The sequence below is a fragment of the Melanaphis sacchari genome, unplaced genomic scaffold, assembly GCF_002803265.2.
Source record: "Melanaphis sacchari strain LSU unplaced genomic scaffold, SCAv2.0 Contig48_pilon_pilon, whole genome shotgun sequence".
NCBI classification, from domain to species: Eukaryota; Metazoa; Arthropoda; class Insecta; order Hemiptera; family Aphididae; genus Melanaphis; species Melanaphis sacchari.
This window is the reverse complement of record NW_020271327.1, coordinates 2,337,764-2,409,852: the sequence shown is the minus strand read 5'-3', so window position 1 is coordinate 2,409,852 and position 72,089 is coordinate 2,337,764. Positions and strand designations below refer to the sequence as shown.

The following is a 72,089-nucleotide window of genomic DNA, read 5'->3' as shown; positions in this document are numbered from 1 at the left end:
AAAATATAATTGATTAAAAATAACATTTTTTAACTGAAGTTATGTACTAAAGTATTATACTGAATATTATGTATGCATCTAATAATTAACGTTATATTATATACAATATCACAGGATTCAATTTTTCAGATATGAATAATTTATTCTTAATCTTGTTTTAATTTATACTTTTGGATATTACAATTTACAAGATTACCAGTATTATTGTTTAATTTTGACGTATTAAATCAGTTGTAGTAAATTAAACTTGGTTTTTAGTTATTATTCTACTGTGAATAATTTGAATAAGAAATATATACTGATTTTTAAATTTTAAGACGTCCCATCAAATTTCATGTCTAAATGTTATTCTACAAACATTACTTATACCATCTATTCATTTTTTAAATTTACAAAATTTTAAAATCATTTAGTAATTTTTGATAAAATTCTAGATTTTTAATAAATTATTTTTTATTAAATTATAATAACAAGCTTTTTTTTTATTTTTACTAAGATAATGTATAATACTGTATTCCATTAATCACCTTGTAATTGCATTGGTATTAATCATAACATTAAATGTGCATTACACATGTCCACGCACTCGGTAAATTAGTATACACAACTTGTGGCTTGGATTTTTAGTGACCATTTACTTAAAATATCTTATTTTTTTTTATACATTAGTAGAAATATTTCCACTATCATAATATTCATAAAAACATTTAGGTATATATATTATTATTTGCTCTCTAAAGTAAAAATTATTTTGGCTCAATTAAAAAATAAATTTCCATCAGAAGTTAATTCCTCAGTTAAATTATTTTATGACGTGCCTAATTAATTTTATAATATAATATTATAGTATACTATTATAACTTAAAACTTAGAATCAAGATAATTTCTTTTTGTTTTATTTTTTTATAGTATTATTTAACATAATTTTAATTTTAATGCACAGACATAGATTATTAAACTAATACATTTTTCTATTATACGCGAGTTAAAATGGAGAACTCTCGTTATCGGAAATAATAAGCTTTTGATTCAATAATGTTCAATGCTTATTACACGTCAAAATATTTAAAAATAATTTAAATAAATGATGAAAAAATATTGATAATTAAATACAAATAATTATAGAGTATTAATTATTTTACTTTGATTAAAAATTTTAAACAAGAAAGCAACAAATTTGGCTGTCGGATATAATCAAATAATACTTACTATTATTTTATCGTACTATATCATTCAATTATATAATAATTTTTAAATTTTTATATTTCAATAATTAATCTATAAAAATACAATATATGTCAATATAATATGGTCAAGCACATTTTTTTTCGATGATATTAAGTATAACAGAAGAAAAAAAGCTAGATTTACCATTTTTCAAGGATGTCAAGATTTATTCTTACCATCAATATTTTTCAGATGCAAAGATTCCACTTCTTTTTCACGTTCTCCGTATGTTGAAGGCAATGTAGATGCTTGCATGAACAAACAACGTTCGTAATATAGATTATTAATAAACAGTCAGTGGCCGATATAAGTTACAAAGCCTAAGAAATTAAGATTACATTTTTTCTTATTAAAAAAACTTCTGTGAATGTATTGATTTACTTTATCTTGCTTATTGTTATAACTTTTATACATTTTAAAACTAAAATATAATTTGAAAAACAACAAAATTAAACATGATAGACGAAGAAATCCAATTAGAAGTAAAAGTAATAGATGCATTTAAGAGTTATGGAGATCATCGTGTATTTAATGGTTTGAATATGAATGTGTCTTCAGGTTCTATGTAAGTTATTATATTTCAGTAATAATTATTGAATTAGTTTTGAATCATTTATTATATGTAAATTATGTCTATTTTTTGGTATTATTAACAAAGCAATGAATGTACTGATTTCACATGGTTTTTTTTCTGTATCTGTAAATATTTTTTGTAGCAGTATAAACACTTTGATTTTCTAAAATGGGAATAGTTTTTGATAGAAAATTTGACCTAATTAATAGTAAGTAATTCAATATTTCTAAACAGTTTTAAAATTTAATAAAACAAAAAAAAAAAAAAACTTAAGGAAAAATGGAGATTTTTATTCAAATTCAACTTTTGACAAGATTTTGATTTTTTTGGTGTAACTCAAAACCGTAGTTACTTGTAATTTCAATTAAATGTTAAAATATTGTTTTTTATAAATAATACAATTTTCAAAATATTCCAACTATTTTTATTTTTTTTTTCTAGAAAAATGTATTAAAAATTTAATTAGGTAAAAATACTTAAAAATGTAATATAAAAATAAAATATTAAAAATTTACAGAAAATTTAGTAATTTATAATTTTTTTATTTTTTAACCTACGCATAAAAAAAAATTCAAAAATATACAGATTGTACCTATTTGTAAAGTAATTATTATTGCTCTTCAAACAGTTTTTGATATTTATACTCTTTTTGAGCTATGTATATAGGTTACGTGAAAAAACTTTAGTTTTTCTTTAATAGTTGATAAAAAAATTATTCACTAGATCGAAATTTTTGAAAATATTACAAAATCTCACATAAATTGTTAAATTGTTCTCATATTATAAAAATATTAATAATATATATCCATAATTTTTATTTAAAATTTTCATCAAAACATTAAACAGTAATTATTAATTGTCAACTATTTTTTACTTAAAAATTCATGAAAAATTTTATTTTTACATCTAAGCATTGAACATTTATTACATTGTTTCTTAATAATAGGTAGTTTATACTAAAATCATAAAATTTAAAAAATATAATATACAAAAATTATTTACTATAGACATTTGAAGTTAAAAGTTGGAGAAAATTACTAAATTAAACGATAAATAATAATTTTAATTAATTTGTTATAATTTCATAATATTATTCGTGGAAACATATTATTATTTTTTTTTTTTTTTTTTTTTTGTATTTTATATTATTATGAATTCTATTTGTACTATTTTACGGTATTTACAAAAATATTTTATTACATTTTGAATTATAATATTTGATATCATATATTATATTATATACGTTATTCTAATAACTAAATACCAAATAATAAATCCAAAATTTAATAAAAAATGTATTTTAGCCTACCGTAATATTAAGAGTGAATTAAATTACTTAAATAGCTATATCTATAAAAAAAAAATACATAATAATGGAATATAGTTTTTGATACACGCTGTTAAATCGTCTACACTCAGAATCATTTCTCGTATACTATGATAAATTAATGTATACTTACAGTTAAAATTATTTTTTTTTGTGAATAAGTTTTAAATTTTCATTCAACTTTTGACTGTGAAAATAACGTTGTACTCTGTTTTCAATCGTAATGAATGAAGTGAAAAGCAATCTTCATATAGAGTTCATTTTCATGTGTTTCCATGTCGATTAAAATCATCTTCATTTTTTTAATACAATAATTACAATTATGATAAATAATCTTAATAGTTTAATAGCACAAAAATAATACCTACATGTTTAAAAACTATGTGAAATATTTTAATGTTTAATACGATAAAGGAATTAATTTAAAGAAAACGTGAAAACACACCCGATTGGTAACAGGAAGCTGTACACGTCACCGCCGTAAGTAGGATCTTATGACGTCACGCATAACTTTATAGCTATAAGAACTTGAAAAGTATTTTAACATAGAAAATTTTTATTACTACAATAATTTTAGTCAGATTTTTTGCGAGTTTTTAAATAAAAATTATTTTGAGTGTTTCATAATTCTTTAAATAATATGTATAATAATAATTAACATTTTAACTTTAATTGCTTTTAAAAAATATTGCACCCATGCATCTTTATTATATTTAAATAGCTGTAATATTCTTGTAATAGATTTTCAAGTATTATAAAGTTTCAAAATATTTTTATCAACAATAATTGAAAAAAAAACAAGATATGACTTTTTGGTAAATTTTTTTTTATTAGTAAAAAAAATTACCAGAAACTTTGTATTCAATTGTCAAATTGTTTTAAAAATTCTCATACAAAAAGCTTATAAAAAATACTATGAGTGTGAAATGTTCATATTTTTTAAAAACCATAATATTACAAATAACTTGTAGGGTCCTAATATTCAATTTTCAAGGTTTTTTACTGAGTAAATAATAGTTAAAAATATTTTTATTTTTTTTAAACTAACAATTTCTTATATCCTTAAATAAATCAAAAAGAAACAAAATGTTTTAAAATGTTTATAATACATATAAAATATCGGTATCAAAATTTAGCAAACATTATAAGTATCTATAGTAATTCGTTATTTAATCATACCAAAAGTAAAAACAAAAAGTTGATCGAAAATTGATTTTGTGTAAAAATACTAGTAGAAAATAAAATACTCAATCGATTTTTATCAGTAAAATCAGAATATTTACCAACTCTCGATAATTAACTTATTTAAAACGTTTTTTAGCTTACTTGGTATACTAGAATGATATCTTAACAAAGCGTAAAGGCAAATAAACAGCTATGATAAATATTTAATTCTAATAAACCCATTATTTAATATAACAAAACAAGTAGGTACCTATAATATTCCGTTCAAACTAAATTAATGTTTTTGTTAGAAGAAGAAATTATTTAAATATTTATCAAATTAATTTAAATTTTGAAATAATAGATTTTGCAACGGTAGAGTTATTACTATAATTATGTCTTTACCATATTAAACGTAAAACTTTGATACAAATATCAATTGCGTGATAGTTACTACGACAAACAAATATTGGCAATAATTTAGTTTAGTAAGTATACTCGAAGGGTAACTTCTTTTTAGTTTTTTTATTAAATGGTATAAGTGAACGTTTACCTTTATTTTACTAAAAATATTGTTAAAAAACAAAATTGTGTATATCTAAAAGAATATTAAAATATGTGTAAACTTTTTGCATGAATATTTATAATATTATTACCACTTATTTATTGTAAATATCTGTAGGTATAAATAATACAAAATATTGCACCTACCAAATAAATTCATCTTGTGATTTCATACTCAAGCGCAAAACTTAGTTAAACTAAGATTAATTAAAAGTATTTGGTATAATACTTGAGGTTACCTTGATATTTTAAATTGTTTACATAAAATGATTTGTAATCTTTTTAGAATAACAGCGGTAATTACGTACTATTCACTACTTTTATGATTAAATATTTATGTTAAATTAAATTCTGAAAAATATTTCAAACACTTTTGTATGTAAACAAAAATAATACTTACTCTATGACGAGGTACTGTATAGCAAAGCGGTTATCTACTTTTACTCTTTTCAGTTTTTAATGAAATAATGATGAAATTATTATTTTTAATATACATATGTATTTATTTTTTTTACAGCTATAGCCTTTTGGGACCAAGTGGTTGTGGTAAATCGACACTTCTCCAATGTTTAATGGGATTAAAAGAATTGAATTCAGGAAGCATTGAGTTAAAGGTTGAAGATTTAAAGTCCGTTGGATATATGCCTCAAGTAAATATAGAATTGATAGAAATAAATCATTGATTTTAACATTTATAATTTTGAAGGATCTATGTTTGGAAAGCACTCTGACAATAAAAGAAACATTTGAATATTATGGAACACTTTATGCCATGAAAAAAAATAAAATTAAGAGAAAAATTGATGAGATTAATGCATTCTTACAGTTACCGAATTTAAATAGTTTAGTTAAAGATATAAGGTAAGGTATACTCCATACCCATTAGTTGCGTTTTTTATATAATGTTGGAGAATTATTTATCATTACATTTTTTAAAATATGTTTATAATATTGAACATGACCATAATATTAGTTTCATTAATGTTAGCAATATTATTTGCAGTATACGATTATGATATTTGTATTTTAGTAGAGATAATGTTTAGAAGATAATACTATTTCATCAAGTACAATCTAAGAATTAACTATTTAAAATTTTGATTAATATTAAATTAGTTTTTATTTTGATTGCAATAAAGTTCTTATAAATAGACGTTTTCAGTATTTTTAATGAAGTGAGATAGAAAAATTGAGTTAACCATAAAGTCATAGTCTCATAAATGGCATAAATCTAGAATAATGATAATATAATACAAAAAAAACATACATTAAATTACTAACACGTATTTAATGTAAATAACTTATTATTTAAAAATTTCTTATTAAACAAACGTATACAATATGTGTGACATTATTTTTGGAAATTTATTATTTTATATTTGTTTCCAGTTTTATCAGCTATGTATATTCTTATTTAAAAAAATAGCAATATGAATAACAAATTCAAAGTAAAATGTAACACGTTCTATATGTCCTATATGTTTATTATTCGATTTTGTTAAAAAGTAATTTAAATACCCGAATTATTAAAAATCTAAATATAAAATAATTTAATATATAATATTTTATAAGTAGTAAGTCGTATCAAATAGTATAAATATCTGAATATGCTATTAATTTTTCAAAAGTATGCAGGTATTAAAAAAGCATCAACAATTTTACAGAAAAATTTAAAAACTGGTAACTTTAAAAATAAAATACATAAAAATATAAAAGTACTGAATAGAAAAACAAACAAACGACAAGATAACAAACCACTAAAGTTGTAGTTACCATATTATATCATACTATAGTAGAAAACCATAATCTGCAAATCGTTACCTATTTTATATAATTTAGTACAACATTTTATAAAATAAATTTAAGCTTTTAAAGACCACGAAGTTCAATCTGTGGAACATCCATATTTATGATTATTATATTATTTTCTTATAACTAGGACATTAAAATTATGGTATTAAAAATTCACTAAATGGATAGTATTTTTTCATTAAAATATATTAAAAATTGTTCTTAAAATTATGAAAATTGAATTAAAAAAAATATATATATTATATAACTATTAATTAATAATAATAATAAAAAAAAAATTAAATACAAATATTGCTTACATCATTGCGTTGTATAACAAATAATTTGTTTAAGTTATCAAAATTAAATGACCGTCTGTTATCGCTTAATAAATTCTTATATCGGGAAAAATTACTTTCTACATCGGTAGTTGTAATTGTAAGTGTGTACTTGAAGTAAGTTAGATTATTGCTGGTTAAGTCTTCTGGGAATTTCTCCATTGATTATTTTTCTCCACTCAAAATTTTGGAAATAAGTACAATTTTTTGAAACCTATCATTTTTTTGTAAAATACTTTTGAATTTCTAGTTTATTAAAATTCTATTTTTTCCTGGATTTTTTATATTTTAGTTTCAATTTTCTCAACTGTAGATAAAGCTTCGATTAATGGAGCATGTATGATTTCAAGCTTAGTAATTTTTGCTGACATGAAACTATAATTGGAATGAATAAATACTAAATTGGTTTTCATTGTATTATCTAAAATGAGATGTTTAGCTTTTTTAATAGAAATAGCATCATTTAAACTTAATAACTATATTAATTTTTTACTTCTTCAAAATGTTCAAAATAGTAAGATGCAGCATTTATTTATGTTCCCCATTGGGTTATTATGGGCTGAGTGGGTAAATTAATACCCAGAGCTTCTTCTTTAAACTGTAAAATACGGAAGGTGTCTTTAAAAATATTTGTTTTACTTTAACGATAAGCTTGTCAATTTTTGGAAAATTACTACTTACGTTTTCTACAATTCTATGAGTACTGTGAGCTAAAAAAGTTATGTGAACCGTTTTTTGAGTACTGTAATTATGGAAGCTACTTTTACCATATAAGGGGCTAAGTTAGATAAAAACGGCAAGACGGCGATATGGTGTATTCTATTCGGCCATAAAATAAACATGGATTTTTGAAGAAGTTTAACTATTGTGATTAGATTTTTTCAAGAATTTTGGTTGTAAGTAAAAATATCTTACCAAGTTGATCAAATTCTAAGATTACAATTACGACGTTAGTTTAAAATATCCATTCGTGCCTGTTGACTTATTAATGAATACTCTTATTTTTACCAATTTCTGATAATTTCAACTACGTTTTCGTAGCAATCATTAACACGTGTTGCATATAATTTAGTGACAGTTGGAATTTATTTACCCGTGCACTTTTCCAAAAATGGCTGGAAATGTATTTTACTAATTTTATGCAACGGAATATTACTTGAAATCGACGTTTTTCATAGATCAATTTTATATAGATTTCATTTTTTTATACTTGAAAAAAAGTTATTGAATTTTTGAATATGTGCTATAAGTTTTCTTATTTACTGAAATAGAATGTTTATCAATTAAGATGTTGCGTCATAATATATCGTATACTAACACATACTTTCACTACATATTATTGAAAGAAAAAAAATAGGATTTCCAAATTCAGACATATAATTTTTCAATAATGCTGATTTACTCTTTAGGTTTAATTTTCGGAGTTTTAATGAACGAATTGACGTGACAAAGACCATAACAAACCATTAAATCGATTAAAATTTATAACGATATCAGTACCTACTTTTAAACATAACTAACTGATGACTGTAGAAATTAATGGTAAATAAATATTTATAAATAGCTTAATAAATACTATAAATTTTTTCACTGCTACGTTGACTTAATTTTCATTTTATATATCAAAATGTTAAATAATCTTAAAATTATACGAAAATAATAAAAAAATAGTTAAAATTTAACTAAAAGAAAAAAAGAAAAAATTTAATTTATTGTGATAAAATTATTTTAGCTTAAATTTACAGTTAAACGAAACATATTTTAACCTTGCTTAGCAATTTCAAAAAACATGCAAATGCAAAAATTTACTTATAACATTGTTTATATTTGTTCATAAAAAACAATTTTTTGTAAATTTTGTTGCGTATAATCTATAGTTACAATAACTAAAATAAAATTAGAACTTATTTTATAGTTTTATTGATTTTATTTAAATGGCATAATATTATAGGCAGTATGTACCTATATTATATTTTCCAGTTATCATTACAATAAATAATATGAAAACTAAATATTTAAGTTCTAATGAATATCTTATTCTCATAAAGCTTCTCAGTTATAAAATCAAGAAGAGTAATTTAAATTTCAAAGCAATTTAATTATACTGTTATATGTGTATGTTAAATCTTGAAAATAATCATGAACTAAAATAAAATGCATATGTGAATCATCCTATAGTGGTTGAAAAACAAATAAAAAAAAAACCCTTTGAATATTAAAGAATGTATTTGTTTAAATTGTATTTAAATCGCTCAAGTAGTTTCTAATATTAGCCGTTAGTAACTAGCGTTCGTTACAGTAACGGGTTTTTATTTATTTGCATGCAATTTATACAGTCATGCATGTTCTGTTTTTAAATGTTTACCCATGAATATATACAATTTATAAGTTTGAATACAAAAACGAATATTTTAATTTTTTTAATTTTTTTTTTTAGTTTATCTAAAATGGTTATGTTTTCTCATATTATCTTATTACTTTAATAATATAGGATATGATTTAGTTATTTTAATTTTTACATATTTTCTAGCGGTGGCCAAAGTAGAAGAGTATCTCTTGGTGTTTGCTTATTCCATAATCCTAAGCTTGTTATACTGGATGAACCTACAGTTGGAATTGATCCTTTAATGAAACAAGAGTAACTCATTTAATGACAAATAAGTTGAATTTAATATTAATAATTTAAAATATATTGTAGAATTTGGAATGAGCTTACAAAAATGGTTGAACAACAACAGAAAACCATCATAATAACTACTCATTATATCGAAGAAGCCAATTCAGCCAATCGTGTAAGTCCTTATTTTTGTTAATTTTTTTATATTTAAATAATTTCGAAGATTCAAATATATCATGTATTATTCACTTAATTTAAATGTTTAAGTGTAGCATATATTATCAAACTTGGTATCGTACACTAATACACGACAATTCAATATCGTTTGTAAACTAACATATCAGAGATATGGGTTTGATTTATGTTGTTATGTTTTCTGTTAACTTGGGTTAATCTAATATAAAAACTCTAGATAGGTTAAATTTAACCGAATCATTTTATATGAAATATTTAATACTCTAACAAATAATTTCATAGTTAAAAAAAAATTACATTCCCTCACACACACACACACACACACACACACAGATATATATAAACCTATTTTATTTGTTAATAATATAATAATTTAATAAAAAGTAGAATACACTAGTACAACTTTGTGATGTATGATCATCTTCTTTGAACAAACTTATGGCATTATAAATTTTTATTTAATATTAAATTAATATAAGTGAGTAAAATTTCATATTATTGATCCAAAAATCAAAAATAATACCTACATGTGTTTGTACCTTAATTTTCACGATATTTTAATTTTTGGGAATGTTAGCATTTTTTTATTGTTATATTTTCAATATTTATAACTTATTAAAAATTAAAATAATCAACTTACAAACGTAGATTTTGCTTAATTCATTAAGTTTGATTACAGGTAAATTCACTCTTAAATTAACGCTAATAACAAAAAATTGGTTATATTATACGAAAAATCACTATGTTGTATGTCTCTGTAAAATGGTGACAATACATATGGTATATTTTTATGATTGTATACAATATGATCTTAAGCCCAGCTATTCAACTTAATAATAAAACAGTGTGGTAGCTTAGAAACAAATCTAATTATGATTGATATGCTATTAGAAAAATTATGATTATGAACTAGATTTGTATGCAATAAAAATTTATAAAATATACAAATTCATATCATAAATATCAATATGCAAAAAATAAAACATATCATATTTATATACCTATAAAACCTATAAAGAAGTTATTAAAAAAAAAAAAAAAAAAAAATGCGAAAACAATAAGTATTTTTTTACGTCATTGTGTTTAAAACAAGTTTATAATATTTTATAAAATTCAAAGTATTATTATTTTTATGAAATACTATTTGTATAAATTATTAATATTTGACGTACCAACATAGATAAGGTAATAAAATGACGTCGTCGACCAATGGGAGAGAGGATTGACGTCACTTATTAGGAGTTGGGGGATTGACGTCATTTATGAAAACGATTAATTCATGCAGACAAATGTTGTAAAAAACACGTTTTAAATTTAAATGTACAGTTTTCACCGACTATTGACGTCATTTACCTACCAAGATAAGTGGTTAAAAACGATAAAATAAAACATTATTTGTTTTATAACATAATTGGTTTTCTTACTTACTACTTTATGTGATGAAAAAAGAGTTAATTTAAACCAATAAAATAGGTTTACAATATACATTATTTATTAGTACAATCAAGACTACTGTGACATTTATAACTGAAAAACATTGCCGCTGTATTGCAAGCACGTTTTTTAGAGCTATAACCAGTTTTATAGTTTCATTATGATTGAAGTCTTGATTCCTTATCCTATAACATCACGAAGAGATTTTCCTATTTTTATTTTTTTTCACGGCTTTATCTAGTTCTATAATTTTTTGTTACATATAGAAATTTGTACTCTTGTATATTTGTATTTCAACACATCATATTCGGAACCGGATTCAGACGTAAGGTTATTTATTATTTAAAATTAAATAAATATCATCAAATTAAAATTGGTTTATATAATTTATACATGTCATTTTCAAACAAAATAATAACTGTGGCAAGATTAATGTGACTTGGAGTAAGTAACAGCCACAGCTACTAGTTCTCGAATGGATGACCACCCGGACTCGTAGTAGTTTAAAACCTTGCCTTACATGCACGTGTTTGCTATCAACTTTGCAACAACCATAAGAATCGTAAAAACAACCTACCTGTACCAACCTTATCTCAACCCACAGTTCATAACCCCTACAACAGCTAATGGTCCTAGTCACCAGGCTTAATTTCAATAAAAAAAAAAAATAAAATAATAATAATAATAATAATAACTGCAAGTAAATTACGTGGAGAACCTGTCAACATCTGTTATTGGACATGAACAGTTTTACTAACTTTAAGCTTTGAGAACTTTTAGTTAGCCAATCTTAAGATTTTTGATGATTTTTCTTTCAAAAAAATAACCTATTTTTGTCGTCAATCTTTGATTTTTTAATTCTTTTACCTTCAAAAAATACAATAACTTTTTTTGTAAATTAAACATACTAATATAATATAATAATAACCTATATGTTTAGGATTTTCATTAATATGTTCCGAATGATTCAAATAATGTTTTAATATTCTCTTTTGACTTATTTTTTATATTTCATCATAAGGGATCCCTGTTGAAGCTAGTCTTATTCTCGCTGTACAATAGAACATTGCCTCATACAGTCATACGGTGATCTTACAATAGGTATCTGTTATAAATAAAATATTCTAAGTTTTATGAAAAAAAATTAAATTTTTATTAGTTAACAAATTGCTCAATCATTTTGAAATTGCTTATATTTTAATGTCATTGACTAGTCTTTTGATGTATTATCAGCCATCTAAGAGGTTAATATTTTTTCAATATCCCTATTCTCCTTCCATGCACAATTTCAATATCACCAACTCCACATTTTATTTAAATTTGTAATTATAAAATTTACAAGCTGATCATTGTCTGAGTGGAATATAGTAGGTGCACCAATTATTATTTAAATATCTATTCAATATAAAGCGATTTTTTTGGTCCTTTTTGTCTTCAGAGATTTTAAAATCACAAATGACAAATAATGACTGAGTTGAACGCTTAACAGTGAATAGTCTATGATGTTATGTACTAATGATTAAAACTCAATAAAATTACACAAAAAAATTTTACAAACAATTTAAAATCTTTTTTTATTTATTTGTTTTAATTACTGTTATAGATTGGTTTGATGAGAAATGGAGTGCTGGTAGATGAAGGTTCACCTCAAGAAATTATGTTTAAATATACAGCTGAATCGTTGGAATCGGCCTTTTTAATATTATGCTCTGATCAAGATTCAAATGAAGTACCAAAAGTATTTGATATAAATATTCATTATATTTTATAGTTTATAATTTAACAATTTAATGTATTTAATAAAAATCTTGTTTGAATAAATAGGCATTGGGAATTGTATACAAATTATCCATTTTTAAGTGTAATATGATGACTTATACAAATTGTATGTACATAAGCTTTTGTGTAATTGTGCATGTTTTTCAGGAACAATTTTTAGAAATAATTTGGATTTAACAATAGTTTTGATTTAAATCATATATTTTTTTTATTTAATAATATTTAAAAATTTGTTGAAATATATTAATTATTTTGTAATATTCAATAAAAAAAAATCAGAAAAAAGTTCGGAAAAATTAAAAATGAATAAATTTGATGTAAAATAAAGTTTTTAACAAATTAAAATATTAAATGTTTAACATTTTTATCGGACTAAGAAATAACTTGCTACGATAAACATAAATTCGTCAGTTCTAATGTAAAATAAATAATCAGATCTAATGATATTAGAGGAAAACAATAGAATATTTACAAAAAAATATGTACTTAAGGTTTCTATACTTTTGGTTTCTACAATCAATATATACAGTTCTATATTTAATAGTATAAACAATATATCATTATATAGTAAAGTGTATTCAATAATTTATGATGTTTAAGCACTATTATATGTGAAGGTTATATTTACCTATTAATTTAACAGTAAACTAATAAAACATATTAAAATTACTATTTTTCAATTTTTATGCAATTTTATCATCTCTTTTTTATTTTTTTTAACATTTAATTCAAATCAAACTATTTAAAAAATTATTCTATTACTTGTATTGTTTAGATTCTTCCAAAAGCTGTTACAAAATTGCATAGCATTCAATCAAAAAATTTAATTAAACATAGTAAAACAATAGATTTCATGAGAATTAAAGCTTTGCTGAAAAAGAATATAAATGTATTATATCGTGATTACTGGTAAACACGATTTAAGTATAATTTTATAATATTTGAATATAAAAACTATAGTGAATTTGTATATTAAATATGTTGTATAGGTTATTGTTCACCTTGATTATTCTTCCCATTTTCCAATCATTCGTTTTTTGTTCGAGCATCGGAGTAAATTTTAAAGGAATGGAAATAGCAATACAAAATGATGAAATTAGCTTAAATGATTGCAAACACATTTCTTATTTCAATGGATGTATTTTTATTAATGATACAACTCAGTTAATGAGTTGTGCTGTTATACAATATCTTACATCACTAGATTATATATTTGTAAGTACAAAACAAAATATTTAAGAGTTAAATACTTTTATAATTTTTATTATAAACCAATGAGGTTTCAGCATTTAAATAAACAGATTATTTTTTAAATGTTTAAGTAATGGTCTTAACTGTATTCTATTAGAAACATATTTAACCTCACTAAGTAGCTAAGTTGGTATTTAAGATGTCAAATATTAATGTTTAGTATATGATTATTTAGGTTGAAATAAAAGATCGTCATGCTGGAGAAATGTATCTGAACAATGAAAATTGTTTTGCATTTATACATTTTCCTGAGAACTTTACACAAGGTTTGATCAGATATTTTGACACTCCTGATGAATATGATATACAATCGATGTCTTCAATGGATTTTGTCAAACATAGTATGTTTATATATATATATATTCAATTTTTATATTTTTATTGTTGGTTGCATACATCATTTTTTAATTTTAGATGTATTGTTTAAAAATCAAATAATTTTGGATGTAAGAAATGCAATAACTTCTCTATTACAGTATATTTTAAAAAGTTGTTCCAATAATCCAAGAATAGCTGGTTTACCTATGGTAAGTCGACCAATAACTTAGAATTTGAAATGCACTTTTACAATTAAACATATTATATGGTGTTTAGTTTATGGCCATAATAGCCACATTGTTTATTGATTAATATTAAAGCACAGTGTATAAAGATAGATAGCCTAATGTCACGTTAATATTAAGTTTTATTTGGTCTTAAAAAAAAAAAAAAAAATGCTGCAGGAAATATAAAAACGTTAAAATATAATAAAAAATGAAAATTTATATTAAATTAAAGAAAAAGTGTGGCGCCTGATGTAGTGTGGTGGTTGGCCTCAGACACTTAATGTGTTCTGAGATCAAGCATAATCCGTCGTTGCTAGCTCTCAAATGGGTGACCACCCGAGTTCTTAGTGACGAATCCATGGCGCACAAACATATATACACGTGTTCTTACCATACTAACCAAACATTACAAACAAACCTTACACAAAAAAAAACCTACTATTTCTATTTATAGCTAATGGCCTTAGTTTCCTTGCTTAAATAAGATAAATTAAAAAGAAAAAGTTATGAAACAGAAACATTTCTAATTTGTAGTTTTCTAATATTTTGTTTTGATACGTTACTAAAATGTTATTTTTTTTTTTTTTTTTAGGAATTCAATTCATTATATGGAAAAGAAGTAAAAGTTCTTAATCACAGTACATCATCAGTTTTTCTAATAATGTGACTATAATTGTTATTATTAATTATTTTTATAATTCTTTTACCAAAAGTCAGTAATATTCAAAGTTGTAAATTTTTATTTTATTTATTGTTAAAATATTTAAAAATATCTTTAATAAACTCTCATTTATAAATGCATATAAAGTATACATTATATGCGTTATATGAGATTTATAATTTATCAATATTTAAATAAATTATGAGTTAGTCAAAAATAATGTGGAAATTGGTTTAATTATAGAGTTTTTCATAATTTTTTTCTTTGATTTTATAAGAAAGAACGGAAAACACATTTTAATTGTACAAAAAAAAAAAAAAATGTTATTTATCACTTTTAAAAGTTATTATTATTATTATTATTATCAAGACATAATAGATTCATGGACATGGTTTTTTTTTTTTTTTTTTTTAGGTGTACATTTTATTTTAGTAGTATTTATTCAGTGAGCATTATGCTTTCAGAAAAAATGGATGGAATCCTTAGTCGATCGATGTTTGCAGGTATTTTAATAATATTATTTTAACATCAGGAATAGTTAAAATTTCAAATGAATTTTATTACAGGAGTTACAGTATTAGAATTGCTCATTTCAATGTTTTGTATTTCCAACCTTTTAATTTTGGGTCATTCGGCTACCATTTTTATTATCACATACGTATTTTATTCGAACCCCATTTACTTATCTAGTGGTTTATTCGTGTATGCCATGTTGATAACAATTATGTCATGGATAGGATTTCTATTTGGTATGTATAAAGTAAAATTATTTATTTATTTATGATATTATGTTTTAAAAACTATTAATTTTTATTCACGTTAATGAGACATATATAATAATTAATATGTCACACGACGATACTGAAATACTGCATTCTAATCACAATATTACTAAAACAAAATATTAGCATTTCACATTTTTCTTTCAAATATTAATTCTATCTATCAAAGTTTAACTATTTACAACTAAATAAAAATTTCAACTAATGACCCTTGTTATTGAAGCTTAAAATTAATTTTGAAAAATGAATAAATAAATAAAAATGTGTTTTAAAATCTATTAGTATTAAATAAAATCAAAATATTTATTCGTAATTAAACTATTTATATACATATATATATATATATAAATAATAAATATATTATATTTACATAGGTATTTACTAAGAATATAAATTATAATGTTAAATCTGTGAAAAAATATTAACAGTAGGTATAATTTGTTACAGTATTCCAAATCAAAAATACGAGTGATTGATAAAATAAATTCACTAGTGACAACAGTTCTTATCTAAAAAAACTTATTAAAACTATTTTGCAAATGTGATAAAAATGCTATTAACGTATGTGTTTTTAGGCCGGATAAAAATATTTTTGGTTCGTAGTCGTGGTTGATTTTTTGTTATAACGACGAAACATTATACTAGTAATTTTGCGTTACAGTATTTGGGATTCCTCTATATCTAGTAACTGTAACATTATACTTGTATAATTACGTTATCATATTAATCACCTTATTTATACTTTTTTTATTTAATCACAATTTTAAAAACATCTATAATTTAATATATTTTCCGTATATTGGAGAAAATATCAAGTACTAAATCATGTTTTTATTTTAGAATACTTTTACTTGATTACTGAATTGAAATAACTAAACAACTAAAACAAACATGCTGTTAATTTTTTTCAAATACAATTTATTTATTAATTTATTAAACACTATACACATTTCATAATGCATACTTAGTTTAAAATTTTACTTTTTTAATAATATTTTAATAATCTCATTATACACAACAAAAAAAAAAGAAAAGAAACTATCAAAAAGTAAATAATTTTTTTTCGTGGTAAAATAGGTTTACTTGCCGCTGGAATAACACCAACTAAAGCTAGTGGTGTTAGCCTAATGAATGGATGTGCTCTATCTCAAATGCTATTATCAGGTAAAGAATCAAATCTTGTTGTCATCATAAAATAATAAAAATGTAAATAGTATTATTTCTATTCTTTATAGGCATATTATGGCCAGTTGAAGGACAATCACACTTCTTAAGACCAGTATCTGAGTTACTGCCTATGCGATTAGCCGGAAATGCAATGAACGACATATCATTGAAAGGTTGGACGTTTGATCATCCATCAATCATAAAGGGCACCTCAGCGACATTTGCACATGTGATATTATTAATATTACTTTTAATTGGTCTAAGTAAAGTTAAAAAAGACATGTGGGTTATACATAAATAAAATCTTTAGACTTCAATAAATATTTTTGTTATATTCATCCTTGAGATATTTATTATTAAATATTAGATAATGATAAGATATTTCAATAATGGACTATTTGATTCGTATTATATTAATTTGTTAAGTTTCCATAAGATACTCGAGAATATTGTGTTGGAAGAAGATAATATTTGGCATGTGTGTGTTTATGATTTAATCAGTTGTTAAGTTATTAAATTAGCATTTAAATGTTGTTATTTTTTTTATTTATATTTGTAATACATGTATAATATACGCCACTAATATGTTTAGTTTTTTCCAATAGTATTTAAATGTGCCGCTACCTTGAAATGTATAGATATCATTGTCTTTAAAAAGTCAAAATGTCACGGTAGTATATCTATACATAAATCATACTTAGCTATACATAAATCATACTTAGCTATTTAATTTTTCTTCTCGTAATAAAATAAAATTAGTTGCATTATTAATTTATTGTAAAATAAATTACTGTAGGTACTCGTAATAGCAATATAAATATATCATACATTATACTTAGTAATAAAGGCTGTCAGACTTTCTTCGCTCAGAATCATTTTTAATGTGCAATGTTTTATCAGTGAATTTAAATTTAACACGCACACATTATGATTTTTTTACTTAATTACAAGGTATAAGTATACCTACTATATAACATTAAAATTATTACGATTAAGCGGCTTTCTGCTTTACTTGTTTTTTTGTTGTTGTTTAATTCAATAAATATAATCAATAATTATTGACTCTTAGCAATCTTGATTTCTTATGACATATTTTGGTATATATAGTTTTTTTTTTTAAACTCACAAAAAAATAATTTGAAAAATGCCATTAAAAAAATATAACGTATATTTATTTCAACTAAAAAAAAAATAAATATCAACAAATTTCAATTAATTTAGAATAGACAATGATGATCTATATTTAACGGTTGACAATGGAAACCCAACACAAAATTATTTGATCTATAATCTATGGATAACGTACGCGTTTTAAAATCGTTTGTATTTTTGAACAAATAATTCTCACTGATAATTTATGTTACCTACTTGTCAACCAGTCATTTACTATTACAAGTATAGTACAGTCCCAAAATTTAAAATATGAATACTCAATTTTCATATTAGTATATAATTCTATTCGTTTATTGAACTGATAATAATTGCAAAACATACAATTTTACACTGTTTGTAAAGATATATACGAATAGTTTTTTTACCTATCTCAGAATTTTGATTAGTGTTACAATCAACTTCTGAAGTATCTTAGTTACACCAAACTGTCTATAAAAACATAATACTGTGAAAAGTGGTTTTTTTTTTTTTTTTTTTTGATAGACTATTATATATTATTTTATTAAAATAGTGGTGGTTATGTGCAGGGGTTATACTAACTAATATATTGAATCAAGTGACCGGTATTTGGTGACTTTTAAATCTGGTTTTTTTATATATTACGTCATCAAATCTATCTAAACAGTCATAATAAAATATTTAACAATGACAATGAATAGTAACTTTAAATGTCTACGTAATATCTTGTGTTCGTTTTACAGATGGTCAAATTTATAAAGTGCCATTACGGATTCTTTTCTATAAGTAAATTTGTATACTAGTAAAATTAATGATCATCTATTTTTAACAATATTATTATCAACAATAATTACAGCCATTGCGCTTGCTCTTCAACTAGATTTACACCCATGATATAAATTTGTAGTATTTTTGTTGTAATCATTTTTATTTTTTCAATAACATTATTATCATTTCTATTATTTTCGTGTTGTGATCGTATATTGTATTTTATTTCACGAATAAAATAAGACTTAACAATCCGATATTATTTTTCAATAAAAATGCCATCGGTTGTATTAGTGGTATTATTCTCTTTGTGTTTTATTTTTTTTTTTTTTTTTTTTTTTGGCTTCTCTTAAGTTCCTGCTAGTATACAATCTCTTAAGAAAAGCAATACGACGAAGAGAGTGTGTGGAAAAAAAAGTTGTAAGAACAACGCTTTTATACGATTTTAAAGCCATAAATGTCGGTTGGGACAGAGAAACAACCGGTGTGCCGTGCCAAGATAGGAGGTCGCGTGTCGTGCTCGGTTTACTGACAACTAAGCGTTTATATAGCTGTCGGATACTTGTTTGCGATACGGCCAGGAGGAAAAAATATAACAAATATCTGGATGGCCTAATGGTTAACTTGGCAATGATATCCATCTTCCGTTGTTTTCAAAAGAGAAAAATATATATTACGAAATGTGTATAAATACACACAGGTATAATATATACACACATATATATTATATACATTATAAATATAAAGGTACATGGCATTTTTTTCTTTTAATTCGCTTTCCGATTGCTCTCAGTCGTAATCGCTTACAAAGGTTTAAACACCACGGTGAGGGATGAAAGACGTTGAAAACATTTAATGCAAGGATCTATAAACGACGAGATAAGTATTACATCTCGATGTATCGAATTGAACGTTTCTTGACAACAAAAAATTCACATATAACCACATGATCCGCGATAAAAGATATAATTTTATATTACAAGTATGCGCATTAGACAATTTCGATGTAAATGTAAAATATTCCTTCGTAAAAATTAATTGTTCGGCTCTGACTTGTTACAGCCATTATTATTATTATAATAAATTATGATACATTGAAACTATAATCGCTTTTACGATATTATACAGTAGCTATAGCCTATAATGTATATTATGAATATGATACATTTATTTAGCTTCAGCTTGCATCATATTTTAAAGAAAAATATTTTTTTTTTTAAAACGTCTTAGGTTTTTATTTTCCTATGAATTACTATGATTACAAGTATAATAATAATTAATAATATTACATTAGTTAAAAAAATCGATTTCATCGTACTGTGTATAGTTTAATGGATACGAAGCTTATAGAAATATTAATCAAAATTAAATGTTAAAAAAAATAATAATATACGAAAATTTAATAATACTCTAAAATCGTTTCACAATTATATTGTAAAAAAAAAATTTTGAAAAAAACGTAATTTAATTCAAACTTAACAATAATAATTCAATTGCTCAAAGAAATATAATGTCAATTATATCAGATGATCGAAACGATGTTAATGGTTAGAGGTTATTATATATAAACCTCTTATTAACTGTAATATACTAATCCAACTCAGTATAAAATATGTCTATAAAATTGGATGATATATCGAAAAGTACAATTTGTATTAATATTACATTAAAACGTTATAAGTAGCCATGGTGAGTATATAATGTAGATAATACAAGTAATTTAATTACATCGCAAATAACATTAGTGCAAATATTTTACTGTATGAAAATTATATAGATCATAGATATTTGTTTGAATATTGTAAGTCGTATACGGTATAAAATACGAATATAACTTTTTTTTCGTCATGTGAGATCAATTTATCTTGGAAATTAAATATAAGATTTAATTTCATTCTTGTTACAGTAGTTAAATTATAAAAAATTCTAAAACACCATTTTTTTTATAAGTATTTAAATTTCAAATTTTGAAGAAATTCGTCAACATGTTCTAATTATTGTGTATGTAAATATTTATAAAATGTAATATAATAGTTTCCACATCGTTTCAGTGAAAATTCATATATAATTGACATATTTTCATTAAAAAATGTTTGATATTTATTTTAGTATTATAGTTACAGATTGATTTAAGATTTTCATACTACGAACCTATTTACGCATTTTATACATATAGTTCAATGGTATGTCGGAATCTATGTTCAAGTTAATAACGACCAGAATACTATGGATAACCGATAGGAAGTAGTTCCATGTAATGTTTGTGATTCATTTTTTGTAGAAATTTATTTTATCTACCATGTTATTAAAATTAAAATAAATTATTAGGCTAACACTGCTAATACTACTTGAAGACGTATAATAGAATATAGTCGTTAAATCCGTCGAAATAAAATCCTAATATATGCAGTGTAGTATGACATGTGTCAATGTTTATCGGCCCCAAACTGCAAGTTCGTGCCAAAAACCGATTAAAATATTCAATACCCGGCGAATTACAGTATTATAACATATATCGACGTATTCATAATCCATAGGTAGAGGTGACTTATAACCATAACGATTTACGATATTTTATGGACTGGACCATATTTCGCGTGTACGATACGGTTTCGTTTCGGGCGCAACGCATCCGGTTTACACGCGCGGTTCGCTAACAACGAACGGCTTATATCCGCTGCAATAGTACCGCGTACATAATAATGATGATAATAATAACAATAATACAAACAACAAAAACACACCACTTTCGCGTAAATAGTATTAGTATACGGTAGGTAAGTACAACGTTTTAAACGCGTAATAACAATATAATGTACCCAAACGACCGGGTGTATTATATACTAAATACCCGACCACAACCGTCTGCTATCCACCGCGCTGGTTTGCCCTCACGTGGTCGTATAATAATAACGATAATAATAGTAATGATAATGATAATAATAATAATATACAATAAAAACGCGGCAGTCATGATGGTCGCGGATTTCATGGATTTTTTACTGTGGAGAACTCGTTGCGCGTATTTTCGTATAATTACACCGCTTCTTTTTATTATAATTAAACTCTCCGCGCACGGACTCGAACAAAATTTTGAATAGCGATTTATATCATTACACTGCACTCGCGGTTTAATTAATCGGGTACGCCGCGAGATGCGTTTAATTTAATATTATACTATGTTGAATTGTATCAATGAAGACGTTGAATCAGAAAAAAAAATTGAATAAAACAAAAACGCCTTTTTCTTCTACGGTGACTAGGTCATTGTTTTGGTCGCTCGGGAATATAATATTATCACTAGACAGTAATTTTTTGGTTTGTAATTCAAACGAATGGTTTAAAACAATTGTTCAGTTTTTTTAAAACATGTATTAATAATTAAAAAAAACGACCTGATTTAGTGATTAAAAAACCACATATTATCATAACGGTATTGTGTGAAACACGCTCTACAATCGTTACATCGTATTAGCATTACATAGTGACACATTAAACGTACTCGAGAGATGATTTTTCTTTTTTTTATAATATTTTATTATGTATTTTTACACGCGCGGTGAAACAACAATAACAATTTCTTCAAACCATCACGACCGCAGAGATAGGAGATACGGTAATAGAACCAAGGCACTATCAATAATACTGATATGAGTAAATAATGGAATAGGTAACACCGACCCCACAGTTGTTTTTAGTTGTGATTGGAAACCTTCGTATCAAACATAACATGCCGCATAGCGTAGTACACGGGTATACAATTGTATAGAACATCAATAAAATCAATAGTTTAAATCAAATAACTAAATATAAGTCTAACTTTGAAGTTAAAGTCTGTATGTATTGTTTATTTTCTACATACTTATATCCTTTGAATAATACTGTATCATACTCGCGCGCGCGTATAGAGAGTTTATCCCTTTGAACTTTACTTGGAAACGAAATAACATAAAAAAAAAAAAAACAAACAAACAAAACTGATTGGTCTATACGATAACGAAATCTGCACCAAACACGTAAAACATTTGTGTTTTCGTAAATATTTCTCATCACATTATTCACATTTGGGCTATCGCTTAGAGCTTTCAGATCATTTAGCGTGGAATCGACTTTTTAACCGTCATTTGTATTGTATTGTACGGTATAATCATTGGTACTCTACAGTCTTAAATAATGTGCTTAATAAAAATATATTAAAATGTCTATACTTATAGGTACACTTCTAAACTATTAATCATTAATTTGTCATAGCTGAGAAACTTGGTAACTATAATTTATGGTAAACTTCAAGCTAGCCATATAATTGTTTTTAGATATGTGGAAGGGAGATAGATTACAACGTTTGCACAGGTAAAACACAAGTTGAATAATTTTTAAGTTTAATATCTACACAGAACTCGCATGTATTACAGTTTTCAACGAACAGCAGAATATAAATGGGTGTTTAAAATAGTACATCGTTCTGTAATTAAAAAAAAAGAAGAAAAATCGTTAATAAAGTAATTTAATTTTTAACGGTTTCCTTCAGACTAAACAAAAGCCATTATAATATATACTGCAAATAATAATAATCGTAAACATGCCGCACCGTCGCGACTCTTGACACAATACAACACCGCCGTAGCCTATGAGTGCTGTTAATGATTTACGACAGATGCTTGCATTGTTCGCGAAACACACCTAACCTGTCTCGACGACTAAAGCGTAAAAACACCAGCCCAGAAACATATATACTTCAGCGACAAAATATAGCCAGATAATCCGCCACTTTCAGAATCGGTGTGGGATGAAACATTTTTTTCGGCCCGGTTGAAAAACTGTTCAAGTCCTTAGACGTTTTCGTAGTTTTATAAAAGCTTTTGATGGTTCCTGTTAAAATTGAGGAAAAATACCATCGAAAATATTGAATACAAAAAAAATATATATATATATTATATATATATATAGTAAATATATAAACGAAAATCACAGTTTATTGACAAATATCCATCGCGTCCTACGATTTCTTTGGACACGACGATTTTTCAACGCGATAGTCACTCACGACCTGTATTGTTATTAAAGTGACGTGACCAACCCATACCACGGTGCCACCGGCCTGTATTTCTTTCCATCAGTTTCAAACATTTCAAATGTATACTGTGCATTATTGTTTTGCCCTAACCGACAGGAAATTTTTTCCAACACTGCCCTGAAACGTTTTGCAAGTGTATTTTTTTCCGTCTGTGGAGTAGACGTCTGTGCAAGTGATTGCGTGATATTCATAAATTTGAGAACTTTTTCCTCCAACTCGATACGATTATGCCAAACATTATAAATGTGTACAAGTTTATTGATTTATTTTCCTCGAAAAATCTTTGTGGCATCTACCGGGACACTTATACGTAATCACTATCCTATTTGGCAATGGTGATTTGATTTTACGCGTTATCAAGTTTAGTGCGATGACCATATTATAACCGTAATAATAAATATTGCTGCAAACAAGAACATTCCACAAGGCGATCTATGCTGACCGTTACTTACGCATAACTGCGTAACACTCTGATATGACATGACGTGTGTGTTTGAGTAAGGGACGGTTTAAAACATTGGTTGTTCCACATACAATTTACATCAAATATATTTAGGTATAAAAACTGAAAAAATACCTCTACTGCATAGTTGAATTTGAATTAGCTTCTAGGTTTCGTTTAATTCGTATGACTAATGAAGATTGATTATTTAAGTCGATTAAACACTTAATAAGCTAATACAATCACTCGTAAGTTTTTTCCGCCTCTGAACTGATCATTCCTACATAATTTTTATATAATTGTAGATTTTAAAATAGTAGTATATTATTTATCTTTTATCTTATTTTACTTTATTGTCTTGTATTAAATAAACATTTATATACTGCGTTCAGTTTGACATTATTAAAGTAATAAATAAATAAATACGTTTATGCACAATTATTAATAAACCTTTATACGTTTGACGACCAGTTTTAAAAGTTTCTTAGTAAAAATAAATTTGCACCAAGTGGCTGTTTAATTTCACCATTGAACAATTTTAAATTAATATTATTAAAATGTATAGTTCTCACTATTTTAATTTTAGAAGTATAACAAGATCTGCAAAATATTGTTTTTACTAATTAAATCCAGGTTTAACATCTTCGCTTACATTTTAAACGTTTCTTCTTATCGAATTAAGAGATGAACCATATTTGTAATAATATTACGAAATATAATTTTAGAATAATAATATTAATTACCTTGTTTCAAACTAAAATCAAACATAACTTTACAATGTGTATTTACAATAATACATTGACGGGTACGTCGTAAACTTTTAGTGGTACGTTTAAACTTTAACGATCTGCAGCTGATGTCTAGCACTCCGATTCAGGTATAATTTCAATTTATATTTGTTAATTCATAATATGATTAAAAACTTGATAATAAATAAAAATATGCTTCAAAACCTTAAAAAAAAAAATTACAATTATATAATTCACATATAATTATATCATTATATTAAAATGTATATACAGTATAATATACACTATATATATATGTTTGTTTAACTTCTTGGTTTATAACTCATTGGGTAAATAACAATAGATAAAATGTACTTTGAAAAACGACTTAACGTTTCGATAATTTATACGATTATGAAACTATACTCAACAATTTAAGCATCTATACACAATTTAATATAATTTGAACAACATTAATTAATTATTCTCGGGTTCATAATGAAAGTTTATAAGTAAAAATAATATTTTATTGAATCATAATTCTTAAACTACAACATGAAAATATGTTACCGATACTAATTTAGATGTTATCATATTACATATTTGATATTTGTAATACATAAAATTCTACATTTAGGTTCTTAGGAGTCTGATGAATAATGATGTATTTTTTTGTCAGTCAACAATTTTTTTAACATTATTTTTTTATACATACAACTTAAACATGTTAAAGGTATAAGATTCCTTATAAGTCTTAATTTCTGAAGTTTAAAAATCACATACCTACCTTTTTTATAAGAGATTGAAATTCATGTTTTGACAACAATTAAAATTAATTAACCAAACATAAATAATACCAATTTCATTTATTTTATTTTAATTAAAAAAATAAAAATATTATTCATAAGAAATATGTTTAATTGATTCATGTTTATAAAATATAATTATTCGAGAAAATATAATTTTAAATTACTTAAAAGTTAAAATAATGTAATTAGATTTTGAAATGATGATTGTTTAACATTAAATAAATCACTCAATTTATTATATAGTATATATTACAATATAATTTATTGACTGACAGATAGAATTCGATTAGAATCGTTTTTCATATATAAATATTTATCAACGATTAATAATTATATTAATCGTTCCTCATAAGTCATAAGCAGTTCACGCGGCAATTAAATCATATTATGACACGTGACTTATCAAGCGAAAATCAAATTTAGTAAATGACTTGCATGTATTATCAGATTTAATATTTAACCTACAATTTAAACCTATTCACATTTTACAGTGACAATAATTATATATAATATATTATGTTCGGACTACGAGTGTTTGTTTATTTTTATAATATAGTTATATAATTACTTATTTTATGTACCAATAACCACCATTTTATTTTATTTTACATTTTTTTTATAGACTATACGAAAATAGTATAATTTAGATTACATCAAAAAAGTGTATCTTTAAAATAAATTATAATATTGTCATGCATACGTATTGGATCACTAATTAATGTAAACTACAATCTCATAATTTAAACAACTATTTCTAATGGTCAATGCTGCCGCGAGTTCTATTTAATAATAATAAAAAAAATGTACTTATATTTAGCCTGTAATAATAATATTAATAATATGATCATTAATAATATTAATTATTACTTATTAGTGAGTTTTTATTTCTTGGTTCTGATTCACACGTACATTACACAATTAACTTAATGATAGTAATAAAACTACGCGAGATTATTCAATCCTTTTAAACTGATAAAATTAATTTTAGAATACTTTAAAAAAACTTTAATTTTAACAACTAAGTAATGAAATTTGTTCATGCTATAAATTTCATAATAATTTTAAGTTAACCTGTAAAATAAAACAATTGTCCGCAAGTAAAAACTTCTTGATACCTAGTAGATCACCATTTCAAATTAAAATAAATCACGTGATTTAGTAGGTCACATATTGAACGAATATCACTTTTTATATCAGTGTTTAAAGTATTAATTTGTATAAAAATATATTTTTAATCATATAGACAAAAATTTATAAAATGTTTAACTTTAAAAGTTAAACCATTTTTTTCTGATCAACCAATAGTACAAGAGGCTCAATAAAAAATACTATTCATCTGTTGCTATCGCTTATTAGTGTATTTAATTGGACAAGCATCAACACCTAAAACTTAAAAATAAATATCAAAATGCTTCATTTCTTTTCTTTTAAAAGCTAAAAAAAAAAAAAAAATTCAGAATGAAACAATATATTTTTTTTCGAATAATTTAATTTCATATTTTAACGATATTGGATAGATTTTTAAACGAGAAATTGTGACTTTTATTATTTATAGAATAATGAATTACTAATTAAAATATAAATAAATTAAAAATAACATTAGAAACTATTCGGACTAATTGGCTACCATTGCTTAGACCAATACTTTGTACACGATGTTGAATCATTGAATACAACATTAAAATTCTCAATAATGAGGTATACTTAACATCTACTACATGCTACTAGACAAAAACAAACAGTGACATATTATTATTGAAAATAGTGTCCGCTGATAATGAAGTTCCATATTAACTAATAAGCTCCAATAGACTTTCTTATGGTTTTAAAACTTCATAATATATTATATAATATATTTCTGTATATATACAAACAAAATATGTAAATATTTTTTACATATAAACTATTTTTTTAAGTTAAAAAATTTCTGAAAAATACGTCATTAGAATATGTTTTATTTTTTTCGTAAGCTAACAATGTTTACAAACGTTGTAACGTTACGATTTACATGACATGTAAACTAAATGTATTTATACCACTTTCAACTCTTCACTTTGGATCTAAATTTATTTTACCTATTTGTATTATATGTTAATTTATACATTAATATAAGATAAATCAAATAGTTGTTACAACAATTATTCATGGCTATGAACATCTATAATAACTATTTATAAGTACATCAAACTTGATTGTTTACCTATTTGCTAGAATGAGATTTCAAATTGATATTCTCCTTTCCTTTAAATTATGTTAAATTATATAATTTGAGATTTAAATTCAATATACATAATATCTTATTAGATTCTAATATAATAACTTAAAATAGATTATTAATACATATATAAAGATTGAAGATTAACATCTATAAGAATAAAAATTATAATAATCCGGACGGTTATAAAAATTAATTATTGATAACAAGCTTCTTTAATTTAAAGCATCTTTAATTATATTATAATATCAAGTTACATGAACAAGAAATAACGTTATTTTTCCAAGCTATTGATTGACGATAATCCAGTTGAATATAATTCATAGGCAAAGTATTTTACATAATCTAAAAGTAAAAATAATATTGTTCACAGACAATGAATTAAAGTTCTAAAAGTGTTTTCAAAAAGTTGATAATTATTAGTTTCATTTATAATAAATATAGAAATATTTTCTATAATCACTTATATTTGATTATCGTCTCCAATAAAATAACTACCCTTATTTTTAATTTCCAGCCAATTGGTAATATATTAATCAGTGTAGTTCATTTTTAGCATTTTAAGTTTTTACCAATACGGTACACACTACACAGACGGAAAAAAAAAAATATCAACTTAGTCTACCATATACATTTTTCCTGATAGCTGACCATGGTAAGTAATAACAAAAATAAAACATTTCAGTTCAAGTCCGACGCGCGTAATAAGGAGCGATTAGTGTACATACATTGTAGCCATGATGAAACTTACATCAATGTTGGTACTCGGTGAAAATATTGGAGTGAAACAGTATTAAGCCTATTAATATTTTTCCACAATTCACTAAAAACATCTAATGAGCAGAAAATGAATGGTAAAAGCATTTTGACATAAAAGAAAAACGTGTCAACGTATAAGGAGATAAAAGGTTAAAAAAACTCTCAACGAAAAAAATCTCGACCGGAAGCTTTAGAAATAAAACTGTCTAATAACATCTACTAAGTAAAGCAGTGGACTTTTTGAATCTAATAAAAAAAAGATTCGTCAAATCTTTTCACTGTAGGTCATGGATTTCAATTGAGTTTAAGGTGGTGAAAAAAATAAAATCCTAAAGCATATTAAACAACATAAATATTGGCTATCTCTAATGATAAAAGAAAAAAAAATAGTTTCAACTATTAGATTTAAAACCTTTTAAATTTTTATTTGTTCTATAGATATTTTTAATTGAATAAAGCATAATTTCATCAGCACGTGAATTTGTAAGCTTAAAAAATTGTATTCCATACACATTTTTTTGAATATTTTTATGATTTTGAGAACTAATTTTAAAATTTGTTGGACAAACTATTTGTATAAATAAACACTTTTTATATCAGTCTATATTTTACTAGCATCTTCACAAATATTTAGTGTTCCGATAAAATAAAACATCATTAATTTATTGCGTTACAATGTACAATTTTTTGTATGGGAAATCAGGGGCGTGCCGAAGAGATGGTTCTGGGGGTTCAAACCACCCCCAAATTGACTGGCTTATTTTTTTCAACTTAATGATATTTAAAAAATAAAAAATATACATTAACATAATATTATGGGAAAATCCGATAATATAATAATTAATAAAAAATAATACAACATTTGACGATCTTTGGGTTTTATTCTCTTTAGTACATTTCTGCGTACTTTATATTCGTAGACTTTATTTTATAGGTAACTAATTTATTAATTTTTATTTTATTTTTGACTAAACAAATTTTAATTAAATTTTTTTTTATTAATACAGTATATACTTACATTTATTTGAATGATATATTGTTCTAAGTATTGAAGTTTAACTTTAAAACTTTTAGGTTAAATTAAACCATCTCCAAAAAGAAATCCTGGGCACGCCCCTGTGGGAAATCATACATATAATTCAAATTGCATTTATATAAAAACAGGTATAGATTAAGATGTTTTAAAATATTTATATAATTTACCTAAACTTCTGTTATTTTTTTATTTTATTACTTAGGTGTGTAAAAATTACAAAATTTGTTCAATTTTCTAACGTATATTCTAATAAAATCATGCTTAGTAGTAATAATAGTAAAATCATAAATAGAAAAATTGTACATTATTATATTAATACTATTTAAATTAAAAATAAATTAAACTAAATTATCAGTATCAAATAATATTATAAACTATTTTTTTTTTGAAACTACATCCAATTGTATATAAATAATTGAGATGTATAATATGCAATAATATTTTTATCAAATTACTTAAGTATTTAATTGTTTACTTACAAATATTATCTAAATATTTAATAAGTATTTACGTCATTTTGTTTTCAAACTAAATACCACTTAAACAATATTTTATTTAGATTAGGTTTAACTTCTAACATTATAAGTTTAAAAATATTAATTGTTAAATATTTAAACATTTTTACATTTTTTTTTTCTGATTAGTGTGTATTATCACTTATATAATGAATAAATTATACTTATGATTAATTGAAAACCCAAAAAGCGTAATGTGTACACTATTTACGCATGAATAATCTAATTCAAGATATAAAATAATTAATTTTCACATTATTTAGTGTTTTCCATAGATCAAGTCATTAACCCATTTAAAAACAACAAATAAAAAATGATAAGAATATTGACAAATAAAATAATATTTTATACAAAATGACGTTGAAAGGTAAATTAGCAGGTAAAAATATATTTTTATTAAATTTATTAAGTATTTAAAATCTACTGTTAAAGTCATATTTAGTTAAGTTACAATTCAATAAAATTTAAAAGCTTACAAAGAAAAAATTAAAAATAATAAGTTAATTCATCAAATTGTACAACTGTCGAAAACACACAAATAAAAAATAATGTAAAAATAAGAAATAAATTACCGCTTTGTTGTTCAGTAGATATTGACTGTACCTCATCATTGAGAAGTCGCGCTGTAATATATGCGTTATGTTTGAACCAATAATAAATCATTGCATACAAAAAAACAATTCTCAGTCTGAGTGAAGAGGTCCTGTCAGCCTATATTATAACTAAGTATATTTTACGATATATTTATATTGATAATATAGTAAAGTATTTTCTATAAGAAAATAATAAATACGATAAGTTCAAATCATTTTTTCTGAAGACGCTGCATTTTAAATTGTCATTGTGTATATAAAGTACAATATTATATCTTAAGAGTTTATTATTTTAATATAGTTAAATAATATTTTTGAATAATAAATACTTAAAATCGTTATTATTCGTTGTATTCAATTTTGTCATAACCATAAACAATTCAAAAAATTTTTACTATAAATTATGTTTTAAATATTTTAATTTTAGCATGAACTACTTATAATGTATCTTGTAAAGTCGGAAATGTAGAGTTGTCAAATTTAATTATCGTAATTGAATATTAATTCCTATATTTTTAATTATAAGTAATTTTAATGAACTTTATAAAAATTTGAACTTCAACTATTTATAAACAAAAATCTTTAAAAATAATAAATATTTTTAAATAATTATAACAACGTATGAACAGTTTTATATTAAATAAAGAATTTTCCGTCTTAAATATTAAGTCTAATTTACTATCAAAAACTATTCCAAAAATTGAAAAATGAAACATTTTTATCATAAGTACACCGTATGACACAAAAATTACTCTGTTTAGAAATTAAAACCATATATTATATAAGTAAAACAAATAGTAACAATTAAGTCAATAATAAATACATTATTGTACGTGCTGAGTATAAAAATAATATTGGATTGCCATTATTGTTTTCTATTAACTAGACCTAAAATAAAGAATCTGACATAATCAGAAAGTCCTCCAAACTTAAAAAAAAAATGTATTATAAGAAAACATTCTCGATTCTATTTATTTTTAAATTATTATTTAAAAATATATTTGAATATACAATATTAAATAATTTTTATTCAGATAATCAAATATCTCATAAAAAGTTATTTAATATACATTTAAGAACTATTACTAACACTAATATGATTATTTATAGCATTTTTTCTTAAATTATGAGTTAATTTCACATAACATTCGCTTCAAATATGATCAATTCATACTTATTTAAAAAGAAAAAAATAATAAAATTTAAAACTACATTATTGATTTGACAATAATTTCGTATAACAACGCGTTTAAAAATTATTTTAAATTTGTTTATAGAAAAACGATTCAAATTACTTGTTTTATAATTTTACCAATATAAAAGGACTATAACATGGTCTAAAGTTTACTGTAGGACGAGAATTCAATGCATTTTTTCATCCTGAGTTACACGTGACGACTGACGAGTAATCATGATATAATTATGGCAATGTTAATCTACACGTTTTTTCAATGATAAAAAGTTAATACTATTTTGACTTAAAATCCAATACGATGAATATTACAATCGTAATTAGTAATTACAGTTCGTCACAATGGTCAATATACACATAATATTCACCATAATCGACAGAACGGATATTACAATACGTAGTCAGTGTGTAGTTAATTAGAATCAATATGTGTCAAATAATAAAATACAAAAAGAAACAATATAGTTTTTTCATTTTTAATAATTATTGAATAGTAACTAAAGATCACGATGTTAACGTAGACAAAATAGTGATCTTACTCATACCATTCATGTGTGTTGCTAGCTCAGTCTCCAGTGAACGGGTAAGGTGGAAACAAGAAAAGTTGAAAAAATTACGCTGTTCGTCTTCTAAAGTAGTCGCTAAATAAAATCAGCATTGTTAGAACTTGAGAGTACATTTGTTCTTACCATAAACCATGTCCAATTACTATATTCTTCTGCAGATTACGTGATAATAATAACTGCGTAATATATTTATAAACATATTATTTGAGTCGTTTAATTTTTTTATTACTCGCGTTCCAAATGTTTGTCGATAAATCTTACTAAAATAATAGACAATATATTACAATATTATTGATTAAAGTTTATTCCGGTTAATGTGAAAATCAGTGAGCACTAAATAAAACTCCATATACTGCGTGAAACGGATGCTTCACAGTGAAAAATGATGGCAATACCCTGAACAAATGCAATTCCAATTTATTTAACACCAACTGCGCTTCACTACTTATCCTGGACTTCAAAAATTAAATAAAGATATTTGAAGGCTTACAAAAACATTATGACGACGGATATTCTTTATACGTATATCGTATATGTTTTTATACACGTAAGTTGTATAATAAATTCAAAAAACAATAATAACAATAATCAATTAACTGTTGTAAACATTTTTTATTTCCTTCAAATATTTGGAAATAATAGTTATAATAATAATAGTAATAATATAACTTTGTTTTGACGACTTGACTAGATGTAAGTTAATTATTTTAACACTTTGTAAAATCATGGGCCATGGTATACGCGAAAATCTCGATAAACAATAACATTTGTGTACGTCGAGTGTATTTTGTCGTTCTACCATTACACCATGTAATGGTTTCCAAACACAAAATATCACGTACATCTGGCATTAATAATTATGATAACTACTACTCCGCAGATAGATTTGACGCAAGTCACTTTATGTTGAAGGGGTTGGAGAAAGACGATTTTAAAACACTAAATTATATAAGAAAGAATCAAAACCATAATATGATATTACTACACAAATAAATATATATATATATATATATATAGAGAGAGAGAGAGAGAGAGAGAGAGAGAGAAAGAAAGAGAGATAGAAAATGTATGTATATGTACATAGAATACAAAAGATTTTCTTGTCAAAAAATAAAAATCCCAAAACTACCACGGTAATAGCTGCAACAACGTATCAAACTCTCGCGTTTGTAACCCTGGTGTGACTCGTAATGAGGATCGACTGTGGCGTACATGAAAGTTGTTAAACTGATGTGCTCAAGGTGAAAAATGAAAAAAAAAATAAAATAAAATCTCACCGAAACGAAATATTTTTCTATTACAACTATAAATTATAGTAGGCATCAATAAATGTGCAATATTTGTGGTCTAAAATGTTGAAATCACAGCCTAATTATTGTACTAGATCCATTATTAATCGAACGATACAGTCCATAATTTATATTTTCTAATTAGGTAATACTATTTTCTTTGTTTATTCATTATTATCATTATTATCAGCATCGTCATTATTATTATTACTGCGTTTTATATTTAAATGTAATTGCCTCTATTATTATATTATGTACAACGTCTATTGGTTTAAAATATTTTTTTTTCGTTATACACATAATAATAATAACAACAATAATAATAATATTATATAAACGTACTCAGATACGATAAAACTAAAAAATAAAATAATAAGTACTCTACAACATGGCTTGGAAATAAATTACTCTTATAACAATAATAACAATATGTTAATTGAATTACCATTTTCAATTTTATGAACTTATCTGTGCTATTTTTATTTTATTTTTCAATGACTTTTCAAATAATTTATATATTATACACATAAATATAGAAATAGACGTTTTATTACATAAATTATTATTAAATTCTGTCGATAGAGCATATTTCTAACAATATAACAAAATATTATATTCTATATATAAGTATAATGTTCTTAAAATGAATCATGTTCAGGTGCACAATTGAAGCTATATATTTTTTACAATGATTCTTTTCACCATACTTTTAAACTGTTGTTAGTCCCTTCTACCCTATCATATAATATTTCCAGGTTACTTCCACACAGTAAGAACTATGGAGTTTTTATTTATTTTTATTGCATTTTGGCAACTTCAAATACAAACTATACAATGCGATATATTATATCATACATCTTATTTTATTGTTTAGATTCGATTAACTTGCTCCGAGTATTAACACAATAATGCTTTTGGTATGATACATTATATTTTTAGAATATTAATTAATTAAGTCAAATGTGATCTTTCAAACGAATTTCTGAATTACACTCAATATTTGATTGGTGCTAATAAATTTAAAATCAGAGATACGATTTAACTGTGAAAAACGATAATATTTAAACCGATTATATAAATTATGTTTTCTTCGTTATTTCAAGATAATATTGAATATTAATCAAATTTAATGTAAATTACAGAATCTATTAGTAAAGCTATTACATTAAACTAATATCATAATTGTTATTAGCAGATATGTATACTGAAAATTTCACATGAGAAAATGTATTATTTTATTTAAATTTTCAAGTTAGAAAAATAATCAGAGAAACGATATATTTTAATACGTAGTGTTTTTTTTTTTCCAGAAAATTGAAATGATTGTTTTATTTTTAAGATTAATAATAACTACTTTTAATACCTAAGAAATTATATTACTATATATAAGAATTTTAAAAATTAATTATTTTTTTAAGAATGCATAATTTTAATTAAATTCAATAAGAATATGGTAGATACATAACATGTTCAAAAACTGTTTCAAATGTGCAATGTACAGGTCAGGGTTATGTATAGGAATCTGGAAAATTGACACGAATCAATTAAATTTTAATTTAAAAAAAAAAACTATTGACATGGCGTTTGTCAACAATTATACGATGTTATTACAAAGCACACATTTTTAGATTTATAATTACAGCGAAAACTACTCACATTTACTCGTAATAAATTTTTTTTTTTTTTAAATATATTTGACTTTATTATGAAAAATTACAATCTATACTAAGTACAATAAGTAATATAAATATTTCAAGATAGTTCACAGGTTATTATTTATATGAAGAGGAAATCACACATTTGTGACATCCCTGACTATATAAAAAAAAAAAAATTTAAATCAATAAATTATTGTATAAATATCTTATATATATATATTATGATAGTACTCTTAGCTTAAAAGTTTTTTTTAGGAAATTTAAACAAATAACATTTCTGGCTGCAATATAATACTAGGCTTGATGCTCTAATATTCATATTTCCCATGCTAAATAAATAATATTATGATTATAAAACTAGTCATTTCAATTAATATTCGGTACAGCTATTAGTCTCAAATAAATTTATAAATTTATTGATAATTTATTTTATTCTAATGAAATAACAATAATTAATTGAAAAAAAAGACTTATCAACTAATTACTTTAATGAATTTTCAAATAAAATGGTATCTCAAAATTTTTAACAAAAGTGAACTTTTTCTTTGTTAAATTTAAATCAATGCTATAGAATCCGTTACATTTTATTGCTCGAAGAGCGAAGATATTTTGATATCCAATTCAATATTACTAAAAATTTATTAAAATATAATATTATACAATAAATTATTTTTATATTTTTTTTTTCAATTACTATTTACGTGTGAATACAGCAGCATGAAATATTTAATTCTAATGATTATAAAATACCTAAAAATAAAATATTAAAACTCTTTTTTATACATTTAATTCTATAATTAAAACAATAAAAAACAAATAGTTTTAAATAAAATAATATTACATTTATTACATAAATGGTAAGAAATAATTGCGCAAGGTAAAGTAATAAATATTTTATTATTTTTAATCACGGGTAACAGTATTATTTTTGACTTAATTACTTTATATAATAATATCTATCTAATAATATAAAATAATTAACTAATGTAACATAGAAACAATTATACGTGAATAATAATTACAAACTAAGAATATAGTATTAATCATATTGAATAATAATTAAAAAAAAAATCATTTATCATAAATTATTTGGATTAAAGTTTACTAATAAATACTAATAGGTAAGTCATTTAGTATTTTAGTTTTAATCTTTTTAAAATGTGTTATCTAATTTTTCTTTTGAAATATCTCTATTAACTAATGGATATTCTATACAGTCTTTACAAATGTTTCACTTTACGTAATATGTGTATTATATACAAACAATTTTATTATATTAAATTCGATTATCTATCTTTTTCAGCGATTACCTACCTACATAGTTTTCATTTCAAAACAAAAAAAAAAAATAAAAATACTCTAAAATATTGTTTTAATATAACTTTTAATATAATATATAATAAATAACATATTTAAGTGATATATTTCCTATTATAATTTCATCGTTTTAAAATTTCAAACCACTTTAATCACAAACTCGTGGCATTGTATAACATGGTTAAAAAAAAGAAATACTATTTGCCGTTAACAATAAGTATATCAGCTAATCAATTGACCAGCATTTCAGAAAAATAAAAAAAACGATTTCAACTAATGCGTTGCAGAAAATTGTGTACTGATAGTGAAACCCACAAATAGTGTTGTTGATAATAAACAATATTAAGTTGGTTTTATTTCCCGACGGTGGTGGTGGTGGTGGTTTAGTAAAAACATATATTTCATCCACCTGCGGGCCCCATTATGATAGTATTGGGAATATTATATTATAAATATTATATACCTAATCGTTCGACGGACCTTGATGGAGTAGATGGATTACGTATAAGCCCGATTTTTTTCCCTATTTATAGCGATAATTTTGTCACAATTCAGAATATTTCTACGATGCACGCGTATATACACAGAATATATTGTAATATATAAGTTTTTTCGCGTGTGTGCACATCTGCGTATACTTATATACGCATTGTTCGGTCGACTGAAGGTTATATTTTGCGGTTGGGTTGTATATAATTTTCATCGTAATTCACCCTCAATCCCCATGCTCTACACAACTAACACACGTTTCTGGGGTGTATGATATGTGTATATATTGTGCGCCGGGTACAGTATGTTACTGCAGCGAGACGCGGTAAACGTGCGGGTTAGTATAGGTATATGTTATAGTGTGTACGAGCGTTACGTGGGTGCAGTGATCGGTGGTATGGGAAACAAATGAGAGAGAGAGAGAGAGAGAGAGAGAGAATTATACGGATGCTGTTACGGCAATTCCTTTTCTTCGATGAAATATATAAAATATTGACTTTTCCAACAAACCGCAACGAAAATAATGGTGGTGGAGGTGTGTAATATGGAAAAGGGTAAGACCGAGTCCGAAAAAGGGAACACGAACAGTGAGAAAGACAGAGATCGTAGAGAATGAGTGAGAGAGAAACGGGAAGTTTGAAAGAGAATATTATCTTCCGCCCAAACGATGATAAACGAAAACGCCACCGCACACAATGGCAACTGACTTTTGCTTTTTTCCCCTCTACCACCTGCACCATCACACATGGTTCTAATGCTGTTTGTTTTTCCACAGAGATCTTTATTTTAGTTTATCTCTCTCTCTCTCTCTCTCTCTCTCTCTTACTCCTCTTTTCTTTCTTTCCTTTTTCCCAAAAACCTTTTATTTACTTATCACGGATTGAATCGCCGATTTCCGTAAGATACAAATGAAAGTCTCATCTCATCGTGGACTATAAGTGTTAAGCTCATTTTTAGTAGCGAAACTTTATTTTTGGCTCACAGCGTATTTTCTTTATATTTCTGTTTTCCCGTAAAATACTTCTGGATTTGTTTCACCGGTGTGCACGTATAATATGTTCGCTCTCATTGTCCACTTAACGACTGTCGCTATAGATCACACAATAAGATAGGTCAGAGATATTTATTTCAATTTTTTTTTTTTTTTTTTTTATATATTATTGGGCTTTAAATGTTTATTATTTTTTGTTACACTATAAAAACAGTAATTTTCAAGTGCACTCAACGTGTCAAAAAATGTCCCTATAATGACAACAGTGGAACTACGACGTGCGCTTATTACGAATCTTGTGTGACATGGAGACATATTAGATTAAACCCAAATCACATGCTTAATGCCAGAGCGTATCTAGATATAGAACCTAGTTGATATACTCGAACAGCTGAAGAAGAATTGTTTTGTATTTCTGTAGTAGGTTTCAGAATCTCGATCATGTATTTTTCCGTGGTTAGAAAAAAAAATGGATGAGCAAGTTTCTTTTTGGTTCTATATGCAAAACCTAATAATCTTATAGCTTTTGAAACTTTTCATATTAATCTACTCAGACTTGTAGCGCAACCCCAATCGTATCCTTAACACATGAGTTGTGTCCCATGTGGTTACATGCAAATATAAAGTATCGATATATGTATTTTTATTTTATTTTAAATTGTTAAAATCACACGATTGCTACTAGGAAATTTAAAGATTCTTGGACATAATCATATACAATAATTTTTAAACCATAATACTATTAAATTTTCAAACAAAATAATAACAATAATAAATAACTATAACATATACAGCTATTTAAAAAACAAACCTCTAGAACCGACAATAGTTAAAATCATTTCAAATATTTATAAGTTTTAAACAGTAATTTTATTTTACCAGAGCCGGATTTACTGGTAGTGAATGTGTACACTTTAAAATTGAACTAGAAACCACAATACTAAAAGCCTTCCTAAAATATTTAACTTACTCAAGTACCTATCTAAATTTAATATTTTTTAATTAATAATGCATGAATAATTGAATAATTTATTTTAATAAAATAAATAAAAATATAGCATTATTTTAATGGTAAGCTTTTATTATTACATATTATTTTTATATATAAAAAAAAATAAATATATTTTCTTTATTCTAAATATATTTATAATATATCATATAAAATACGGCCATTATATTATTTTTTAATCAAAAAATGTATTATTAAACCATCATACGATTTTGTAAATAAATACGATATGAGTAATGAATTAGCACAGATTTTACGATATAAATAATAAGTTTAAAAACTTTACTTAGGAAACGAAAAATATAAAAGACTTAACTCTTTACATTAATTAACAATATTTATCAACAATTTTACAAATCGTTATGAATCTAAAAATGTTTCACAGTATTTTTACTTATTTTTTTTTTAAATATTATGCGTTTTGACATAAAAAAAAAAAAAAATAGTTATAAATTTATAAATATTTAAATTAAATTAAAAAGAATTTAATAGGAGTTTTTTAAAAACACTTTGATAATTTTATTTTTATAAATTACACAGTGTTTTTTTATACTCAGGGTTTTAACAAAACAATAATAATCATTATTTTGAAAATTATTTAGTAAAACCATTATCAAATTTATGTGTATAAATTTATGCATTAATCAAATAAATTAAAAGATTTATATTCAAAAAATGTCATACTTACTTTTACCATAAATATAAACTGTATTTTATTTATGATGGAAATCAAATCATTATCCAATGATATAATGTCAAAAAAAAACATTTTTTTTTTTTTTTTTTTTCATAGACTCCATATTATAAGTTGAAAAGTTTTTAAAAAGTGTCAAAATCTTTAAAATTATTTATTTAAGAAACTGTAGGAAACGTCTAATATAGTAAATAAATACTTTTAAAGTTTAGAAACCAATACAACCAATGGAAAAGTTAGAAGTGCTCTTTTTATAGATTAAGCCATAGATGACGTAAACGCTATAAGATTATGATTTATAGGACATTGAATATTACAATTGAGTCAAAATGTTAATAGTATTTAATTATAATATAATTCAAGTACTTCTGTAGACACTTATGTAAATAGGTACATAATTAACTTCTCTTCTAGTTACAATAATTACAAACACAAATAAATATTTGATAAGTAAAAAAAAAAAACACAATAAAAATGATTTCAATATCATTATAGAATAATAAAATTGTACACTTCTATATTTTATAAAATAAATAAATACAATAAATTATAACAATAATATTAATATTTATAAAAGTAATTCGTTTAAGTATTTTTAATATTTAACATTTATATATATATATATATATATATATATATATATATATATTTTTACTTTAAATTGTCATTTACACGCAATGTCATTGGTAATTACAATGATTAAGAGTATCGATCCAAATATTTATAATATTTGCCACGAGTATACAATACTAAATAGTTTTACATAATGTACATTTGGTAGAATGTATTCAATAATCTAAATTAATAAACTTGCTTTGTTTTCAAAATTAAAAAAATTAATAATTAATTTTGCATTCAGGTCTACCGTAAATAAAACGTCGGTGTTAAATAAATTAACCATCGTCTGTTTATATACAAATATGACAAAAAATATACTCAGTGAAGTATATATGTACAATACAATCAATTCATATTCTTATATTATTTTCTCAAAATCCATAGATCTTTGTTTAATTTGCTAATGATAAATATTGTTATAATCATAATAGTTGACCAGCCGAATATGGACAACAGTCCCATGTATACGGGCTCAGAATCAAAGGACCAGCCTTTAGCGGTTACGGCCAGCAAAGCCTTGACCGGTGCAGTCATTGGAAGCAGTGGACCAGTTGATTTCAGTAGATAATGTGCACCTTCCAAAGGCCAAATCAATCCTGTTTTCGAAAAAATATCAATAGATTAATATTTTTTAATTTAATTATTCTAAAATAGTATAATTATTTATTAAGTAAATAATCCCGAATTCGCATATTAGGTTAATAGAATTTTGTTTTTTTCCACTATAAAATATCAGTATTTATTTATTAAACTATAGATAATTATTAAGAAACATTACCGCAAGTGAAAGACATCATTATGTTACTGCCAGCGCCTAGATATGCAGCGAATGTGAAATCTTTGCATAAGGCACCAATTAAAAAACCTGTATAATTCAACAAACATTTTTATAATCGATAATATATAATATATCGTAATATAAACATATTACTTAGTAATAATACTTTAAAATATTTAAGTTTTTTGGTCGAGATAAGTTAAACACAGTACATTTTAATATGTGTATTTTATTTACAACTGTTTATAGCTTTTGGTAATTTTAATTTGTCGACTTACCGAAAATCATTCCTTCCATTCCTAGGAGTAAAAGTATAAGGACCGTAGGAAAATGATCTCCTAAATAAGGATTGTCAAAGTATATGTACATCACATACATAGATATAACCACTTGCATAGCGTGTATTATCATCTGCATTATGACTGTAGATAGTAAAACTTCGGAAAATTTAATACCTGCAATAAACATGATCAATTTTATTTTTATGGTTTGACAATCATTATCTAAGCCCTAAGGTGTGATGAATGGACAGTAATTATACATATAGTTTATTTGATTTTCGTTCCAGATTTTTATATGGTTGGCCCGATTCCGCTATTTATTATGTATATTGTTTTATATTGTTAACCTGCAAAAGAGCATGTTTACGATTTGGGATTATAATTGGATGTTTCCCAATATCGACATGCGTAACCACACTAGCCCCGTGGGGAAATATACGGGTAAAAAATATAACATTCGCATATTGAATTTGTAATTTAAAAATATATGTATAATAAAGATGTACTCACCAGAAACCATCATCCTTTCCATTATGCCTTCTTTTTTCTCTGTTAAAATCAAACCAGCTGTCAACAGTACCGGCAAATAGTAACAACACCTGTCGAAACAAATCATATCTGAAGTTTAATAATTTGTATTACAATACATATGACACTTTATCTCATCACCATATACATACAAAATCGTCATTATACCATTTCAGAATGACAATAATGCACCCAATCTCTCCTCACCAGAACACCCCATTACATGGATACGAAACACGATTGCAAGAGAAACGATATTATTATTTTGAAGGCATCTAAGTCACAAGCCCTATACGCTTATATATTATATTATGAATATAACGTTTAATAGGATATTTTCCGTCAACGTATTTCCTCTACTCGCGAACTCGTTGCTGTATTATTACCCTTTTCTTTCTGATTACTCAATCTTACATTCTTACTCCATTCACTCTATAATTTCTTCTCTCACTTTCTCTTTACCACTAAAAAATGACTTTTGATCAATTTTCCAACAGAAGACAGAGTATACAGTCACCTATTTGCATTTACCTTATACACTAATCACTAATGACTTACCAAAAACAATATATGAATGTCAGTTTTACTCAATTTAGTTTTGCGATTTAAAGTTTATAGAATAAATAAGAAGTGGCATGAACCGATAAGAGCAACAATACTGTTTATATAAATAAAAGTAATGCAAGACCATTTATACTGTAGTACACTGAAAGTTAACAACGCAAGACAAACGATCAAAAATCAAAGTCGATGTATTCGAATATTTACAGTAATCTACATAAAAAAATAATGTGTATTTTTGACTCATTTACTGTTGTTTTTTGACAAATACACAGCTTTTATATACACTTACAGAATGAAGAAATGTCAATAGTGTAGGTGTTACTATCAGATATTAAACTACAAATGACTTACATTTTAAAATTTTAAATTTAAACCAATAACTAAAAAAATTCTATTTCTAATTAACTATTTTAAAATACTAATAAGTTCCCACAGAAAAGAATCTAATTTTTCCTAAAGCTTTAATTAACATGCATTTTAAAAATAATATAACTCTATATAATATATTTTATTTATAGTGTAAATATATTGTTTCATTATAATCATACAAATTGATATTATTAATAAGTATAAACAAAATAAGATTTATGAATAGTTAACTATTTTATTATGGAAAAATGTACATAATTATACAATATATAATAATATTCATAGTATATGAATTAAATTAAAAACAAGAAATTTAGTTTTTATTAAAGTAGTTAGGTATACTCTTACTATTTAAATTAACAATAAACGTATTAAGTAATATTCTGTTTAGCACGAAAACGTCATTATGTAGCATAATCTGAGACATTGGAAGTATGTATAACTATTATTTTTAGTTTAATAAAAAAAAATATTATATCAACAAAATTTATAAAATGTTTATCTGATAAATACAATTATCAAAACGCGTATGTACCTTACGCTGTAAGATTTTAAGCAGAAGAATTCCAACCTTCTCATTCTTTTATACATTCTCATAATCTATTTAAGTTGTTCTGAACTTTCGTATTAACAGATTTTAATATCAGACTCTTTGGAAATTTTCCTTTATTCCGATGTTTTCAAGACTGAACGATAATATTTAATTTGATTAAAATCGCATTATCAAAAATAAGACAATTAAAGTAGGTACAAAAATCATATCCTTTTGTTTTTATTTGTTATCTTAAAACAAAACTAAAATTTTCAAGTTTAAATTTTGTATGTTATTTAAGTATTATTATTTCATAATAATATTAATATACTTACAGACACAGAATGGCTGCCGAAGCATAGTGAATGAACGTTGTATTTACCGACCCATATACTGGTTCTCTAAACTATAATAATAAAAGTACATTGATAATTGAATTTTTATTTTTTCCTGAATATTGGTATATACAAACCGATATAGGAGTGTTTCCAATTTTAGAACTGATATTACATTTATTCAGCGCTATACCCAAGTACTCTTGCATACCAAAAATAACGTTTGCTTTTACCATATTTCCGATGTATTGATCTACAAATAAAAAAAAAACACATAAATAAACGTTAAAAATTTTTCCAATATTTGAATTGATATTGACTTAGTATTAATATTTTTAGAGTATTTTAGTTGAATTTTATTATAATATACATTTAAAAAATATAATTGTACTTTTTTAAAATATTTATTAATGTTGATTTATTATTTTTGAATACCTATTAGTGTTAAATATTTTTAATTTTAAAAGTATTTGCTTGTAACTTAAATATAGTTACTCCCAATTTCTAATTTAAGTTTTGTGTATTTTAAACTTTATTTTTTGTAATTTGCTTTTAACATGGAAACTTTCAATCACTTACCAGACAAGTCTATCCAAGCCTGTACTGTACTTAGTTCTACATTTAAGTCTGAAGTCCTAGAGGCGTTTATGAAACGTACAGCCATAGATGTTGTATAATTAGTAGGGAAATATAATAAACCCCAAGCATCATTTTTCTTTACAGCTTTTAGAGCGGTATCGACATCGTTGTAATGTAACTGCAAAGAAAAAATAAATATTAAATTGCATACAAAAAAATTACTTTCTTATGTTTTGATTACATCATACATTTATACTCAAATACAATTAAATTTACAGTAATGAAAAAAAAATATTTCCGAGAAATATATTAATAGTAATAAATATATAGAACTGAATAAAAGTGCATACCTAATTATTTTATTTTCTATAGATTGATAATTAAATTTTTAATATAGCTCTTTCGATTTTAGAACCAGAAAATTACAATATTATTAAATGAAAATAAAAATATATATATAATATTTACACTATATTATTATTGAGCAAGTATTGAGTAGGCACCTATACATACTCGACATATTGATTTTTTTTTATAGATATTGAATTGTTTTTTTATGATTTTGAAAATCAAAAATCAACAATTCAAATGTTATGTTATACTCATAAAAAAAACAAATCTAATATTGTAAATTTCAGAATAAAGTTATAGATATTGGAAAAAAATAGTGGTTTCTTACATGAATTCCATTGAGACCACACATAGCTTAACATTGTTAATCAAATATGATTTAAAAGAAATAGAAAAAAAAACCACAATATCAGTTGTAAATATTTTAGAATTATTCCATTGTGTTTATTATTTATAGCACAAATTAATGGAATTTAATATATACCTTGTTATGTATAAGAATATTTTTAGTTAATTAATTAATATTATACATTTAACACATACACCACGGTCATTCAAATTTGTATACGTAATAAAAATATTTAGGATTATGATATTAAGTACCTATGTAATTATTGTAATTATTGTACCTACTTAATTCTTAATCCATACAATTTTATAATATGTGTAATATACATTAAAACTATAAATATTGCAGTTTTTAATATTAATAGAATAATAATTATGCATTTTAATTAAAAAATAAATCTAGTTAAAATGAACAATTTATCAAATTTTTACTATGTTAATTTGATATACTTACAATATTCATTGATTTAGTTTTCATTTGTTCGACATATGCACAACTCATTATTACATCTTGAGGATTATCAAGGAAACATCCTTTATAGTATTCGGGTTTACATTCCCCTGGTTGTCTTTGTTGTATTTCTTCATTTACAACTGCAATATACAGCCCTTTCGGATCATGACCAATTGCAAGGTTAAAAAAATAAGTTTGCACTAGAGGCAGTAGAAACAGAAAAACTAAAAACCTAAAATTAAAATATATGCATGTTTATACGTATTTTTAAATAATAAACATTTAATAAATTCAGGCTTTCATGTTATATTTTTTATTAAACTATTATAATCGTTTACAATTATTTCTCATATTTTGCATAATAAATACTACCTATGTCTTACGTCTAATATATTTTTTAATATATTCAAAAACACTATCATTGTATAATGTAATATTTAATATATACTAAAATTATTACGTAAATGTATTTGATTATGTATACAATGTTTTAATATCTATTTTTAATAAAAAAATATTTATTTTTTTTGATTTATTGAGTTTTTACTTACGACTTTTGATGCCAAAGCAATGATACATTTTTGTACAAGAGACAATTCATTCGGTTTAATCGGAAAAATCCGTCATTTAATTTTAATTTTGTGTTAGATTTTTTGGAAGATAACTTTTTGTATGAATCATCAACCTGAAAGCCAAAAACTAAAATGTATATTGGTTATATCCTATTTATTATATAGTTAGTAATGTGTATGTTGAGGAAAATGAATACAATTAATGAATGTTGACATACGCTGGTATTTTCGGTAAATATTTATATTGTTTCAAAAAATAACAATATACTTACATGTCTTAGTGAATTTTAACAATCAAAATCTATAGATTATGTTTTAATTGTTTTCATTTTATGAAACAGACATTTTTTGTCGACATATACTACTCATTCAATGTCTGTACGGCATTATATCGTTAATTTCGTAAAAATACCATTTAAATCGAAAATATAAAATAAGTATTTTATAATAAATGGAAAACAAGAAAACATTTTTTGTTTTTTAAATAAAGAAAAAAACGATAAATATGTGAGTGAAAAGTTTAAGTTAAAAGGCAAAGAAACCAAACAGAGAGCTTTACATACTTTATTGAAACGGTATTGCGCAACAAAAATAATATATTTCAACAAACGCATAGTTCTATTGGAGGAAAATGAATCTAAAACTATTCATTATGTGAAAAATTATGAGGTGTTGACATTTTACGCGATACTCGAATCAAATTAGACCACAGAGAATGGACATACAAGGTCGACGAATTATAAAAGAAATAGAATCAGTGTTAGACAAGGTTTCTTGAGGTATAACCGCAAAATTAAATATACATGAAAAATTCATAGTAGCAAAAGTGCCGGATTACTTAACAGCTAAAAATACCACGACAATTTGTCGTATTGTAACAAATAACATTGAATTATATGCTAATATTTAAAATTATACTTATAAATGTAAAAAATATTATTGAATACTCGTAATTTTCATTTATAGTCACGTCAATATTCACCAAATACTGATAGTGGATGTCGACATTGACCGGTTGGCAGGGTTGTACGAAATGCATGCTAACGTACACCAGCTTTTTGCTGAATGTGACATTCACCTCAACTTGTATATGTTACGGCTAGAGTCCGAAATATGGCTAAAGTGCGCATTATCCGGATATTGTGCTCTCTAGCCATACTGGTAGGATAAATAAACACTTAACATTTAAAATCATAGTTTTGTACAAATTACCCGACTAAAATAACTTTAGCCATCGTGTTATAACATATAAGTTAAAAATTAAATATTGATAAACTAAATTTGATGCAATATTAAATTTATTTTTATTAGATATTATTAACACTATTTATTAGATAACATTTTTTATATTAATATTTATTTGGACACAGTAAACTTTGATGACATTTTGAATTGCATACAATTCCTGATGCTTTGCATTTGCATTTATTTGTTTTGCAATTTGATTTACACACACAACGTTGATAACACTGACCATCTAACAATGACATATTTTTTACCATCAATCAATGGCTAATGTTCAAAATACTAGATTAATATAGGAATATCGTGTAGTTTATTAATATGTAATTATTAACATATATTAATTAATTTTATTGAAATAAAATATAATTACATTAGCCATAACACGATGACTAAAGTTACTTTAGCCGGGTAATTTGTACAAAACTATGATTTTAAATGTTAAGTGTTTACTTTATCCAACCAGTATGGCTAGAGTGCACAATATCCGGATAATGTGCACTTTAGCCATATTTCGGACTCAAGCCGTAACATATATACAATTAAAATTACCTGAGAACTGGAAGATGTTTCTTGTTTATAACTTAGTGACAAGAAGGCTTCTTCTAAAGTAGATGTATTACATCGTGTCATTAAAATTTCTGGTGAATCTTCAGCTAATAAAATGCCTCCTCTCATCATTCCGATCTAATATTAACAAAAATGTATTAAATTATTATTTTTATTGAATAACTAATATACTAAATTATTGTATTGACTCACTGTATGAGCTTGTCTTGCTTCTTCAATATAATGTGTTGTGATGATTATCGTTTTTCCTTCCTCAGCAAAAGACACCAAATGGTTCCAAATACTATAAATTTTACGTTGAGATTTATTTATAAATTATCTAAAACATTAATTAAACATTATACCTATGACTTAAAACTGGATCTAATCCGACAGTAGGTTCATCTAATATTAAAATATTTGGATTATGCAAAAGAGCAACTCCTAATGATACTCTTCTTTGTTGTCCACCGCTTAAAAAAAAAAAAAATCAAAAACAATTAGAATTTATTGTATTATTATTTATATTGATTTGAAAATTTTCGAATGCAATAATTTATTCAATTATACAGTATTCCATTAAAACTTCTATCATAAAAATTTGGACTCGGTATTTGTTATAATAAATCGTTATAAGTTATAATTTATGAATTATTTAACTTAAAAATAAGTATACTCATATGTTTCATGTTGAATTCTTCCCAAGTATCAAGTCACATTATTTAAAATTAAATTTGTGACAAGTTATTTTACTAGAAAGTAACAAGAGCTTATAAAAAATATTATATTAGAATTAATGTATTATAATTATACACTTGTTTTGACCAAAAAAAATATTTAATGATAGTAATTTTAAATAAAAAAATATTACAGTAAAAAAAAAAAATATTGGAAAATAAATCATTGAAAATCATAAATTTAACATTAATAAGTTTTTAGGTTTTTATCTGAGAATAAATTCATTTTTATACATACAATTTTAAATTTTATTGAAATACAATTTATAATTTCAATCAATTATTAAAGCTTATATATTTAAAACAAATACAATAGTAATCGTTTAAAATCATTTGTCGTATAATTAAGTTATAAAAATATAAATAATAAAAACAGAATAATATAAATATGGAAATAACTTTTATGCTCATATTCAACTCAAAAAGATATCACATTAAGTAATCACTAAATACCAACATTTTTTTTCAAATATATTTGTAATATTTTATTATAATTAATTTCAAATTTAAATTTAATAATTTGTCAATAAATTGTTCTTTTTTTTATTTTCTATCCTATATGTATTTATTGCTATATGCATAATTTCTCCTTAGTCTATTTGAACTATTTGTGTTAAATATCATCTACACAAATAAAATTTCCAAATATTATCTTTCCGTATTAATTGCTACAATCACAATTACACACAGTATAATGTAATGTAATTTTGCAATTTATATTTATTTATTGTTGAACTATCAAAATAATTATAATATTTACTAGTAGCAAGTTTTATTATTTATACTAGTTACTAGTAATAAGAGTTAATCAAAGTGGGAAGATAATATAGTATGACTTTAACAATGTTACTATACAGTTAACTTTGAGGTACTCAATTACATAACTACATACTCACAATATATTATATTATATATTACATATAAATAAAATACAAATATATACCAACATCAGAGTAAATGAAACATGTTAAGAAATTATAGTGTGTAATAATTATTATATTATTTTTTCATAAATAATTAATATTAAAATTAGACAATTATATTTTTTGAAAAAATAAAATGTTTCTAAAATTGTATTAGATTTCGGGAAATCAATGACGGAAAATAAATATATGAATACTTTTAATTACACGACATAACTGTATTTCTGAAAGTACTTAAAAATAATTTTGAATGATACCTTTTTTTTTAAATATTTATATTTAGTCATCCAATGCGTTGTGATTTGTCGTTGTTTAAAAAAAAAAAAAAACTAGTTTTTGAGTTAAAATGTTTATATTAATTTACATATAGTACTTATTATAAACTGTATTGTATTATAGACTGTGAAAATATTTACCTAAGTGTTTCAATTAGTCTATTATCAGATGGGAGCTCCAATAATAACGATAATTCTTTGTTTCTTTTTGCGACTTCTTCTTTATCCATGTTAAGCATACCACCATAGAACTTAAAAGTTTGTGATATTGTTAAATGTTCGTGTAAATTTAAATCCTAAATAACAAAAATGTTCATGAGATTAATAGGTTTAACGTATAAAATATATATGTATTACGGATTTTCTCATAGAAATAAATGCAATAGCTGTTATCTTTTTTATTGTGGTAGGTACATGCAAATAATTTAACGTCAATGTATTATTTTGATACAAACATTTAGACACAATATATAAAACCTGCATACATTTATCGAAGTCGTTTATATTTATTTTGTTAAATGAACTAAGATTGAATATCTATTAGAATATATGGACATGATTCAGTTGTGCACGTCTTATTATACATACATATACTGAGAAAAGCAGATCGAAATTACTTAACAATATTAACTTAACTTAAGCACAATTATTGCTCCGGAATCGTAGGAATCCATAGGCATTAATTTTCACCTAACCTGATTTTTTATAAATTGACGTAATTATATTAAGTAATATTCACATTTATAACTATAATTATTCTCCTTAAATATTTCTCCTTAGAAAAACACTATTAAATTTAAGTGAATAAGATCAGCTTGAGAAAAAAAATATTTTATTATACATATAATGTAGATTTTAAAATAAATTAATTAAATATGGAAAAAATTATAATCTTAATTAAATCGGTATTATGATTGTGTCTACTATCTAGAACATTTATTCATACCAAATATATCAATTGGAAACAACAATTATTCTGTGGGTTTTTGATCCCTAATGTTGCACTTGAATTTTCAATGACAAACATAAAACTGACCCGTTAGACATTTATGGGTATCCAACAATATCCGCTTTAACAATAGCCATATTATACGGTCCTCATGATATATCTATTTTCTTATTTTTTTTATCACCCGTTGGGTATGATTTCAAAAAAAATAATGTACTGAATTTCTTACTTGTGGCATATATCCTATATCTTCTCTTTTAAGCGCTTTAACCATTATTTCACCAGAGTCCAGTTCGCTTCTACCGACTATACAGCTCAAAAGCGTTGTTTTACCACATCCACTAGGTCCTAAAAGTCCATAACTGAAAATAACGTAAAAATGCAAAATATATTATTTATAACAATAACTGTCATATTAATATGAAAAGTAGAAATGACAAAAAATAATTAACACAAATTCATACCTAAGTACTATTTTAACAATAAAATAATACGTTTATATATTCATCCTAACCATGATATTATTTATTTTGGGTAAATTGATCTTTATGAACATTAAAAATTATCAAAACTATTATACGCGTTATATTCTTTATTTAAGCAGAGTAAAAATCGTAAACAATTTTGATTTTATTTCAGTTTTAGTTTAACCCTTGGATATTATAATTTAATATTTATTAGATAAAAGTGTTTTAAAAAAACAACAACAATATTACGAAAAGCATACACGTGCCCTAATTTTGATAACAAAACTTCGTGAAAAATGGTTTATTAAACATACTTTTATTAACTACATAATTATACATTTGTATATTATGTGACACATGAGTATATTTAAAATTCAAATATCAATAAATATAGTAGGTATAAGTGATATTTTATTATAGGTAAATTTATAATGAAATGTAATTATCTTTAATCTTGTTGATAACATATACTTTACACCTAAATTTAAACTTCCTACTTACTTAACAATATGTTATTATAAAAAAATATGACTACATTAGTTCCAGTTTTTTATAACATTTTTAATAATACTCTCAGTATAATTAGAAACCGTATATGAGTATTTTTTGTTTTTTTTAATACACACTTATTTTGATAATTTTAATGTACATTTATAAACATATTTCACTGTTTTGTACTTCACGGATACTATAATATTTAAAAATTATAAATATTAAAACATTCGCCAAAACCATTGCGTTTCTTGTTGAATTTTTTTTTTTTTTTTTTTTTAGTGAAAAATTAGATATTTTAGTAACTTAAAATTTATCAATTTTATTATAAATTAAAAATAACAATATGATATTATGAATTATATTGTATTATAATGTTTAATATAATTATATCATTATACGCAATCATTATGAAAATTTATATGTTAAGGTCTGTTATTGAGATTTAATCCAACCAAAAAAATACTGATTGTATAATGTACTACTTATTTATTTATGACATGTTTCTAGATAAAGTATAATATATTATGTATGTTAATTAGATTTCATTTCATAATGTTACATAATTTGAATTTGTATGGAATTTTAAGTTCCATTTCTAGAGTAAACTTTAGATAAAGAACGGTTAGTTGGTTATATTTCTATTTGAAAATGTATTTTGCTAGGATTTTCACATATATTCCTTGGATATATTAAATGGGTTTTTTCAAATATTCGTGTTCGTCCGTGTATAGAATTCTAATACTCTAAGTGACAAGATTGGTTAGATCGCTTAACCGACAGAGAGTCCACTTCTGAGTAGGAAAAGTGTATTCTATTGACAGGGGAAAGAGTAGTATGCCCTTGTATATAATAACATCCCAAGTTAATATTTATACAATGCGATTCACCAATATGCCTCTTTTTTATCCTTTAATAATAGATTGGTTCAAATTCTAATTTTTGAAATATTTTCAAATACTTATATATATATATATTTTGTTTCTGACCATTTAAGGGATTATCTACGGAAATATAAAAATCCTTTTTTCAAACAAGAGCTACCATTTTTTGCTGTTAATGTTGTTAAATAAATGATCTTTAAAAAAAAAAAAATAATAATAATGTACATAAATCAGAATCTGAAGAGTATCAGTTACCATTCATATTCTAAATTATTTATTGATTTATTAATACGTTTATATGATGAACTTTTATATCTTTTAAGTTACTTAGAATATAAATATCGATAATATTTATCTACTACATTAATTAATATGTAATTTTCTACAACTGTATACAATGTGTTAAGTACTAAACTGTAACTAGTCGGAAATTAATATGGTGAGCAGTCTGTTTCATTTTATCATTTATTTTTTAATTAAGTTTTTATATTAAATTTTATTTGTCAAGGATTAATATCCTTAATAGTTATATATCATAAAATATAAGATATAGTATGTAATATTTTGTTTGATTATTATACTAGGACATTTTTTACAAGTAATTTATAAATTGATTAGGCTGAGTAATATTTATATACATAAACATGTTTAAGGCAACCAATACTTAAATAATTTACAATAAAATAGAGCAGTTTCAATTTTAAATTTAATTTAATTTAAAAATATAAAAAAAGTCATAGTGCACTTAATAAATGTCCTTGGTTATATGTTTTTTAACCGGTTATTAAATATATTTTTTTAAACAAGTTTTAATATCTATATTTGTTATTATTATTAATTGTTGTGAAGTTAATTCACACTAAATTTTCAAAGTTTTCAAATTTTTGACACTAGTCCTACTAGCTTTAATATACAATTAGCTGTAAACAACGTGATTATAACGTTTTACTCGATTTTAAGATTATAAGAAGTATTTTCTTGAGTTATGATATACTCTATACCTTATCTTAAAAATGTTAACATTAATTCAAAACATTCAGTAGATTTTTCAAAAAAAATTAAAAATTAAATTATCTTGATTTTTAAACGTGTTCGTGTCAAAGCAGTAATTAAATACAAATTTCTCTAAAAGATATGTTATTCATAATATTCTAATGCCTGAGATTCTGATACCTAATATTATATTAACGTCATGGATATTGTAATTTTAACTTGATATAATATGTATTTACTTCAAAATTGTATTATGTGTTTACTTCAATACTACAATTTAATATTTAATAAAATAAATTAAAACTGTTCATAGCTATAAGGAATAAGCTAAGTTATAAATCTACATATTCATATGTTCTTGTAAAATTTTTTTAATAACAGGAAATTAACAAATCCGGAATTGATTTAGTAATATCCTGACGGTTACGTGAAAATGCTTATCACAAATATGCCCGATTTTGGCTTGAATTCAGGTAGTTGTGTTTTATCCCAAATATAAGTATCACGATTGCGTCCAAACACAAATTGGTTCAAAAATTAATATAATTATTAAATAAAGTAAATATTTTAAATACTGTATTGGATGTATTTGTATTTTAAATTCAAATACTTTGTGTAAATACTTAAAAAAATTCAAAACAATTATTCGTTATTATGAATATTTAATATCATACAATATTATTTTTCTATTTTATTTGCTAATAACTTTAAAAATCGAAATTTATATTTAAATATTACTAATGTTTATTTATTTTTTTCACTTAATAATTCGTAAACTTCCATCAATTATACTTTATACTAACAAACTTATCGGACGCAATCAAAATAGGTGAAAAGATAAAAAAGGTTTCTTTGAACCGCAATCGGGCGACGCCTGCTTGTCATTTTAAGTAAAAAAAAAAAAAAAAAAAAATAGTCTATTTACTTTACTCAGTTACGGTATTAAATATATTATACATTAAACTAAAAATAATAAATATTATATTATATATTTGATACTTGAGAGTTTAATATTTATATAATATATAAATATTAAACTCTCAATATTATAATGCAAGACTATTGCATGTCATGAAAAAAAAAAAAAAATCATTATATTTTGAAAGTCTTATAAACTCTTTTTTATTTTTTTTTAGATTTTTATATCTTGAATATAAATATAATATAATTTTGGAATTAAAAGTACACTATATATATATATATATTTGTTATCAATATTTTAGTTTAAATTTCACCAAAAATTTAATTAATTCAATTTTTTTAATTGTTGTTTACATTTCTAAATCAAACATCCAACATAGGTTATAAATTATTTTGGTACACATAATAATAATATATATAATGCATATTGACAATTGGTTATATTTTATCATTGACTAAATTAAATATCTCAATAACTAAGCATTTTTAATATACGTATGGCAAAGACAAGATTATTTTCTTTAGACAATTATAGTTTTAAAAAGAATATAATATCATATTTACTTTCCATTTTTTCAAAGTAAATTTCTAAGCTATTTATTTTTATTTTTATAGAAAATTAATAATTATTAAATAAATAGTCATTTTATTACACCTACTTAATTGTATTTTAAACTTGTAGCATAGTATTAATTTTCATATTTTTAATCTTGACAACGTATTTGAAAAATTATTTTTCTTTTTTTTATATATACCTATTTCAATTATTAATTAATAAATAAAATAAAAAAATTAATAAAAAAATATTGATTGAATTGATTTTTGGGAAAAAATTAGTATTATAATAAAATTAGTTAAAATTAAAAAAAAAAATTATTAAAATGGGTTAAAAAAAGAATTTATTTTACAAATCACTTAGTTTTATAATATGTATATAATAGAGAGAGATTGATGTCCAAGTTATACAGAATAAATAAAAAAGTTTTAAAATTTAATGTATACTTATTTAATGTATAAAATATCCATTAACCGGAAGAAAATTGGTTTTTAGAGGATGCGATTATTAAGGACAAAATGTAATTATTATACAAGTTTATAATATTATAATGTAGAAAAATCGAATGATGTTTCTACATTCTACATTCGAGGAAATTCACTTTGCTCCGCTGCGCGTGAAGATTACTTTATGGAGACACGGAAAATTGGTATATACCCGCCAGCCATCCAGTCATCGAAAACTAACTCCATTTGACGTTCGTTAACTTTTCCAAATACTTTCTGTTCAACTTATACACGATCGTCCCTAACCTATATTTAGGTACTATATAATAAATAATAAATAATAATAAGTATAACAGAATACAATTTTCATTACTTTTTCCCACGTTCTTAATGGCATTTGTGTTACTACTAATTATTATTTTGTACCGTGTTGATACGAATAAAATTATACAACAAAATAGAATAATCGATATGTCTGTGATGGATAGCATAATATATTCAAAACTATTCATATGAAACATAATATGTGGTATGGACTTAATAACTTATAGTTACCGTGATGTAGTCTTAAATGTGTGATTTTTAATTAACGAGTGTCGTCAAAAATAAAATACTTTCATCCACGCTTGAAACGATTGTTCACACACATATATTATGGTTATGATAAGTATAGCATAGGTATATGATAAAATTTACCTAGTACGCCCTGTACTCTCATTTCATGTTTTTTTTTTTTAATTGTGCTTTTATTAAAATTGTGACTTTGGAATTTTCAAGTAAACTTTAACTCTATACTTTTCATAAAATTTAAGGAATACCGTAATCATGTAATAATACTATATTTATTTTATATGTAGGTTTTCTGTACAGTTAGTTTTTGAGTAGGTAATTAAATTGTAAGAAACAAGGATAATTTTATTGTTATAAATATCACAGTTATATTTTTTAAACGTCAAAAAAAAATAACCAAATATTTGAATAATTGGTATTAAACTGTACTTATAGATTTCAAAAATCAGAATTCAATAATTATTTCAGTAAAGGGCGAAATGAATATTAAAAATAACGTGTTTGATAAAACGTTGTATTTTTAAATGCAATTTTATCATGTACTCCGATAAACTCGTTTAATAGTAGTGTAATGACATAGTCTAGATTACAAAACTTTATCTAAATAGCAATAATTTAAAGTATTTTTTTATCTATACATTTAAATAAAATGATTATCCAAGATCAATTATCTAGATAGGTACCTACTTAAGTGTCAAGATTTTAATTTGATATATCTGTTATTATTTTTATGAGAGAGGTATTCTAAATTATTGCCTACAGATTAATTATTCAATTTTATTTTCAAGTTATTTTAATTTTTTAATTTACATATTTTACGTGTGAAACACTGTAATTATTTTATAATAGATAATTGTAATAATATTATTGTTCATTCTCTGCAAACACCAAACATATATTTAATACACACATAATGATGAGTATAAATATTAAAACATATTATATTTATTTTAAAAATCGTGAAAAAGTCGATTTTACAAATATGTGTTTTAAATTGTAGTTTTTTTTTCTTTTAATTAGATAATTATTCTATTTCTGTATAAAACTATTAAGAAGGCGCGCACGTGTTTCCCGCCAAATGAACCATGCTCGACTACATTGACCAGCGCTGGCAATATTTCGTGTTCAAGAAATACACACACACCGACAACCAGACAGCTGATCAAAATATACGGACTTGAAATATTAATATATTTTATGTAAACATGAATAATCGCATAGGCATTTATTGTTATTAAATTTTGCGTTAACGTCGCCGACTTCATATGATAAGTTATCCTAGTTATTTCCTTTGATATATATATATATATATATATTATGTAAATAACTGAATAATGCATTAATAAATCGATACTAATTAATTAATTGCACATAATATAATTGCATTAATGGAATATTAGTGGTGGTTCTTTTTATCCATTTCAATCTGGAATTTTCGAGAATTCTTACAAAAAATATTGCTAATATAGCAAAATTCGATCTATCGAATCAATAGACTCCATTCGATCAATAGTAACTAGTTTTACTCGATCAACAATCATCGTGTACTCTATGTTTCTTTTTCCAAAACTGAAGATTTTAATTTTACATTTTATATTAAAACATTACGTTTAGCTTAAGTTATATTTATTTAGGAATATGCATCTAGTTTTGGCACTTCTGTTTCAATTTCATAGCGATTATATCAATAATTATAATCCTTACAAAACAAGTTTTTGAAATTATTTATATTAACATATAAGTTAAATAAAAAAAACTACTCCACTGTTACATAACTTAACATAATATCATGTCTATTATTTTTTTATGAGCAAGAAAATAGGTATGAATTATTAAAATAGTAAGATATATTTCCAAAATTTTAAATCAAAAATATTTTTATGTTCTATCGATTAATTAAGAATACCCACTTTATTCTGTGTACCTGCTCAGTGAAAAAATTATATTTCCAGTAAACCGTTTATTACTCTAACCTTAGTTATATTTGGTTATTATTGTAATAGTTTAGGCGTTTTAAAGAACAAGATTTAAATATATTATACGATTTATAGTCTAAAGAGAATTTTTAAATACTAAATAATATATTATTGCACTTCATTACCTTTTTTTTAGTTTTGAAATATTATGTTTTAAATAATATGTTATATTATTTTATGTTTAACTATGTCTTTCTAAATTTTTTGATGCATCATTATATTTTTTCTGTATTATTTCATTCTAATGTATTATTATAATAAGTCAATAAATAAATATATTTTGTTTTGATTAAAAAATACAAATGAGTTATTACATGTAAATTTTAAGTTAAAGTAAATATTTCATGTAAAATATTGTGTACCTACAATTCAAATAATTAATTTAAAAAAATACAAAATCATATACTTTTTAATAGTTTAAATTAATTCACATAAATCACAACATATTTATTTTTTTGTTTTATTATTATTACGATTATTACGAGACTTGTATTATATATTTGGATATCCGAACACACAAATATTAATCGAAAAAAGATCTATAATATATTATAAAAACAAAAAATATTATTATTCAAAATATATTTTCATTGAAGTTTTATAACAGAAAGTTCAATTTAAAATAAATATTGATCTTGACTAGTCTTATGGAGCTCCATCTTACCGATTGTCTACGATGTACATATCGTAATTGACAACAAAAAATATTTTCAAATGCAAGTTTAATCGAAATGTCAGTAGGAAAAAAAAACAAAGATTTAATCAGATTGTCTGTGGTGAAATGAAAATAATTGGAAAAGTGAAAGATATCCAAGGTGTTCTCTCGGCTCTACTAAACAATTGATGATATGCTGATCGGAAAAATTCTTAATAAAATAAGTACCTTCCTACTCGTTGTCGGTGTATAAAACTATACACCGTTAATTCGACCACATTCACTGGTATAATAATGATAGCAACCTAGGAAAGTTATTATACGCAACACAAGAAGCAGATAGTTGAGATTGTATAATACATTATAATAACATCATATAGGTACATCGATTTATGTTTACGACAATCTACAGTAAATAACAATATCATAGATTTATTTTATAGGTATTATAGGCATACTGCTGCAGTGGTCGTAAACTAGAGGTATATAAACCCTTCCAATGTGACCCGCAATCAAAATTTATTAAAGCTGATAGTTATTAATTATCCTTCTAATGTCTGATTCATTTTTATATTTTGTAATTTTAACTATTCTTAATTCCCATTAAAGTGTTTCTACTTTAATAATACCTATTCCATTTACAACACTTTAAATAGTATTTGCTCTATGTTAATTCAAACTTAAAAGGTATTTTGTTTTATTTTTTAAGTCAAAATTATCTGTAGTCATGCGAGAAAACAAACACGATAAAATAATTAAAAAATGTTTAAATTATTTATATTTGTTTATAGAAAATATATTTAAAGTTTATAATGTCATCATATCGTATTAAATTAGGAAAATAATATTACCCGACTACAAAGGAATAGGAGAAGAAAGCCCATTGAAATGGACATCTGGCGACTAAAATCGCATAAATTATAATCATAATAGGCGCAATAAGTAGAAAAAAACTGTATATTTAAATAGACATTAAGCGCCAAGAAGGATAAAAACTAAAAAAAATAAATTATCCAAATGTTAAGTATCAAGTTGATGCTAACATATTTTATTTATTAATTCGTCTAATATTATTTTATACCCGTAATGCTTAGTTTATACATTTATAATATTTTTTATAAACAAAAATATCTGTTTTTCTTTTTTTTTTCAATATTTTATACTTGTCATATTATCTTCATTGGATGAATAAAAATAAAGGTTTCAAAAATGATTTGTCCCGCGAACTTTAAACGTACATATAAATATAATATGGTCCTTGATAATAATATATATATATATATGAGCTTAATATTATATATTACTGCTGTTAACTAGAACGGAATATGCGTGAAAACGTGTCGTACTTATTTCATGCTGTTCTATTTTGGGATTTATTTGTTAAACAATATTAGTAGTACGTGCTTATTACAAAAAAAAAAAGAAGAAAATTGTGACACAATAATAAATTATAAACTGTTATTACTTGGTCTTTGTAGACTTAAAATATATGACGGACACTCTTAAATGTGTGAATCTTTTAAATTCGTTTTTATTTTTTATTTTTGTAGAAGACAGTTTGCGAAAGCAAATTTGAATATTTCAGATAAACGAATGCATCAGTTGTTAATATTATCATAGGTGTTGTGCGTCAGGTTAAAAATGACAACGATAACTCGTACACTATCTAGCGGCTTAATTTGGATTTAACGTCAAAAATACTTACATTTTACCCTTTGGCACGGTCATGTTCAAACTCCTGAACACAACGTTGTTCTTGTCGTATACCTTCACGGCGTCTCTAATTATGATGGCCATCTCTTCGTCCTGCGGCTGTGGTCGGGTCACCGACGGTCCCAACGCAATGTCCTCCATGACGATCGGATGGTTGTGTTTTTTTGATATTCTCGATTTCCGTGTGGCCTGCAATACACGATCGAAACGGTTATAACACGCGATTATAATAGTATCGCCGTTGTTGTAATGATTATTATTGTTCTATAAACTAATTGACGTACACTGTCGAGACTGACAATTTTTTCGCGACAAACGTCGTGCGAGCACTCGAACTCACACTTAATTATATATTATAATGTTATACATATCACATGTACACTGCAAAAACGCGAACTGAACTCCGGAGGGTGGTCAAAACCACGAATGACGACGACGACCACGACGATGACGATGAGTCTGAACGTGTTTGTCTGGTATATCCGCGGAGGAGAACTGGTCGAATACCTAACATGTATTTTAGAGGTCACCGAAAAAATTTAAATGCACATACTTGTAGAGGTAGGTTCTAGTACATACGTACACCGAGCGCCGCCGCTTCCTATATATTATATTATTTAATATATTATGAGAACTATACCTATAATATAATGTATTCGAACGGTGGCAGACACGCGTGATATGAGCTATATATCGCCTATTCCAAATGTTGATACTTTGTTTATAGTTGTATTATTTTTAATACGGTTGACCTCGTAAAACAAGCTGTCATTATGTTACACCATATTATGATTATTATTATTATTATTATTATTATTATTATTATTACAAGTACCTACATACGTATGTAGTATGTACTATCGTAAAATAAAACCCACATAATTAACCACACCGTTAATTGCAACGATGACGAGACCTCACAAAACGATTATTTAGGCATGGTATCGAAGAGTTAAATCATTTTTCAGACCAATCTATTATATCATAATGACATTATAGAATCGACGCAAACGATGACGCTGTGGCTTTAAGTTTACCATGCACGACTATGAAGGCATTGCGCGCTGTATTTGGTAAGTCGCCAAACAGCAAAATTTCGGTGTAAATGTATCCGTTGATGTACCGGTGATATTGAATTGAGTCCATGCTACTTTTTTGTGTTTGAATTGAGTCTAGCTTATTATCTCAACATCTTTGAATTGAGTCCGTATAGATAAAAAATCATAACTACCTATATAGCCGGTGACACACAATTGGTTAATACTTATTTAATTATTAAATTATTACGAGTGAAAAATGGAGTGTATGTTTAGATGTTCAGATATTCATCCATAAAATAATTATTTCTTCTCAAACAATTTTTAATATTTTGTTAAATTTCCAAAAATAATAATATAACAATATAAGTATGTACTTGAGATTTCTAAATTATTATTTTCAATACCTCTTCTGTAGTAAAATTTTAACTTTTTTTGAAATATTTATAGGTATGACAAATTTTCAATTTTTTCTTTTGTATTTTCATAGCTGACGATAAAAAACTATTCTCTAAGTAAAAAGTATCTTTAGTTCTTATTATTTTTAATATTTTTTAATTAATTGACCCTTTATACTTATTATTATTATAACTAAAAAAAGGGATTCAACTCAAATAACCTAATAATATTAGCCGGACTCAACTCTGATAACCCAAAAGAATTTGTGGAACTCAATTCAATGTTATCCAAATGTGCGTCGAATCCGTTTAATTTTCTAACAATATAGTATTAATTCAGGGATAGGCGATGAACGAGACGTGTTTATAAATTATGATAGTATTATATCATTGATGTGTACCATTTTTCAAATTAATCTGAAATGTAATTAAAAAAAAAATTTACGTACGAGTTCTTAACTATTGTGAGTATATAATATTACACTCGAAAATATCTATTGTCACAACTTTTCAGTTTGTCAAAAGCATAAAGAACACTTATCATTATTAAATAATTTATTTTAATAATTTAATTTAATTAGAAAATGTGTCATTTTTTCAACATCACTCGTTCTTTTTTTTTTTTTCTAAAAATAAATTATAAATTACAATAAATTGTTTTCTTAAATTATTATTTAAAACGATCTAAATAATTTATAATAATTAAAAAAACTTAAACAATGGCGTCAGGATATTACGTCACTGTAATTTGTAATAAAGAAAAACTTAATTGTTAGATACCAGTTTTTTTTAAATAAAAAATTAAAAGTTTTATTTTGAGTTTACATTTGTAGTTATGTAATAAATAATATATTTATAAATTTAAAATTGATTTAATTACAATATAAAACAACTTATATTATTATACCTACACATTAAAAATTTACTACAAGTAAATGTATGCAATATAAATTAAATTTATTACACCTTATGACTTCTATTTAATATTTACTTTTATACTAAATTAAACTTAAATAAAAAAAACAAAACAATAATAATAAATTATTGCAAGGAAATATGTTATTTTATTAGTTTAATAATATTTTTACTAAAGAAACGTAATAATCTTATTTTATACAGTCATTCATCTTTATCATCACCATTTAACACTATGTGAGTATAGTTTTATTCATTGCAATTACTAATTAATATTATAAACAAAATATTTATAAAAAGACTAAGTAACTACAATTATTACACTAATGATAATATCAATACTTAACATACATTTTATCAATACATACGCTCCTAATTTCGAAAAATTAACTCAAATTATTAGGTTTAAATTTTATTCCAATATTATCTAATAACAGTAATTATTAATTAAAATATTAACCAATTATAGTATTTATATGCAATTTATATATCACAGGAACATAAAATTATTTATTATAAAAAGTCAGACTGGTTAATTAAAGTAGGTCTTTTAGTCTGATATTAATTTATTTTAGTAAACAAATAACAATTTGATAAATCTGATTTGTTGTAAAAATTTAGCAAATAATAAGAAAATATTTATAGTCAGGTATTTTTTTTTATTTAATAATGATATCGTACACTTTATTTATAAATGAAAATACTACTACTGAGATTTGTAAATATTAATAGGTACACATTAAATTTGTGTTTACAATCCAAATAAATTAATATAAGTAAATTTCAGGATCGTGATAAAATATAAATAATAAAAGTGACGTGAATAAAAAAAAATTATCATCGATATTACTTAGAACTTTATTTATTTATTTTTTATTGAGAAATCAGCTTAAAGTATTATATTTATTCAGTTTTAAAATAATATAAGTTATACTAGTTATAGTAATATACACGAAGAGTGGTAGATAATAATGTTAACAAAATAATACAATGATAAAAGTATTAGGTATTATTATGGAATGAAAATTGTAGACGATGGAAAATTATTTAATTATATTATAGTAAAAGTATAATGAAGGATTAATGATGTACTTAAATTCTTCAAGAATTCGGGTATTATATTTTCTAGTTAATCTTATGGTGATGCATTAACTTTTATATTAGCATATGATTGCTTGTATGATTTCTAGAGAGCTAGCAATAGAAATATTTAATAGCCTTACTTCAAAGATAAAAATGGATCAACTATTGTATTTGACCGATTAATGTTACATTATATTAGTAGGGCTGATGGTATTTTCGATGTGCCAAAATTATTGAATCACTCAATTAATTAAATTATTACATATATCATAAAACTCAAACTAATAATAAAAAGAAATACAATTCATAAACTAAACAAATAAATATTAAAAATATTATGCCATAACTGTATTTTGATTGTGTTTTTCATGAATAGTAAATAATATTTGATAAATAGGTACTAAGTACCGGTACACCGTTTGATACCAGTATTAACATAAATACCGGTTATCATATTTAAATTTTCCCAGCCCAATGTACGAGTTGAGAGACAATTTTAAAAATATTAATAATAATAGAAAATATTTTTCAAGTACAATTTTTTTTTTTTTTTCAATGAGTATTATGGTTATAAATTATTGTATAATTCAATAATGTTCTATAATAATAAATAATTTAAAAGGTACCCAGTCTAGATAAATTCGAATTCAAAGAATTTTAATAAAGATTTAGTTTTTTTATGAATTTGTTTATTAAGTTAATTTTTTTTTTTTTTTTGTTAAATTTCTTATTTAATATTATCGAGTATTAGTTATTTTTCTATTGAATTCAAAATACTATATTAATTGTATACAATAAATTTATAATTTATTGCATACCGTATTCTACATATATTTAATATAACTCACAAGAATAAAGAATATAATGTAAAAATTAATATTTTTTTTTTTTAATTAATTCAAATTAGATATGAGTAACCGGACTTTTTATAATTATTCCATTTCTTTTATAATAAATATTTTTTATGGTATTTAGAATATCTTTAGTTTACCTTTTAGTTTTCACAAAGGAACATTTCTTCTGTTACTGTTTAAATAGTGATAATAATAACATTTAAATATTTACAATTTTAAAATTTTCTCAAGGTGAACTTGTTAATACGTAAAATGTAGCACTGTTTGCGGTACTTAATTTTATTTTTACAAAGGCAAGTACAATAAATAATCTATTTTATTTTATGTTCATAACTTATGTAATTCAGATGGCTGCAAACCATTTAACAATTTCTTCATTTATTAAGTACACACATGATATAATATGTATACTGTTAGATTAAAAATAATATAAAAAAACCTCGTTTTTATTATTTAATTTGTTTTATATGCAATTCAATTTTTGATTATCAGCGATCTATAATAATTAAATTGATACCTAAAATTAAAAATTAATACATTTAAAATGTGCGTTTTACTCGTACAGAATTATTGTAATACGATTGTAAACATATAGATAAAAATACTCAATCAACAATATCATATTGTTCGAGTTATATATTATACATAACTCATCATGTATCTGAGATCCGACTTAAACAATTTAATATAAATTTATTGCATAATACTATTATAAATTCTTTACATTTCAAATTAAAATTATTATTTTTTTTTGACATTCTTTTCCCAAGACTAAATATTTATATTATAAAATAATGGTACATAGTAATAAATATTTTATAGATCTAAAAATAAATTTATCTATTTTTACATACACATACAATTAATTATTATTAAGCTTAAGAAACCTACCAATTATATTAAAATTGATCGAAATTGACAAAATATAAAATAGTACATAAACCTACTCTTTAGACCATAACTATATTATTCAAGAATATAATTATGTATCGTTATTTATTACTGCCTAATTATAAAACCGAAAATCAATGTCTCTTTTTTTTTCATTATTTTCACTATACCTGGTTGTTAAATTAAATCAACCAACTGGAAATCATTTCTTATAATTATTTATTAGGATTAATTAATTACGTTATTAGTAAATAGTTATTAATAAAAGATAAACATGCTTTTTTGAATAAATATCAATTGTTTTTGTTTTCTAAATTAAAGTAAAATAAATATAAAGAAATCTCAGTTCTAAACATTTTCCATCAAAGTTATTATATTGATTAAAGATCATAGAAATAATAACCATTTGTTTTTAATAATTTCGCTTAGTGCATTGTCGTTTTATTTTACAAATAGACAAAAGTATTGATAAAATGACGTAATAAACGTATATTATTCTGCCTTGTCTTAAAATAATAGAAAAATAATACAATATTTTTTCAATGAATTGATCATACTCAGCGGTGGTCAACAAGACAAATAAAAACTTAGACAAGTAATACGTCAACACTTCGTAATAGCTGTTATTTGTATAATATTATTATGTGTAGTGTGTATACTCGTAGTCGCTGTAGTTAAATGATGAAACGTCGTATGCTGCATCGGACAGCACATGAAAGAGAATTTTTAATGTTCGGTTAGCTAACGTGACTGTTGCAAAATGCAGCGACCGAAATGGCGAAGATTTATGTGGTGACATTTTAAAGGGTTTTAAGGGTTACACAATGCTTTTTTAAAGAAAGAGTGGTATGGGAAAAAACCAACCAACCAACAAAAATTATTCACTTTTTTTTAACAAAAAAAAATCAGATAAACTGACACGATATTAAAAAAAATCTGAGCAACTAAGTATGTAGGTATACATATTTTATCCTCGGATTTTAGACAGTAGATTTGGGTGTCATAAGGTTTTACATGACATGCTAAGGTTAATATTTTCGTTCTATGCCCTCCATTTATTTATATTGTTTTTATTTTTATATTGAGCTTGACGCATCCTTTTTTCGTTTATAAAATTAAAATTATATGTGTGCAAAAAATATATACATTTTATAACTTAAATAAACATAACACAACACTTAATAAATTATTTAGAGATAGGTACTAATGACAATACAATAATTGCATCAATTACAACATTTTCTTAGTAATGGTCATGATACAAAAATTGAACAGAATTAAGTAAGTCTAACAATAATAAACAGTATTTAAATTATTGAAATATAATTACCATTTTCACAGTACAAAAAATACGTGAAATTTGTATAGATAGAACAATGATATAATGTATAATTAATTTCTCATTATAATAATAATACTCTTGAGATATTTTTTAATAGTATATTTCTATAATGGATAAAAACTTAACTAAACTGATGAAATGCAGTAAATGATATTCAGTCTTAAATTCTTATGTATTCTAAGTATTAATAGGTATTTAAAATATACTAAACTGATGAACAAGTTGAATATAAAAATACACTATTGTCTATTACTGGAGATAGGTAGTCACGAGGTCGAACGAGTGTGGAATTTTTGAATTAAAATACAAAAAAAAAAAAAAAAACGATTACGAATGGATTTCAGTTTAGTGTTTTACCACACAAATATTAAAGGCCTAGTTGAAAATTGTTGCTGCTTGAAGCTACATTCAATCAAATTATGTTATTGTTTAAACATAAAACATTTGAAATCGTGTAACATACATTTAATAAGTTAGATTATATACGTATGATTTACATGTATTGTAAAATTTTTTAATCATTTTTAAAATACGCGCATTTGAGTTAAAATTATATAATCTTTAAATATACTATTTAATTGAATATTTTTCATTTACTAATCAACAAACGAACAAAGCATATACTTATAACTGAAAAATTTAATTATTTTCAACAAAGATTACAATATAAAGAATGATACCTTGTGTTGTGACCATGAATATTTAATAGAGAAAAAAATAATTAAATCAAAATATATCTTCAAAAAAATCTTATCAGCACGCGGTTGGTATTTTTTTTTTTTTTAACCAAATTGATATAATTATACGCATCGTAATAACTCGGTGTTTACCTACAGACCAAAGTTACACGTAGTTTATATGGAACCTTTTCATAAAAAGTTTTTACCTAAATGCTTTAGCGCTCTTCGTGTAATTACTATTATTATCATCTTCAAACAAAACATTATGTACGTAACCATTTTCTGTCAAATAATAATTAACATACTTATGTATACGTGCCCTAGTATGCATGCTACTACGAATATTTAATATCATATTATATGATGTAAGAGGAAAGTAACAGTAGATATTTCCAACAAAATATTATCATTAAAACGCCCGTAGTGATAATAATAAGAACAGAAAACATGATGTGTCAAAGGTCAAATACCTACCTTTCACAGTGCGATGAATCAAAAACTGAAAGAACCACGGTTTCGAGTATTCGTCCTTGAAGAAGATGTTTTAACGGATTTTATTTTCCGTTATTGCCGTCTGAAGATATTGATGCGTAGGTATAAAATAAAAAACGATGTATCGATGCACGTAACACTATCAGTAATAATAAGATTTCGATGGTTATAATTTATCAGAGTCAACGTTCTATTAGAGAGCGATTAATGTAGCATAAGTGGACATCGCATTTCAAATTTATGTTCGTCCATCACTAGTAACGACGACGATTATAGGTCGTCAGATATTTTTAATATTATATTGGTACCTACTCAGCTAATGGTAGCAAACACCGTCGTCGTGCAGATGTGGTAAATCCTATTTAAAATCACTATTATCTCGTCGGTCGTACACTTTTTAATAATAATATCGTTATTATTGTTGTCGCCGTGGCCCCGGGACACTTGCAGGCGACGCGGTGATGACAACGATGGCATGTAACAGACCTTTGCCTATTTATGACACGTTCAAATATAATATGTTATGATATAGTATAAAATAAATACTCTGTACGCGTGCGATTTGCGATTGCGCGGCGTCTTATAAGAATGCGGACGATTCTGAAGATGGACTGAACCGTCAGCAGTGATCGCGGACGACGGATGCTGTGCAGCCAGGTCGATTGCACTCGGTTGGCTGCGGCGGGAGAGGGACCATGAGCTTGGCCGGTGACAGCCACTGGCGAAGGATTGTCGACGACCTTTACGTCCGCCGATCCGCTACAAAAAAAGAAATAAAAATATCAAAAGTAAATACAATACTACACGTTATGGCAACGAAACTGGTTTTTTTTTCTACCGGTTTCAGTACGTGTAATAATATCGCGATGTTGTGCACGTGTTGTAGCCATGGATACTAGCGCAGAGCAGCAAGTTCCTTGTTGTGATATTACACAATCGATTCAATATATAATGTTGCAATATGCATGTGTGTGTATGTGTGTAAATGTGTAATGATATTGAACCGAAAACAGAAAATACGTTTCCGCCGAACCCACGCCACCGTCAAACGTGACATATGAATAGTGGAATAAAACATATTATTGTATTCATCATAAAGCTGAACATAATTTCAAAGATCGTTTAAAATACCTCAACGCCAAAAAACGCGTTAGTATTACGTTCTTAATATTTTTATTCTGTGTAATACTCATATTTCATAAAATGTTAAGTTGATTTTTAACAATAAAATATATCACGATAAAATAATGACAGTTTATTTATCGCCATAACGGTGAGTGATTTACGCCAATATGTTACTAATAAGAAATAACATAAATAATATATAAATTCCTCTTATCCCTCCCCATGATTTTCATAAAAGTCAAGCACGCCGTCGATGCTTGGATTTCGCTAAACGATAATAATTCTCCCAACCGTTATTTTAATATTATGTACAGTGCACTGAAAAAAAATAACTCGCAGGCGCCTATACAAACGATTATTTATTTTATCCAATTGAGAGGTAGTATCGATCGTAAAGCTGTGTATATCTGTTGGATTTACGGCCTTCGAAGCGTTTTCTCCGCGGGAAATGATAAATTACCGCATTGGATCAACGACGAACATTTAAACTATTATTATACCTAGGCTTACGATTCGGAATAATTGATCCGACCGATTTCTATCCATTGCCGATTTTCAGACAAAGCCGGTATATAAACGAAGACCCGATAAGCCATTCAACATTTATAATAATACAATGTGGTTAGATTTGAGTAATCGTACTATTCATTTACACATCTGAAACATTTATCATTTTCTCACCTTATGAATAGATTAGATTTACCTAGAGCAGGTTATACCCATTCAAAATACACTTTCTTAATTTTCAAAACGAATACATATACTCGTGTCTACGAGTTGTCAAGACTTATTAGTTATTCGTAAATTACTATTAAAGTATAATAATTTAGTAATTTGTTAGTTTGTTTTTATTTTCAAATTGTGAACCGCTAGTTTCAAATAATTTTCGTTCAAAACGTATATTAAATATGTTGAATAGAAAATCATTATTGAATTGGTACATAGTTTACTGAAAAATATTTTGAAACTTTTACTTATGTTTTTATATATTTTTATATGCTCAATGGTATTTTCAAAACATTTAAATTATTATTAATATAATTTTAAACTATTGCCTATATGTTATACTACGAATCTAGTATAATCATAAATCATTAATCACACCGTTCTACCGTGAGGCGATTTTGACTCATAAATTAATAGCAATAATAAACAATATACGTAAACATTTATACTATCATAATAATTAAATATAATAAATGCAATATGTAATTCAAACGAATTCCACCTACATAACAATCCTTATTAGTTATTAGTAATAGCTGAATAAATTACTACTAAAGAAATATAAATATATAATAAAATATACTTTGTAATAGGTCTGATAAATCGTCTTTGCTAAGAATCATTTGTTTTATACAATGGTCATCATTAAATTAAAATTTAACACATACATTACAATGATTAACTCAATTAAATCAATTATAAGGTACGCTTAACACTTACTAATAGTTGTAATAGTGGTTACATACTTTTCACCTCTTTTTGTTAATTTGTTGTGTTGAAATTATAATTGTTATATTTATATGACCATTTGGACATAAATAATAAATTATAAGTAATGTTCTATTTATTTTAATAATTAAAATCGCACTTTTCAATGAATACTTCTGACAGATATATCATAATTAAAGGTTTAATACATAATATAATGATTTTGGATTCTCTATACTATAATATATAATATATAAATCTTTACAGTGTTATTTTATAACCTACTCTTTTTATTAGCTATTAATAAATTATAATTTCCCGTTGAAATCATTATAGTAAATAAATATCATAATAATGGTCAATTTTAAAACGACAGTTTTCATATTATAAATTATAATCAAGGTTATAGAAAAATTAGTTTTATAATTGCATGTGTATTTATTTTAAACTACAAATATTGAAGTGATAACACTAAAAAATTATAGTTATG

The 72,089-nt window shown here is 24.2% G+C and overlaps 2 protein-coding genes across 5 annotated transcripts; one reads left to right on the top strand and one right to left on the bottom strand.

Annotated features, from left to right (window-relative positions):
* Nucleotides 1–1,682: 1,682 nt before the first annotated feature.
* On the top strand, nt 1,683–17,774 carry LOC112598451 (ABC transporter G family member 23-like). The gene is made up of 15 exons (XM_025344915.1): nt 1,683–1,792; nt 5,374–5,506; nt 5,563–5,717; nt 9,516–9,623; nt 9,684–9,777; nt 12,835–12,969; nt 13,786–13,919; nt 14,000–14,225; nt 14,437–14,602; nt 14,676–14,788; nt 15,399–15,469; nt 15,882–15,970; nt 16,034–16,216; nt 17,327–17,413; nt 17,485–17,774. Exons 1-15 carry the CDS (start codon nt 1,683–1,685, stop codon nt 17,715–17,717), a joined length of 2,037 nt encoding a protein of 678 aa, XP_025200700.1. The 3' UTR covers nt 17,718–17,774.
* A 23,705-nt stretch (nt 17,775–41,479) lies between these two features.
* Nucleotides 41,480–69,646, bottom strand: LOC112598407 (ABC transporter G family member 23-like). 4 transcript variants are annotated; one of them, XM_025344845.1, is made up of 17 exons: nt 69,353–69,646; nt 69,023–69,179; nt 61,341–61,537; nt 51,905–52,037; nt 50,868–51,022; nt 49,157–49,264; nt 49,005–49,095; nt 48,795–48,929; nt 46,980–47,113; nt 46,429–46,660; nt 45,276–45,453; nt 44,834–44,949; nt 44,697–44,767; nt 42,879–42,967; nt 42,366–42,542; nt 42,088–42,174; nt 41,480–41,905 (listed from the first exon to the last, which is right to left on the bottom strand). In XM_025344845.1, the coding sequence occupies exons 3-17, from the start codon at nt 61,487–61,489 to the stop codon at nt 41,673–41,675; spliced, it is 2,088 nt and encodes a 695-aa protein (XP_025200630.1). In that variant the 5' UTR covers nt 61,490–61,537; nt 69,023–69,179; nt 69,353–69,646; the 3' UTR covers nt 41,480–41,672. The 4 variants fall into 4 exon arrangements, with proteins under 4 accessions (XP_025200630.1, XP_025200629.1, XP_025200633.1 ...); XM_025344844.1 differs by having other exon boundaries at nt 69,023–69,646; XM_025344848.1 differs by lacking the exon at nt 69,023–69,179.
* Nucleotides 69,647–72,089: the final 2,443 nt, after the last annotated feature.

What these genes read in the sequence shown, in the direction of transcription:
- LOC112598407 (XM_025344844.1), bottom strand. Translation starts at nt 61,489, where the DNA reads ATGGAGGACATTGCGTTGGGACCGTCGGTGACCCGACCACAGCCGCAG. An exon ending in AGACTAATTGAAACACTTAG is followed by an intron (nt 49,265 to 50,867) that starts GTAAATATTTTC and finishes TTTTTTTTTAAG; the next exon opens with CGGTGGACAACAAAGAAGAG. An exon ending in AAGCAAGACAAGCTCATACA is followed by an intron (nt 48,930 to 49,004) that starts GTGAGTCAATAC and finishes TGTTAATATTAG; the next exon opens with ATCGGAATGATGAGAGGAGG.
- LOC112598451 (XM_025344915.1), top strand. Translation starts at nt 1,683, where the DNA reads ATGATAGACGAAGAAATCCAATTAGAAGTAAAAGTAATAGATGCATTT. An exon ending in CCGTTGGATATATGCCTCAA is followed by an intron (nt 5,507 to 5,562) that starts GTAAATATAGAA and finishes ATAATTTTGAAG; the next exon opens with GATCTATGTTTGGAAAGCAC. An exon ending in ATTCAAATGAAGTACCAAAA is followed by an intron (nt 12,970 to 13,785) that starts GTATTTGATATA and finishes TGTATTGTTTAG; the next exon opens with ATTCTTCCAAAAGCTGTTAC.